We start from the raw sequence: 72,089 nt of genomic DNA on the forward strand, positions 1-72,089 counted from the left end.
CCCTTAGGCATCTGTTGATGAAATTGCGGGGGTATCTGTTTTGGCGAATACATTGTATAGGTGTTCTTCTTCCTCTTTTTGCAGTTCTGGTGTACTGCAGTGTGTTGTGGCCCTTTTGAACAGTGTCTTGATGCAACTTCTTTTGTGTGTGTTGGGGTGGTTGCTTTCGTAGTTTAGGACTTGGTCTGTGTGTGTGGCTTTCCAGTACACCTTTGTGGTGAATTCTCCATTCGGTGTTCACTGTACCACCACGTCCAGGAATGGGAGTTGGTTGTCCTTTTCTTCCTCTCGAGTGAATCGGATTCCTGTGAGTGTGGCGTTTCTGAACATTTCTGAACTGACAGCCAGACTACTGCGACCACTAGGACTCATAACAGCACATAAACCAACAGCCACTCTCAGAAACAACTCACCAGGACGAAGGACCTGATACCCAGCATGAGCAAAGCCAATGTAGTGTACAAAATCCCATGCAAGGACTGCACAAAACACTACATAGGACAAACAGGAAGACAGCTAACGATCCGCATCCATGAACACCAACTAGCCACGAAACGACATGACCAGCTATCCTTAGTAGCCACACACTCAGATGACAAGCAACATGAGTTTGACTGGGACAACACTACTATTATAGGACAAGCCAAACAGAGAACAGCCAGGGAATTCCTAGAGGCATGGCACTCATCCACAGATTCAATCAATAAGCACATCGACCTGGACCCAATATACCGGCCACTGCAGCGGACAACTGGAACTGACAACCGGCAGGTACAAATCACTATAAATGCCGGAGGAAACATCACAGAAGTGCTTCACAGGAGGCTCCCAAGCACTGAGGATGTCACCTAGACAGGGGACGAAACGTCTGCAACACAAATTCCCAGCTCGGCGAACAGAACCACAACAGCTGTAAAGATATTGGCCTTTCATCACAACTTGGAGAACAAATATCTGATAAGCCTCTTAATAAAAGCTTGCATGGGACATGGATCCAAGCACCAAAGATGGTTTGTTTGAGTTGCACCCCCCTTTTGAATTCAGCCCCAGTCAGGTTTGTGAGCCTTATTTGGGCAGGCTTGTTGGCCCAGTCCTTACCCCATATCAACGCCTGCTTTAAGAAATGATGATTTTTGTTTTATTGCAAAAATGTGCATTATTCATAAAAAATCTTTATCAACATTCACAGGTACTAAAAAGGTTCTGCATAATTTTTATGTATCAAGAAAAACAAACATTGGAATTTGACCTTCCCTGCAGTTGTAAAAACCAAAGGTACTTTTGCTCATGCAGGACATTATTTACATACGAGACAGTCTGAAAGCTTAATAGACTCTTATTATAATTTGGTAGAAAGATGGCGGTCTTTCCCAATTGCGTCTTGGCAGCAGCTGCCCCAAGCTTTAGTGTGTCCCTCAGCACATAGTCCTGGAACTTGGAATGTGCCACTTGGTCAAGGTCAACTCTTTGTACTGGAATCCTTTCACTGAGTTGACTGTGTCCCAGGTGCAGTCGATGTCTGTCTTGGTGTGCATCCTGGGGGACAGACCTTAGAGCACAGAGTTCTGTGTCACAGAACTGCTCAGGACAAATCTTGACAAAAACCAGTGCAACTCTCTGCAGGCCTGTTCTGTGAAGGCACATTTCAGAAAGAGATGTGTGACAGTCTACACCCATCCCTACAGCCACTTTGAAAGCAGCGCAAAATGGTAGAGAGAGAGAGTCTGGGCATACATGAAGGATCTGATGGGCAATGCCCTTGTCACTACCAGCCAAGCCATATCTTGGTGCTTGTTGGAAAGTTCTGGCGATGAGGCATTCTACCAATTGACTTTGACAGTCTGCTTTGAGAACTCTCCCCCCAGTCCTCACTTTACACCTCACCAACCTCTGTATACATTGCATCTTCCTCTGCCATTTCCACCATCTACAAACAGATACCACTATCACCATATATTTCCCTCCCCACCCCTACCATTCCCTCCACAACTCCATAGTCAGGTCCACGCTTCCACACCCCTCCCAACAACCCGCAATCCCCTCCCAGCACCTTCACCTGGCACTGCAGGAATTGCAAAATCGGCACCCACACCGCCCCCTCACCTCCGTCCAAGGCACTACAGAAGCTTTCCACATCCATCAAAGTTTTACCTGCACTTCCGCACATGACATTTAATGTATCTATTGGTCCCAATGCCGTCTCCTCTACATTGAGAAAACAGGGTATCTCCTCGCAGAGCGCTTCAGAGAACATCTCTGGGACACCCACACCAACCAACCCCACTGCAACGTGGCTGAACACTTCAACACCCCCTTCCACTCTGCCAAGGGCATGCAGGTTGTGAGCCTTCTCCATCGCCACTCCCTTATCACCCGATGCCCGGAGGAAGAACGCCTCATCTTCCGCCTTGCATACCTCCAACCTCATGGCATAAATGTGGATTTCACCAGTTTCCTCATTTCCCCTCGTCCCACCTTACCCCAGTTCCAACCTTCCAGCTCAGCACCGTCCTTGTGGGCGGCACGGTGGCACAGTGGTTAGCACTGCTGCCTCACAGCGCCTGAGACCCGGGTTCAATTCCCGCCTCAGGTGACTGACTGTGTGGAGTTTGCACGTTCTCCCCGTGTCTGCGTGGGTTTCCTCCGGGTGCTCCGGTTTCCTCCCACAGTCCAAAAGATGTGCAGGGTCAGGTGAATTGGCCATGCTAAATTGCCCGTAGTGTTAGGTAAGGGGTAAATGTAGGGGTATGGGTGGGTTTCGCTTCGGCGGGTCGGTGTGGACTTGTTGGGCCGAAGGGCCTGTTTCCACACTGTAATGTAATCTAATCTAATCTTATGACCTATCCCATCTGTCCATCTTCCTTCCCACCTACCTGCACCACCATCCCCTCTGACCTATCACCTTTACCCCCACCTTCATCCACCTATTGCACTCTCAGCTACCTTCCCCCCAGCCCCACCCCCTCTGATTTATCTCTCAGCCCTCTCAGCTTCCAGCCTCATTCCTGATGAAGGGCTTTTGCTCAAAACGTCGATTTTCCTGCTCCTCGGATGCTGCCTGACCTGCTGTGCTTTTCCAGTACGACATTCCTGACTGTAATCTCCAGCATCTGCAGCACTCATTTTCGGCGTTTGGGAACCATGTGTCAGGATCAACCTTTTCCTACGTATTGACCACTTTCTGATGGATTTGCGGTCAAAGGTGATTTTCTTTGCAAGTTTCTGTACGAGGGACAAATGATATGGATTGGTCTAACTGCTTAGAACATTCTATGTTGCTAAGGTCAGACCCATTCTTCACAACATTGGGATCAGGTAGAACTTCAGTTCTTCGACATGGTTTATAGACATCTTGATGCAGTCACTCACGTTGGTGGCCATCAGGATGAGGGTAGCATTGAATACATCTTCCCCCCAACTAATCCAGAGCTTTGTACATGATGTATCTACAAACACAGTTTATCTCTGGGTGATTGTAATGGTGCAGGTTCAGGGAATGGGCCTGCCCCATACCACATACACCAACACTGGTAGTACCTCACAATTTATGACCAGGTTTTTACCCACAAATGGAAGGTAGTGGTGTTCCCATTTGCCCAGTCTCTGCCTCACCTTGTTATACGTTCCTTTCAAGTTTTTTGCACACATTCGGGCCCTCCGATCAACATTCCCAGTGCCATCAGGTAATCTGTCCTGATGGCCAAATGGACAAAAGATTGGTTGGCCCATTTCCCAAAGAACATAGTCTTGCTCTTACCTCAATTTAACTTGGCTCCTGCGACCAGTTCAAACTAATCGTAGATGCTCAGGAGTCTGTGCATTGACAATGGATCTGAGCAGAAAATGCTGACATCATGCATGTACAGGGATGCTTTGACCTGCAGGTCTCTACTGCCTGGGATGGTCAACCTCTCAAACTTGTACTGTTCTTGATGAACTTGGCAAAAGGCTATATACAATACATAAGCAAGGTAGCAGAGAGTAGGTAGCCCTGCCTGACTCCAGATCTGATGGGGAAGCTTTCTGATTCCCATTCATTGATTGAGATTGCACTAACAGTGTTGCTGTAGAGCAATCAAATCCAATTGTTATGAAGGAACCAAGTCAATGAGGAAGTTTGTATTCACTAGAGTAGAATTAGTAGAAGATGCCAAACATGCAATGTACACACCTCATATATATAGTTGGGCTAATGAATACACGGGCTAATGAATACACGTGGGCGGCACGGTGGCACAGTGGTTAGCACTGCTGCCTCACAGCGCCTGAGACCCGGGTTCAATTCCCGCCTCAGGCGACTGACTGTGTGGAGTTTGCACGTTCTCCCCGTGTCTCCGTGGGTTTCCTCCGGGTGCTCCGGTTTCCTCCCACAGTCCAAAAGATGTGCAGGTCAGGTAATTGGCCATGCTAAATTGCCCGTAGTGTTAGGTAAGGGGTAAATATAGGGGTATGGGTGGGCTTCGCTTCGGCGGGTCGGTGTGGACTTGTTGGGCCGAAGGGCCTGTTTCCACACTGTAATGTAATCTAATCTAAATCTAATCTAATCTAATTTCTCCATTTTTGGTTAACAAGACTGTGACAATGAACATAATTGGCAGTGGGAGTATTGGAGTGTTAATAAATATTATGGAATGTTAATGAGCACAAAATCCCCATTTGCCTGAAAAGTTCTGAGAACTTAATAATAAGCTTTGGCCTGTAATTGGGAAACTGAATATTTGCCCCATCCTCTTTTTGCCCTTCCAAAAATTTCAGACAGGCCCAGAAAAATCAGCCCTGGATTGATATTTTCATTCCATGTTCATATTTATTTCCACTGTGCTTGTCTTTTTCAGACAGAGACAGCTGGGTCAATTGGTACGTGGTTATTAAAGGCAAATAAAGTTGGGATTACTCTTCCTGAGTAGCCTGTTGTCTGCTGGTTGCGAGCATAAGTTAGGAGGAGCTCATCTGAGGGCCAATGTGTTTAAAATAGGTTTGTCATCAAAATGCACTTATATTAGATGCTGCACAAAGGATAGAGGAAATGAACACGGAAATAAATTGCAATTAGCTTTCTGTATAATGATTTGCAGGCTTTTATTGTTGTTCCCAAGGGCGGATGATTTCTGATATAACTGCTTCCTGTAATCAGTTGCCTGTCAGGCAATGGTTAATGGCCTCCAACTTTGATGTGGTTTTATCGGTTTTTATTAAATGAAATGAGAAGTTCCAGTCACCAAGCTCTTTTTGAGTTTATTAAGTACAGCTCAACAGATCACTTTTTCCTCTCCCCCCCACCATCTGCCTTATGTACCATTTCAGAGAGAAAGTAGTAATCACTTCAGGAGGTGTTATTTGTTCTCCTTATTGCTCATCTTGTCCTAGTTCTTTAGTAATTGGAGATTGCAAAGTAATTCCTTCTAAAAGAGAAAACAGAGAATGAAGCAAACAAAATATTGCGCACAGTCTGCAAACAACCTTATCCTTACATCCCCTGCATCAGATGAATTCAAAAATGGGTGACACATTTCATTAGCTAGTTTAAGTTTAAAATAAAGCTGCTGTTACAGAAATCAAAGCAACTGAGAAGTATGTTGGATCAATTAAAAGAAACAATGACCTGATTCCTACAAGTCTATGCCACACATTTAATTAGACTTAGATTACTTTTGAGTTTTACAAAGAGCTATTAATTGTTATTGTTGGTTCTGAAAGTTTTCAATTATATATATTATTTTCTTTTTTTTCCAATTGTACATAATGACGCTGTAAAACCTAAAATAACTAAAATTTACCCCAAATTCTCTGTTTAAATCTGCAATGTAGATGTTTGGATCTGGGTGATTGTCCCTTGGCTCCTAGATCACTCATATTATCCTAGCAGTCAAAATAGATAGAAATAATCATCACTCAGCTTTTATTGACTTCTTTTCTATATTTTTATCTCTCATACCTCTATGTTCTTGTGCCCTCACAAAATAATAGTAATATAATGTGATTGACAGCCCACTTAACCAATCAGTTTAGGTCTTGATTGAGTCCATTTTAAATTGTTGGTTGGAAAGATGTACAGAAGCCATTTTGCCATTTAAATACACAGGCAAGGCGTAACAAGAAAGAATCCTTTCAATGCTGCAGCTTTCAGGAGCATAAAACGAATGAAAGATGGAAATTGGCTCAAAACTGAGGATAAATACAAAAGTAAAAAGTTTGAATTCATTGAGCACCATTTCCTTCCCAATCAGGGATAACTGAAACAAAATTTATGATTTTAATATGATTTGGATAGAAGTGCTAGACAAGATAAAATGATTCAGAATAAATAAATCCACAGGCATAGATGGTATTTATCCCAGAATTATGAGCTACAGACAACCATTATTAGTCAGGCAGGAGAGGGCTTGTGAGTATTTAACTGGTGGAATCCACTTATAATAACTTGAACTCAATGCTGCCTCAATCATGGGCCCTACAAATCACAGAAATGATTGTCTATACCCACAAACATTGCTGCTTAGCATCTCGGGATGATGATTGATTGTCCCTTGAAGCGAAGAGAATGCTTATCATAGAGCACAGCCCATATTGCATCTTTTCAAGTCTGTTACGTTGTGGTTATCACATGGGGTATGCTGACCAGAAAACTCTCCTGCTCTTACTGCCTCTCAGATTTGCATGGAATGGACTTACAACCACGTAATCAACCTTTCTCAGCCCCCCATGAACACACCTTCCATCGTCTTCACAGCCTACGGAGTGGGATCAAAACCGAGAGCTCCAGGATCAGATGTAAGGACAGTTCACTGTGCTGTAAGACCTCACTTAGTAAATCCTGGGTAGGGACACAGTGCATTTTAGTATTTTTAAACATTTTAATCGAGGAGCAGGAATGCTCAACTTATCCCAAAGACTTGGGTCTCCTCTGTCAGGTTTTCTCAATGTGTCTGCATTTAACTATATTGGACATGGACATATCCCTCATTAGGCGGGTGTCTTGCTTGGACCACAAATGCTGGTCCTCTGTGTGCATCTCCCCCTACTCCCTACCAGCCACTGCACAACACACCAGGTTCATGAGGGAGGCAGTTTCGGGACAGGGAGGCAGTTTCGGAACATCACCTAAAGATTTCTGGAAACAGAGTCTCACATTTGTGAGTTTAAGTGAGTAGTTTGGGCAAGATTCTAATAATGCCAACTCTTGATCCATGTCAGAAATTGCTGTAGGTATAGGAATGGACACATAATAAGCAGGTTCATTATGATACAATGTGAATAAAGCAGTTGCAGAATCTTGCTTCATTGTTTTCCAGTAACAAAGGGCACATGGGATGTTTCTTCCATCAGAGGGCTACTCAGGAAGGTTTAAAAATTAAAAAGCTGTTTTCATGAAAGCAATTGCTTGCATTCTGGAAATCAAACTAATGGACAATCAACAACACATAATGGTGTTTTTGATCTGTTCAAGTGGAATTGCACTGACGCTGCAGAAATCCACCTCCTTTCATCAGTCAATGCAGCTGGTTCATCAGCACATCACATACTGCACACGTTCAGCAGAATCTCCAGACGTTAGGATTGTCAACTCTTCAAACTCTTCAGGGTTAAATATTGTGGACATGTCTATGAACAATATGACAAAAAAAGTCCCAAAGGAGTGGGTGACAGTTTCCCAGCCCATGAACATGGGCATTGGCAAAAAAGTTGGAAAAAAGGGTGAGATCAGGATTAATAAGATTCTCGGTGTCAAGAACAAAAATCCTGTTCTCCAGCCAAGTGTCAGGTAGTGAAACAAGATTCTTCCTAGTGAGAACTGAGATACGATTGACACTAATGAGTGGTGAGATAGCATTCTCACTAGCAAACAGTGAGACAGGATTCACGCTAATGGTCGGTGAAACAGGGTTCAGACTGATGAGCAGTGACACAGGATTCACACTAGTGAACGATGAGACACGATTCACATTGTGAGCGGTGAGACAGGATTCACACTAGTGATCAATGAGACTGGATTCTCACTAGTGAGCGATAGTGCAGAATTCTCACTCGTGAGCAGTGAGACACGATTCACACTAGTGAGCGGTGAGACACGATTCACACTAGTGGCCTAAGAGACTGGATTCTCACTAGTGAGCGATGGAGCAGAATTCTCACTCGTGAGCAGTGAGACAGGATTCTCACTTGTGAGTGATGAGACAGAATTCTCATTCGTGAGCAGTGAGACAGGATTCACAGTAGTGAGCACTGACACAGGATTCACAGTAGTGAGTGGTGAGACAGGATTCACGCTGCAACATAGAACATAGAACATTACAGCACAGTACAGGCCCTTTGGCCCTCGATGTTGTGCCAACCTGTGAAACCAATCTGAAGCTCATCTAATCTACAGTATTCCATTCTTGTCCACATGCCTATTCAATGACCATTTAAATGCCTTAACGTTGGTGACTCTACAACTGTTGCAGGCAGTGCATTCCATGTCCCTACTACTCTCTGAGTAAAGAAACTACGTCTGATATCTGTCTTATATCTAACACCCCTCAATTTAATGCTATGTCCCCTTGTGCTAGCCATCATCATCTGAGGAAAAAAGCTCTCACTGTCCAACCTATCTAACCCTCTGATTATCTTATATGTCTCAATTAAGTCACCTCTCAACCTTCTTCTCTTGAACAAAAACAGCTTCAAGTCCCTCAGCCTTTCCTCATAAGATCTTCCCTCTATACCAGGCAACATTCTAGAAAATCTCCTCTCAACACTTTCCAAAGCTTCCACATCCTTCCGATAATGTGGCGACCAATACTGTACGCTTTACTCCAAGTGCGACATCATCAGAGTTTTGTACAGCTCCAACATGACCTCATTGTTCTGAAACTCTATCCCTCTACTAACAAACTGTGTGCCTTCAAAACAACCCTATCAACCTGGGTGACAACTTTCAAGGATCTATGTACCTGGACACCGAGATCTCTCTGCTCATCTACACTACCAAGAATCTTACCATTAGCCCAGTACTCTGCATCCCTGTTACTCCTTCCAAAGTGAATCACCTCACACTTTTCCGCATTAAACTCCATTTGCCACCTCTCAGCCCAGCTCTGCAGCTTATCTATGTCTCTCTGTAACCTACAGCATCCTTTGTCACTATCGACAAATATACTGACTTTAGTGTCATCTGCAAATTTACTAACCCATCCTTCTAAGCCCTCATCCAGTAATTTATAAAAATGACAAACAGCAGTGGCCCCAGAACAGATCCTTGTGCTACACCACTAGCAACTGAACTCCAGGACGAACATTTCCCATCAACCACCGCCCTCTTTCAGCTAGCCAATTTCTGATCCAAACCGCTAAATAACCCTCATCTCATGCCTCTGTATTTTATGCAATAGCCTACCATGGGGAACCTTATCAAATGCCTTACTGAAATCCATATGCACCACATCAACAGCTTTACCCTTATCCACCTGTTTAGTCACCTTCTCAAAGAACTCAGTAAGGTTTATGAGGCACGACCTACCCTCCACAAAACCGTATTGACTATCCCTAATCAACTTATTTCTTTCTAGGTGATTGTAAATTCTATCTTTTAGAACCTTTTCCAACACTTTACCCAGGACCAAATTAAGGCTCACTGGTCTATAATTACCAGGGTTGTCTCTACTCCCCTTCTTGAACAAGGGAACAACATTTGCTATCCTCCAGTCTTCCAGCACGATTCCTGTAGGCAATGATGACACAAAGATCAAAGCCAAAGGCTTGGCAATCTCCTCCTTGGTTTCCCAGAGAATTCTAGGATAAATCTAGTGGACAGTGAGACAGGATTATCTCCAGTGAGCAGTGAGACAGTATTTTCAACATTGGAGTGGCAAGACAGGATTCTCACTATTGAGCAGTGCAACAGGATTCTCACTAATAAGTGGTGAGACAGGGTTCTCACTAGTGGGCAGTGAGATGGAATTGTCAGCAGGGAGTAGTGAGGCAGGAATCTCATTTGTGAGACATGATAGAGTGAAGGACTTTAAACTTGAATGTTCTATCTTTCCTTCCAGGACCAGTAGGGTCACTGAAACTCTTGTGGTACCGTATCCATGAACCAGTGACTAGGCTCATATCCTGAATGAGTTTAGATTAGATTGCTTACAGTGTGGAAACAGGCCCTTTGGCCCAACAAGTCCACACCGACCTGCTGAAGTGCAACCCACCCAGACCCATTCCCCTACATTTGCCCCTTCACCTAACACTATGGGCAACTTAGCATGGCAATTCACCTAACCTGCACATTTTTGGACTGTGGGAAACCGGAACACCCGGAGGAAACCCACGCTGCCTCGTCTCCTGAATGGGGAGCAGACTTTAAAACCTCTGCGTCTCAGAGGAAAGGGATTTAATCAATTAACTGAATAATCGATTATCCGGAGAAAATAGTGCCCGCCCATCTTGTTCGGATAATCGAGGTTGCCCTGCTAAACAGATACAGTATTTTTGAGTCCATTTGGTACTACACCCTCTCCAATTCGCCAACAGTGATGGAATCTGTGGTTTCAGTTTTTCTACGTGGTTTTAGACAGATCTCAATTGAAAGGGAAAGCTGAGAAAGGAAACTGAGCCTTCAAGCTTCTGAGGAAACTAAGACTGAAACTGAGATTGGAAACTAAAACTTCTGAGGAGACTGAAACAGGTTGAAACCATACAAAAGGACACAGAAACATCAGAGCTCAGATGATGGTATTAGTGATACAGTACACGCAGGATGAGTGGCTCAGTGGTTAGCACTGTTGCCTCACAGCACCAGGGACCCGGGTTTAATTCCAGCCTCAGGTGACTGTGTGGAGTTTGTACATTCTCCCTGTGTCTGTGTGAGTTTCCTCTGGGTACTCTGGTTTCCTCCCACAGTTCAAAGATGTGCAGATTAGGTTAATTGGCCATGCTAAATTGCCCGTAGTGTTCAGGGATATGTAGGTTAGACACATTAGTAAGCAGTAAATATAGGATAATAGGATAGGGGAATGGGCCTGGGTGGGTTACTCTTTGGAGTAGATGGAAACCGGAGCACCCAAAGGAAGCTTACGCAGATACAGGGAGAATGTGCAAACTCCACACAGACAGTTGCCCAAGGCTGGAATTGAACCCAGGTTCCTGGTGCTATGAGGCAGCAGTGCTAACTACTGATGTTACTGCTGTTTCTATTATTTGAAGATAATATAAATGGATTTATGATTTATAAACTTCAGCGGTTTGGGAATCCTAGAAGATTTTTGTGAGGAAAGAAAGGTTTTGGAGGGCTTTGTGGATGGGGGCCAGTGAATGAACTATAGGTGAATATGCTGAATTCACAAGCTCGGTCTTAGTTGTTTCTGCCATGAGTTTTAAAATGTAGTTTATACTCGACTGTGAAATAACTCCACAGAAATTGGTATCCCATCACCAAATCACCCTTTATTTATACATGCATACTATTTAAGACTGATCAGGCTTCCTCAGAGCTAGATCTCTGAGTGAACTGAACCCTTGACAGTTCTGTTTATATCTGTCAGATAGGGCTCCCTAATTAGACCAGATTAACAGTCCCAGTCAAGGAACTCATATTCTATGAGGTCCACCAAACTGACCTCATTACAATCACTAGATTGTAATTTGGCTGGTAATCCATGTTTAACTTCCGTTGATGTGGCTTTTAGAATAGAGGTAGTCACTACAAATTGTATTAGTTGAGTTCAGCATAGTCAAAGCTGTTTTGTTTTAAACCATGAAGTCTTATGGCTTTGTTTTTTTCAGCAAATCACCAAGATTTTGGATTTTGTTTTCACAAAACAAAAACCATAGTGTTACCAAGATCATAACACAGCTATCAAACCAGGAGTATTGGAGCAATCAAATAGAGATGCCATTATATGAGCTACAAATTGTTTTTTTTCCTAGTCTCCATGTCGTTCTTTTTATCTTCCCATTGTTTTTGCTTTCAAGACCTTTTGACAGTCTAAATTATAATTTCAAATTACTTGAATCTTTTGTAGAGATGCTGAAGAGACCATGTACTTTTAAATTGCCTCATCTCTTTAAAACTTTGCAGTGGCTTTTGAAGCATTGCTAGCACCTGCAGCTACCTTTAAGGAACTTTGCCAAGCTCAGAGCGCCAATGCTAAAACATGATTAAATCATGATGCCAATTTTAGAAGATTCTAGTGGTTCAAGTGGCACCTTGAAGAAGATATATTGTTTTAATTTCTGTGAATGGACAATATACATAAAAGATTCAGATTGTAAGAGTTGTTAACACCGTATAGTTTGGAAAAGTATTACAGAGTTCCAAATTTAACAAAAAACGTGATTAATCCACAGGTGACATTTCTCTCTCCTTCATATTTTATGTGAACTCTGTAGTTTTAATACATCTAGACTTAGCAACAGCATTAATCATTGTGGTCCTAAAGCTTCCACAGTGCACTTGACATCAAATAAATCTGACTTGAACTTGGGCTGTGACTGAATTCTGAAAGGGATCAATAGATTCATTTACACAGGTCCCCTGTTCTTTTACTGGAAACGTGCCTGCACATGCAAAAAAATGGATTATTAAACCTGAAACAGATCTTCTCAAGTAGTGTCAAAACCGAATGGGTCTGGAAGGTGAAAAATAACAAATTATTAATAAAATGTGGAGAACAGGTTCTACAAGTTATGTGATCTCTCCAAATAATAAACAAAGAGGAGAATTTTGCACTGTACTTCAAGAAGATAGAAATATCTCAAATATTGTCTCCTGAGCTTATATTCTGATGAGAACATTAAGTTGATTACTGAATAGATATATACACAGATATCTGAATTAATTTGCACCTTGCTTATTAATGGATAGAATACATGGAGGCCTAATAGAGATAATTCAGACAAAATTAGTTTAATTAATAACACAGCATGAATCAATTATGTTTCTACAAAAAAATTGTAAGGTTTCTTGGCTATGCCTTTCTTAATATATTTTTGGGTAAGATAAACATTTAAGCAAAAGAAATTAACAATACTCAAGATTTAATCAGACATGAAACAACTCCCTGAGCTGCCTGAATCCATGAGATTATATAATGAGCTTGAGAACATTGTACAACAGAAAATTAATTGAGTTCAAATGCACCCCGAGATCAGAAATATACAGAGGCAGAAAATGTTGGGTATACCATCAGGCAGAAGGTGACGACCAGACCTTGATTACTTTTTCCCAACTATGGAGGACACTGAAGAAATCATTGGTGTGTGGGTAAGATTAGCTGGCAAGAGAGGGACAAGTGTCGAGGCTGGAGAAGATGTCACACAGGTTTCAACACATATATAAAATGAAGTACTGCGGAAAACAAAAGCTGCTAGAGATTACAACAGGTCAGGCAACATCTGTGGAGAGAGACCAAGTTAATGTTTCAACTCCAGATGACTCTTCACCAGAGCCTGGCATTCCTTGAAGAGATATAGCAGTCTATTAAACAGAATGAAGGAGCAAATTACTGCAGATGCTGGAATCTGTGCTGAAAACAAAAAAAATGCTGGAAATCGCAATGGGTCAGGCAGCATCTGTGCAGAGAGAGCAAGCTAATGTTTCAAGCTTGGATGACTCTTCATCAGAGCACAGATGCTGGAATCTGAAACAAATAAAAGCAGGAATTTCTGGAAAAACTCAGCAGGTCTGGCTTCCTTTGTGAAGAGAAAACAGAGCTAACAATCTTCAGAACATTTTTCTGCAGAACAGTTTTGTTTTTTTTCATGTTTTCGAATGCTTGACCCTCTTTTTCCTTTCTACCTTATCAAGGACCATCTGTAAGATTAACTGTAGATGCTTTCAGAAACCACTTGTTCCTTACTGCTCTCCTCTAACATGAAACCTGAACAGTTATTTCACTTCAGCTGCTGAAAGTGTGGACATACCACTTCAGCAAATGATTCCCATCCAGGCTGCCCGAAGCTTGTTCGCCATCTACAAGGTGAAAGTGGGTACTGCAGATGCTGGAGATCAGAATCTAAATTAGAGTGGTGCTGGAAAAGCACAGCAGGTCAGGCAACATCCGAGGAGCAGGAAAATCGACGTTTTGGGCAAAAGCCCTTCATCAGGAATGAGGCCTCATTCCTGATGAAGGGCCCTTGCCAGAAACGTTGATTTTCCTGCTCTTCGGATGCTGCCTGACCTGCTGTGCTTTTCCAGCACCACTCTAATCCTGACACCATCTACAAGGCACAAGTCAGGAGTGTGATGGAATACTCCCCACTTGCCTGGATGAAAACACGTCCATTGACACACAAGAAGCTTGACACCATCCAGGACAAAGCTTAACCATAATCATTACTCCTCTCCATCACCAATGCAGAGTGGCAACGGTATGTACCATCTGTCAGGAGCACTGCAGAAACTTATCAAGTCTTTTTAGATAGCACCTTCCAAACCCATGACCACGATCATCCAGGGCAGTAGATATATGGGAACACCACTGCTTGCAAGTTCACTTCCAAAGCTCTCACTATCCTGACATGGACTATATTACTGTTCTTTCTCTGTCTTTGGGTCAGAAGCCAGCACAGTTACTGGACTGCTGTGGTTCAAGAAGGTAACTTACCATCGTTCTCTCACCGAAAATTAGGGATGTGTAATAAATGCTTATCCAGTAACTGAAACCCATATCCCTGAATGAATATGAAAAAATGAAAATTCCTAGAGACTATCAGCATCCATAATTTGGTCTGTGGGTGAGGGGTCAAACCACCATGCAGTAAGTCACCAGGCAGAAACATGCAGGAAATAGGCTTGCAGCAAACGGTAGGACAGGGGCCTACTTGGCAGGATTACTTACCAGCTCTGTTGCAGAGAACTGCCTCATCTTCTGCCTTGGGACCCTTCAGCCACACAGCATTAACATTTTACCAATTTCCTTATCTCCCCTCCCCTCCACCTCATCCCCAGATCCAACAATTCAACTCGATACCAACATCTTGAACTGTTCTACCTGTCCATCTTCCTTCCCACCTATCCACTCCACCCTCTGCTCTGACACATCACTATAATCCCCCCACCTGCATCTACCTATTGCCTTCCCAGCTACCTTCCCTCCACACCCACCCCCACCCCCACCCTCCTATTTATCTCTTAGCCCCCTTTCCCCATAACATTCCTGATGAAGGGATTATACCGGAAATGTCAATTCTCCTGCTCCTCAGATGCTGCCTGCCCTGCTGTACTTTTCCAGTGCCACACTTCTCAACTTTGAAATCTTGAGCCTCTGCTGTCCTCACATTCTCCTACTGATTTTGTGAGCCTAGTCTGCTGAAGATAGCAGATGGCCAGAATATGCCAAATGATCTGGGAAGCCTAGTTGCCATTGGCTTTTCACAAATGGGTCCTAAAACTAGCATAAAAGACTCACTTTAGTTATCCAGTGACCTGATGAGTGCACCTTCGAATAGCAGGTAGTAGAGTTCTTGTGACTTGGGGCAAAGATGTGCCCTCAAAATTGGACCATGAGGATCAAGTTTGTTGACTAAAAGATAGCATGGCATGATGGAGTTTCTAAAACTATTTGACGTATTCGATAACCTTTTGAGTGATATGTGGACATTAAATAATGTAGACTATGACTACTGCACAAAGGTAGAAATACATCAATCTGATAGAAGGCATTATTTATATTTTCAATGTTAGACAAATATATAGACAGCATTGTCATATTGGACTCAAAACCTTAATTCAGTGTCTCTTTTACAGATAATGCCAAACCTGCTGAGGTTCTCTAGCATTCTTTGTGTTTCTTTTACCAAGACATCATTCTCAGATTTTCTAAAGCAATTGACTGTGAATTCATGCCAGCATTGCCTGCAAGACAAAAGCCAGATGATGCATCAAAAGAGCTGAAGGTTTAAGCTTGGAAATGGGTTCGTAAATTGAATTATATTATGCCAGACTTCAGATTTCAGGATTTGCTCTGCCAACTCAAGAGTTTCAAAAGCCAGAAATACATGTTGAGAATTCAGTTGACAAGATAAGCACACCCTACAGGATTTTCAATGCATTTGTAATCTCTACACTTAAATCTTCAAAACATGTTTAAAGAAAACAAATGGCTGAGTACACAATGTAAGAGTATAATACCAAAGTGGGATGTGATTGAAAGGGAAGTACTGTACTGGCGGGTCACTTGTTAAGACTCTACAGATTCTGGAACAACCATATGGATTGGAGGATAGCTCATATAACCTCGCTATTTAAAATGAAAGGTAGAGAGAAAAGAGGGAATTATAGACCAGTTACCCTGCTAGAATCCAATATAAAAGATTTAATAGCAAAGTATTTCGAAAAGTAATGACAGAATCGGACAGAGCCATATGGATTTATTAAAAGGAAATCATGCTTGACAAATTGATTGGAATTATTTTAGCAATATGACTGGTAGTGTTGATAAGGGGGAGTCAGTGGATGTGGTTTATTTGGATTCTCAGAAGGCTTTTGGTAAGGTCCCATGTGTAAATTGAAGTGCATGTCATTGGGAGGTCATGTACTGACATGGATAGAAACCTCATTGGCAGACAGGAGCCAAAGAGTAGGAACTAACAGGTCATTTTCTGAGTGGCAGACAGTGACTAGTGGGGTGCCACAGATATCAGTATTTGGACCCCTAGCTATTCGCAGTATATATTAATGATTTAGATGAGGGAACCTAATGTCCCATCTCCAAGGTTGCAGATGACACAAAGCTGAGTCGCATGGTGAACTGTGAGGAGGATGCAGAGATCTTTCAGTCTGATTTGGACTATGTGGACAAATGCATGACAGATGAAGTATGAGGTTAAGTGGATAAGAGTGAGGTTATCCACTTTGGTAGCAAAATCACAGAAGTATTTTATTGTGGGAATGGTGATAGCTGGAAAAATGGAAGGTTCAATGAGATCTGGCTATCCTTAAATACACCTGCTGAAAGCAAGTATAGTGGTGCAACAGGCAGAGGAGAAGGCAAATAATATGTTGGCCTTCATAGTGATAGGATTCAAGTATGTCTTGCTACACACTGTGAGTCCATACCTGGAGTACTATATGCCATTTTTGTTCCCTATCTAAGAAGGAATTATACTCTCGCAATGGAGGGAGCGCAATGATGGCTGACCAGACTGATCCTGGGATGGTGGCACTGATGTATGAAGAGAGATGCTGGAGCAGTCAGGACTATGTTCTCTGGAGTTTAGAAGAATGAAGGGGGTTCTCACAGAAACCTATAAAATTCTAAAGGGATTAGACAGGATCAATGCAAGAAGGCTGTACCCGATGATCAATGAATCCTGAACTTGGAGTTTGGTAGGTTCTTTCGGACTGAGATGATGAGAAATTGCTTCACTCAGATAGTGCTGAGTCTGTGGAATTCTCTGTCCTAGAGCAGTTCAGCGCAAAACATTGAATGTTTTCAAAGAGTTAGATAAAGTTTTTAGAGCTAAAGGTATCAAAAGATATAAGAAGACAGTAAGAACAAGGTATTGAGTTTGACAATCAGCCATGTTCATGTTGAAGGATGGAGCTGGTTCGAAGGGCTTACTCCTGCTCCTTTTTTATCTTTCTATGTTTCTATAAATTCTTCAATAGTTTGAGTTATTAATTTGTTTTTTATTTCAGTACAATAACTCTTCCCACTTCTTTACAAGATCCAAGACACAAAGAGTGCATTTTTTCCGTTCTGCATCTGGGAATGCACCACCATACAGACTGAGCTCTAAGAGTAACTCTTTGTGATTGATTTCATGCTGAATTCCATGCTGCTCATAATTACAGCTTTGTCACTGAGCTCATTTAGGAAATTGCTCCAAACTGTTCCTACTGTAATGAGACAATTCTACTCTTTGCAATAAGCTAGCTTGATTTGTAAATTCTGAACAACATTGAGGCCATTAAAAATTCCCAGAATCAATACAAAAAGAAAGTTCATCAGTGCACCTTACAATAATAAAGAAACAGTCACAGTTAAGAAGCATTTTAGCAATAATTCCTATGAAACAAAGCTATCTATTTTCAAAATCCCACTTTGGATCTATATTCCCATCAACAAATGCAAGTCCAAATGAAAGTCTTTTTGACTTGGGAAATTAACTCACAGATTCATCAGTTTTAATCTACCTCTGTTGTCTTGAATTTGATCTTGCATATTGTTGCACCTTTGGAACTATGCTTTTTGTAACCAAAGCCTTTCAAAAGTGCTTTTGAGTCCTCCAGACATACATGAAGTTAGTGTCTTTCAATTCTTCTTTTTGAAGCCCTTTCACATTCTCAGGACATCAATGCCCCTCAGTGCTGATTGCATGTACATGAATACCAAACATTGAATGTTTCTATTCCAATACCCAGTTCGGCAATGTCTTCTCCTTATCATTTTTTTGTCACAGATTCCATAATGAGAGACTGAGCAAATTGTTTGGACACTCTGGGGTTTAGCAGATACAGGGAGTTTCACTTAAACATACAAGATTCTGAAGGAGTTTTTGAGTGAAATTGCTACTAGAACTGGAGGTTTTGAGTTATAAGGAGAAGCTGGACAGGCTTGGACTTTTTCACTGGATTGGAAGAGGTTAAGAGGTGACCTCAGAGAGGATTATAAAATCATGAGGAGCATAGATAAGGAGAAAGCAAAGGGTAGGGGCTTTCAAAACTAGAGGGCATAGGTTTTAGGTGAGAGGGGAAAGATTTAAAAGGGATCTGAGGGGCAACATTTTCAAACAGAGGGTGGTTTGTATATGGAATGAACTGCCAGAGGAAGTCGTAGAGGCAGGTACAGTTACAAGCTATGAAAGATATTTGGACAGGTACATGGACAGGAAAGGCTTAGAGGGATTTGAGCATATTGCAGGCTAGTATGGCTAGTTTAGTTTGGGAAACCTGGTCAGTGTGGACGAGTTGGACTGAAGTGTCTGTTTCCATGCTGTATGACTCTCTGACTGTATGGGTGTGATAGTTAGAAAATGAGAGATTGTTTCTTCTGGTCGGATGATCATGAACAAAACAGCATGTGTAGTGTCAAGATAAAGGTTGGATAATTTGGAACAAAGATAAAAAGGAAGTTTTGACTCATCGGATAATGAATATTTGGAATAATCTACTCTAGACAGTTATAGATGCTCTAACATTAAATATACCTAAGGCTGAGTTAGGTAGATCTTTGGTCTCTGAAGGGAGATGCAGAGTTGGTAAGAAAGTGGAGTTGAAGTTGAAGATCAGCCACTGTTGTACTGAATGTTGCAACAGATTCAATGGGCCAAATGGTCTAATTCTGCTCCTTTTTAAAATGTTCATATAGTAGCCAGAGATGATTTCTCTACACTAGCCATTGCGGATCCACTGCTTTTTCTGCACCCATGGGTTTCTCCACTTGCTCAGGAATGTCAAGAAGGTAATTCCTGAGAATAGGACCTGATCAGCTAATTACTAATACAATATAGAACAACACAGCACAGCCTTTTGGCCCAGTTAAGCTAATCCCTACTGCCTGCCTTTGGTCCATATCCTCCATTCCTGGCATACTCGTGTGCTGATCTAGAAGTCCCTTCAACACCTCTTCGGTATCTACCTCCATCACTATCCAAGGCAGTGCATTCCAGACACCAACAATCCTCGGAGTAAAAAACTTGCCCCCCATATCTCCTTTGGACTTACCCGCTCTCAACTTAAAGGCATGCCCCCTTGTTTTAGATGGTTCAATTCTGGGAAACAGATTCTGACCATCAACCCTATCTATGAATCTCATAATTTTCTAGACTTCTATCAAGTCACCCTTCATCTCCCATTACTCTAGAGAAAACAACCCAAGTTTTTCTTGCCTCTCCTTATAGCTCTTACCCTCTAATCCAAGCAGCATTTTGGTAAACCTCTCCTGCACCCTCACCAAAGCCTCCATATAATTCCCGTGATCTGACAACCAGAATTGAATGCAATATTCGAAGTGTGGCCTAATCAAAATCTTATAAAGCTGCAACATGACATCTTGACTCTTGTACTCAATTTCCCCTACCAATAGAGGCAATCAAGCCATATATTTTATTTACACTATATCCACTTGTGTGGCTACTTTCAGGGAGCTATGGATTTGAACCCAAGCTCTCTCTGTACATTAATGTTGGAGCAAAGGAAGAGCAGGATGCATATGAGGCCAAACATAGAGGAATGGAGGTTGAGAAAGGTTTAGGATATTCCAGAATTAGCAGAGATTAGGGCGATATGAGAGAACAAAGCCATAAAAGGATGTAAACATGTAGATGAGAATTTTAAATCTAAGATGTTGGGTGACTAGATATCCATGTGGATTAGGAAAAGTATGGTTAATGAATAGATGGAATTTGTTGCAGGAGAGTGAAAAGGAATAAGAGTGTAGGGTGGCAAACCAGCCAGGACAGTATTGGAATAGAAGTGAAAGCGGAACAGAGAAAGTTCCAGCTGCAGATGTGTTTAACTAGGTTATGAATATGTTGGTTGGATAGTCAACTCTGAGTGAAGAACATGCCAAAGTTGTGAATCAATCTTGCTAGTTTGAGGCAGTGGTCTGAGAATAAGGTAGAGCCAATTGCAACAGAATGAAATTGCTGGCATGAGAAGAAGATATTGGTTTTCATTATTCCAATATTAAATTGGAGCAAATTGCAGCATTTTGACAACAGTGGGCAAAGCTTGGGAAGTGAAGCAGTGGTACAAACTGGGTGTTGTCAACATAAATTTGGAATTTGCCCTTATGTCTAAGGATATTACCACTAAGCGGTAACATATAATTGTTGAGAAAATGGCCATGATAGAGCCTTCAGGATTCCAGAGCAAATGTTATAAGGCGGGAGATAAGAACAAAAGAAGACATATATACAGTAGCACTGATATCCATTAAGACTGGAATGAAACAAAGACAGTCCTGCTGAGCTGGCAAATTGTACTCCAATATTATGAGATTACTTTACTCTTTGTAGCCCAACTGAATTAAAGATCCTTTCGCAATGCCTCAGCCAAACTCAGAGACTGAGACAAATTAGGAATAGCTTTTTTGTTACAAACTGAATATCCAAACATTTCAAGAACTGCTTGCCATTAAGAACAGTTGGCAGTTATTTTACTTCAAGGGATAAATAGGGCAGATGCAGGTAAGATGTTTTGGCTCTTTATAACAAAAGGACACAATTTCAAAATCAAGGAGAAAGCATGAAGACCGAGATGTGGAGATCTCCTTGAAGTCATGGTGTTGTGAACCTTTGGTATCCTCTACCTCAGACAGGAGAAAAACGGCACTGAAGTGGTTGCTTAACTCTCATTATATTAAATGGCACAGCAGGATTGATGAGATAAATTATTTCCTCCTACTCCTATGTTCATAGATCATTTTATAATCCTCAATAAAATTACCCTTGGACTTATGTTGGTCTGAAATACTTATGTTGGTCTGATCTCCAGCATCTGCAGTTCTCACTTTCTCCCTGAAATACAGAGACCCATCTCTTTCAAGCTATTTCTGCAATTAAACTATAATAATCTGGGAATTAACTGACACCCTTTGAAAAGCCTCAATAAGCCCCAATATTTGATGAGGCAAAAAACAGTGCAGAGCTTTCTAATTGAGCCTTAACCAAAGTTTTGTGCAAGGACAACATGGTGTGTTTAATTGTGTTGAGTATTGCTCTGGGAATACACCTGAGGAAAGGTCTTTGTGGTGCAGTCATAGTGCCCCAACCTCTGGCTTCTAAGGCCCAGGTTCAAGTGCTCCCTGCTCCACATGTGTGTCATAATGTGTCTGAACAGGTTGATTAGAAAATACCTACATTGAAGGAATGTGATGTGCTTTAATTATGTTTTTTTGCAGGTTTTTTTTGATGTTCTAAAACAGTCTGAGTGGAATTTTTCTTTGTCAAAATGTTTCTTCGAGTGAGATTCATACAGCCTTGTGCCCCGCTGTGGTTCATGTTGACTTTTATCAGCCAATCTTCTGCTCTTCATCTCAATTAATTATGTAATCGACCTCTTCAGCACCTGTCACATGGACTGATGTGGCACGATAAGCTGAAATGCTCAATATGAGCAGGACTTCATGACATTCAAGCCAATGACACTATGTTTTAAGGAGAAAGTGGGGACTGCAGATGCTGGAGATCAGAGTCAAAATGTGTGGCACAGGAAATGCACAACCGGGCAGGCAGCATCTGAGGAGCAGGAGAATTGACATTTTGAGCATAAGCCCTTCGTCGGGGATATCTCAATTGTCCTGTTCCACGGATGTTGCCTGGCCGGATGTGCTTTTCCAGTGCCATACTTTGTGACACCACGTTTTAAACCCAGCTGTACAGCACTTCAGATGTTGCAATTCAGGAAATGTGTCTCACACAGCGTTTACTCAGAAGGAAATGGCAGGAATGGCAGGTTAACCACTCACTTCACTGACAGAGAGCTGGAAATGGCTGGTGGATGCAATGATGGAAAGGAGGGAAGTGCTCCTTCCCACTGACTGGGAAAGAAGGTCTTACCAACCTGATCCGAGTTTGTGAACTGGGCCAGTTCAGTATCCCAGGTGAAATCTAATACACAGTAGTGTAGGCAGAAGTGTTCATGATCATCTGAACTCTGCAAGGGTAAGTAATATCTTGTGAAATATAACCTAGCATGTCTTTACCTAAATTATGAATGAAAATAATGAAAGGTAAATACAAATACTAATACAAATCTCAACAGGAAGCACTAATGGCCTGCAAGCAGATCCAAATCCATTCACAACTGCCTTCAATCTATGGGCATTCGGTCAATTCTCAATGCAGCAGATTGTTGCTGCCTTGTGGAGAAGTCTCTGATGTAACACTATGTCAAATCCTTTCCAAATGTCCACTGCCACTCTGATAACTTGTCAAAAATATAACCTTCTTTTGAAAGCCGTGTCATAGAGGTCTACAACAGAGATAAAGGCTGTTTCACGCATTGAGTCTAAACCGGTCAAAAAGAAGTACCTAACTATTCTAATCCCACTTTATAGCATTTGGTCTATTGCCTTGTATGCCTTGACATCACAAGTATAATCTCTAAATATTCCTTAAATGTTATGATGGTTTCTGTGTCTGCCGCCCTCATAAGCAATGAGTTCCACTTTCACACCAACTTCTAAATAAAAAAACAGTTTCCTCACATCTTCTCTAAACCCCCTGCTCCTTTTCTTAAATCTATGCCCTTTCTTACTGATCTCTTCACCAAGGGGAAAAGCTCCTTCCTGCCTACCTATATATGTCTCACATAATTTTATACATCTCAATCATATTCCCCTTGTATTAAAAAAACACAGGTTCCCAGTGAACACGGTCCGCAGATTTCTCAACAACAAATCAAGACAAGCAGACAAAATGCATCCAGAAACCCTAGCCACTCTCCTTTACATCAAAGACATCTCGGAAATGACTGCCAGACTACTCAGACCCCTTGGCATCATGGTAGCCCATAAACCCACCAACACATTAAAACAGCAGCTAATGAACTTGAAAGACCCTATACAGACAATAAGCAAAACTAATGTTATTTACAAAATACCTACTGTAACAAACACTAAATTGGACAAACAGGCAGAAAACTAGCCACCAGAATACATGAACATCAACTAGCCACAAAATGACATGACCCTCTCTCACTAGTATCCTTACATACAGATGAGGAAGGGCACCACTTCGAATGAGACAACACATCCATCCTAGGACAAGTCAAACAGAGAAACGCACGAGAATTCCTAGAAGCATGGCATTCCAACAGGAACTCTATCAACAAACACATTGAGTTAGGAAAGGTAACAACCCTGAGATAAAGAACAGGAAATGACATCACCGTGGGAAATGATGTCACCACAGGAAATGACATCACCAACCCAAAGAAACCCAAAGATATAAATAGAAAGCAGGAATTATCAACAGTGCTTCGCCCAGAGGCCCACTGAATATGTTACCTAGGAGGGTGATGAAACGTCTGGAAATGAACCTTCCAGCCCAGCGAGCAAACCTACATCCAGAACCTCAACCTGAGCTTCTCAAACCTCACTAATATACCCCTTTAGTCTCCTCTGCTCCAAGGCAAACAACCTCAGTCCACTCAATCTATTTCACAACAAAATTTCTCCAGCCCAGGCAATAGTTTGGTAAATCTCTTGTGCACATTCACCACTCTCACCCTCCTGTAATGTGGATTCTAGAACTCCACACAATACTTGAGCTGTGGCCTAACCAATGTTTTATACAGTTCCAGCATGACCACGTGGCTCTTAAAATCAATGCTTTGGCTAATAGAGGCCTATCATATGCCTTCTTAACCACTTGATTTACCTGTCTTGTTACCTTACCGCACCTAAACATACGCACCATGAGTCTCAGTGCTTCCCGTGAGTCTCAGTGCTTCCCAGGGTCCTACTGTTCATGTATTCGCTTGACTTATTTATCCTGTGCAAGTGTATCAGCACACATTTATCGGTGTTGAATTCCATTTGCCTCTGATCAGTCCATCTGACCAGCCCATCTATATCCTGCAACCTAGCGCTATCCTTTTTACTATTTACCATCCCATGAATTTTTATTTCATCCACGAACTTAATAAGCAAAAATCCTACATTCAGGTCTAAATGATTTACAATAACCACATACAACAAGGGCCCCAAACATTAATCCTTGTGAAATACCACTGGATGCAGGCTTCCAGTCACAAAATACCCTTCGAAGAGAAAATGAGGTCTGCAGATGCTGGAGATCAGAGATGGAAATGTGTTGCTGGAGAAGCGCAGCAGGTCAGGCAGCATCTAGGGAACAGGAGAATCGACGTTTCGGGCATTAGCCCTGAAGAAGGGCTAATGCCCGAAACGTCGATTCTCCTGTTCCCTAGATGCTGCCTGACCTGCTGCGCTTCTCCAGCAACACATTTCCATCACAAAATACCCTTCAACCACCAACCTCTGTTTGTTGTCATTTAGCCAATTCAGTGATTTCATAGAATCCCTGTAGTGTGGAAGTAGGCTATTCAACCCTTCGATTCCACATTGACCCTCTGAAGATCATCCCACCCAGATCTACCCCCATAACCCCACATTTCTCAAGACTAATCTACCTAGTCTGCACTCTGGGCAATTGAGCAGGGCCAGTTCACCTAACCTGCACATTTTTGGACTGTGGGAGGAAACCGACACTCCCAGAGGGGACCCACACAGACATGGAGTGAATGTGCAAACTCTACGCAGACAGTTGCCCAAGGGTGGAATCAAACATGGGTGCCTGGCGCTGTGAAGCAGTATGGATAACCACTGAGCCACCGTGCCACCCACATTCATTTCAAAGTCTCAGAAACTCTAAAAACTCCGATGCCAAACCTAAATAAAGTAAATCACTCATGGTCAGAGTTGGAAAACAAATCAACATAATCTCTGCCAGGTTCATAAAATCATAGAATTATATTGTACAGAAGAGGCTCTTTGGCCTATCAAATCTGTACCATCAAACGTGACATTTTTTTTTCTCTGTCTGGATGGATTAAAGTTGGACTCCTAATGATTTCCTATTAATGATATGTGTACTTTTAGTTTATAGTGTCTGTTTATTCTTGTTTATTTCTTAAAGATTGGGAAGGCATTACATTCCTCCCACACTGTAGAGTTCTGACTGACAGGATGAGTCTTGAAACTTCTGCAGCACATACCCCCATCTCTTTCAACACCTCATCTGGAGTAGTTCATAGAGTTTGTCCTTGATGGCTATAGATGATCACTTAATATTTGAAACAGTAAACTACCCAAATCCTAAGAATTCTGTCAAACAAGTGCTGTGCAATTCCCAGACTGTTATGCGCTTGACATTCCAACCCAACAGGGGAGTAGGACATCAGACCAGGAATGACTATAATGTCCTGCGTAACCTATGTCAGGTGCAAAACCATGTGCGAGTCATTGCGATGTCTGTTGGATTTGGAAGCCCAAATCAAAAAATAACCAATATCATTAGAATGGAACCACAGAAGTATTACAGTGCAGAAGGAGAATGTTCAATCCATCATGACATTGACTTTCTGAGCCCTTTGAATTAGTGCCAAACTCTTGCCTTTTCCCCACATTCCTGTATCTTGTTTCTATTTGAATATTCATCCACTATCTTCTTGAATGCCTCAGATTAAATCTACCTCTGCCACACCTCCAATCAGTGCATTTTATATCCTAACCCCATGCTGTATGAAAAAGATTTTTCTCATCTCATATTTGCTTTCTTTTACCAACACTTTAAACTCTGGTTCTTGATTCACTTAAGAACAGGAACAGTTTCTCTTATCTGTAGGTACCTCATGATTTTGAAACATGCTTCAAATTTCCCCTCAACCTTCTTCTCTCCAAGGAAATCAGTCCCAATGTGTCCCACCTATCCACATAACTAAAGTGTCTCATCCCGAGAACCATTCTTGTAAACCTCTTCTGCCTTTCCACCAATTTATTCACACCCTTCCTAAAGTGTGACACTCAGAACTGTACACAATACACAGCTATCTTAGAATATAGAATCATATGGTTGTACAGCATGGAAAAGACCCTTCGGTCCAACTTGTGCATGCCGACCAGATATTTTAAATTAATCTAGTCCCATTTGCCAACATTTGGCCCATATCCCTCTAAACCTCTCCTATTCATATACCCATCCTGATGCCTTTTAAATGTAGTAATTGTATCAGCCTCCACCTCCCCCTCTGGCAGATCATTCCATACATGCACCACCCTCTGTGTGAAAAAGTTGCCCCTTTGGCCCCTTGTAAATCTTTCCCATCTCACTTAAATCTATGTCCTCTAGTTCTGGACTCCCCTAGCCAAAGAAACAGACCTTGGCTATTCACTCTATCCAGTGCCTCATTATTTTATAAATCTCTATAAGGTCACCCCTCAGCCTCGGATGCACCAGGGAGTATGGCCCCAGCCTATTCAGCCTCTCCCTATAGCTGAAATCCTCCTTGTCAACATCCTCATCAATCTTTTCATAAATCTTTCAAGTTTAGCAACATCTTTCCTATAGGAGGGAGACCAGAATTGAATGCAGTATTCCAAAAGTGGCCTAACTAATGTCCTCTACAGCTGGAACATGACCCCCCAACTCCTATACTCAATGCATTGATGAATAAGGGCAAGTGTAACAAACTCCTTCTTCATTACAAAAGTCAGTGGGCAGTAAAGAACTCTGGTTGTGCTCATTTCTGGTGTGCCTGTGGACCTTCCTATAGAGGTCATCAATACTAATGTGAATCCTGTGCAGCATAATCTGCAGAGGATAATCAATTGCTAACTGCATCACCCGACAGTGAACTTTCTGGAGCATCAGATTCTGCAAGGACACTGGTGAGTGATGCACCTGATTGTGCTTCAGTAATGTACTTTATTTCATAGCTAACCCCCAGGAGTGCTGAATCACTAAATGAATCACAGTGATCCTGTCAAGGCTGAGTTGTTGCCAGCCATCTTACAGTCTCTGTGTTTGCCCAATCTTCCCTTGTGTGAAATGAGTCATCCTGTTCCTTCCCCTAAGTCTGTATCTGAAGAGAGAAACAGAGTTAATATTTTGAGTCCAACATAACTCTTCCTTTGGAACTTCTTTGGTGTTCCAAGGCAGTGTAATTTTAACTGTTTCTTTCTTCATAGATGCTGCCAGGCTTGCTGAGTTTCTCCAACAACTTTCTTTCATTTCAGAAGTCCTGCACCTGCAGTATTTTGCCTTTATTTTGTCTGAATTGCTTATCTCTGCTTTTCAAAATACGAATGATGCTGATAACTATATCTGTTAGGGATCATTGGTAATGGCCTTTGATATTCTTACAGATCTGATATACTATCACAGAGAAAAAAATGGCCACACAATTGCTGGGATTTTCTGCGTTCTGTGTACTCACATGTGTGAGGGAGTCACATCCAAAAACTGCTGCCCGCAAAAATTTGGAAATAGCCCTCTTGAAATCGTGAGTTATATAGCAAAACATTAAAAATCACACAAGGCCACGTTATAGTCCAACAGGTTTATTTGAAACCACTAGCTTTAAGAGCGCTGCTCCTTCATCAGGTGGTTGGGAGCAGCACTCCAAAAGCTAGTGCTTCCAAATTCTTTACGCAGAGAATTGTGAATACATGGAATGTGTTGCCAGCGGTGGTGGTGGACGCAGAGTCATGGGGGACATTTAAGCGACTGCTGGACAGGCACATGGAGAGCAGTGAGTTGAGGGGAGCGTAGGATTAAACCTCGGCACATCATCGTGGGCCAAAGGGCCTGTTCTGTGCTGTACTTTTCTATGTTCTATGTAAACCTGTTAGGCTATAACCTGGTGTTGTGTGACTTATAATTTTGTACACCTCAGTCTAACACCGGCATCTCCAAATCATATTGCAAAAAAAAATGTTAGACACTTGGAGTAATAATTCAGGAACATGAAATAAACTAGAAAGTTACACCCCTCTTCCAGCACCCTAAGGTGTCAGGTGTGGGGATAGCACAATATCAGGAAAATATTTGCTTATGGTGGGGCCATCCTCAACAAAGGTGGCAGACAAAGGATGGATGCCTTCTGTCTCTAGAGCTTAAATTAGATTACTTACAGCGTGGAAACAGGCCCTTCAGCCCAACATGTCCACACTGCTCCGCAACCCACCCAGACCCATTCCCCTAAGACTATGGGCAATTCACCTAACCCGCACATTTTTTTGGACTGTGGGAGGAAACCAGAGCACCCGGAGGAAACCCACACAGACACAGGGAGAATGTGCAAACTCCACATAGTCAGTTGCCTGAGGCAGGAATTGAACCCAGGTCTATGGCGCTGTGAGGCAGCAGTGCTAACCACTGTGCCACCGTGCCGCCTACTGATCGCACAGCTTTGTCAGCAGCCTGGTTCCCCTTAAAAATGTGCCATTCAGAATTTGCTTTATCTAGTTCCCTCTGATGGGCCTTGACCTTCAACAGAGCAGCCTCCAATGGGAGCTCGCGGGCCTCCAGTAAGGTCTTTATTATCTGCCCATGTTTGACAGAGGTGCCGCCTGTGGTAACAAATCTTCCCTAAACAGTCATGTAATCATAGACAATCCCAAGTGCATATCTACTATCAGTGTAAATGTTAACCTCTTTCCTGTCACCTCCATGAAGGCCTGGGTGAGGGCCACTAACTCCACCACCTGGGCTGACAGGCCTCCCTCTATTCTCCCCGCTCGGACAATTCATAGTACCGCATTCACTACTGTCCATCCCATTCGTGACAATCCATTTCCACATTTCCATCCAGTAGGAGGGTCTCATCTGGTGCCTCCATGGGTACATCCTTTATCCCACTTTCCTCTACTTCATTGTGCACATTCCCACATACATGTGGTTCATCATTGCCTAACATTCCTCCGGCTGGGTTTTCCCAGGTAGCTTATACAATGGATTTGGCTGGTGGCAAATGAACAGCCTCCCATTTTGCCCTTCTCATGTTGGAAACCCTACGTAATTTTCCCATTTTTAACTTTTCTATGAGATTGTGTTTGGTATGCAAAACTATATTCCCTGTCATCACAATAGGTTTACTGACCCTAACTGCCCACACGGCACAGTCTAAAGCAGCTGTACATCTGGACAAGCCATTCACTCCAGGACCCTCAGCAGGAGAGTAGAACCCTATAGGTCGCTATTTATTGCCATGGAGCTGGGTTACTACTGCTGAGTAAAAACCTCCCTCTTTGTTGCAGTAAATGTGGAAGTCTTTACTAGCATCTGGTAATCCCAGTCCAGGTGCTGACATTAACTTTGCTTTTAGTTTTATATAGGAGTCGTCTTGCTCCGGTCCCCAGTCAACCGGGTCCGTTGCAGGTTTACCCCCTTTTACCAATCGTTGTATGGGCTCGACAACTTTGGCAAACTCAGGGATAAACTTCCTGCAGTAATTAAACAAGCACAAGACCCTTCTCATACCACGGACTGTCCTGGGCCATGGCATCTGTTGTATAGCTGTCTTCCTCTCTGCAGGCATTTCTTTTGTGCATTAGGAAATTACATGTCCCAAGTAAAGAACTCTAGCTTTCCCAGTTTGAGCTTTCTTTGGGCTGGCTTTTAACCCTCTGTCCTGTAAGTGCTTCAGGACTAAGTATAGTGCCTCCTGATATTTTGGTTTAGATTCAGAAGCCAGGAGGATGTCACTGACATATTGGAGTATCGTACTGCGTGTGGCAGGTCAATCTGCCTGAGGACCTCACTCATTACACGATGACTGGACTATTATGGAATCCCGGGGAAGTCTGGTCCAGGTGTACTGTTTATCCCCGACGGTAAATGCAAACTTATCTTGGGAGTCACGATGGAGGAAGACAGACCAGAATCCATTCACAATACTCAGTACAGCAAAGATTTTGTGGGTCAGGGAGAGCCCATTTTTAAGATTGTGGATGGACTGGCGACTATAGGTATAATTTAGGAGCGACCCTATTTAGGGCTGTATAATCGATTGTGAGACAGTAACATCTGTCAGGTCTACTGACTGGTCATGTGGGGGAATTAGTAGTGCTCATAGTGTCTTGGTGAATTCTCCTCTCCACTAATCCTTTCACAATTTCCACAACTGTCCTACTGGTTTTAGGTTTTATGGAGTATTAGTGGTGCGGCTTTTGTTCCGGACCCTCTACAATCACAGGGTCGATTTTAACCAAGCCGGTATCTAATTTAGACTCCACACATATTCCTGGGGCAGAGGTGCAAATGGCAGCAAAGTCATTATCCTCTAGCTGCCAATCACGTCCCACAGAGGAGGAGACTTGGACAGTGCTCAAGTGGCTCGCCTAAGTCCCCATTTCTTCCTTTCTCCCATCGGGACGGGGCCAGATTATTTCACCCTTGCCACAGTCTATAAGGACTTTGTACTCCTTCATTAAATCGTTTCCCATTATAGTTCCTTCATTATTTTTACATACATAAAATCACATTGATATATACAGGTTATTGATTTCTACTAGAATGGTCTCACTCAAGTACACAGGGGTCTGTTGTCCATTAATCCACTCCACTTGATCATTTTGTTAGGGTGGGCAGGGGTAGGTCAGTGATAGATATGGAGACTCCTAAGTCCACAAGCATCTCTCACAGTCTGTCCTCTACCAGTGCAGACATGTGAATCCTTCCCTCCTGATCACCCCTGCCCAAGGGGGCGGCCAGACATCAGTCTGAGGTATTCTCTGTGTTTGTTGGTTTGCCGTGTTTTTCCCAACAAGTGTTTTCAGAGTGGCTCCTTTTGCCAGAGTCCTGACAGACACAATTGGGCTTCCCGTTGTTCTGTTTCCTCCCCCTGCAATCCTGAACAAAGTGGCTTGTCTTGCCACAACTGTGACATGTGAGTCTGGACTTTGTCTTTGTGATGGTGCCTAGGTTTTCCTGCTTTACGCACACAGAGGGGTTTTCCTCCTGTGTCCTCCTTAACTCCTGTTGCCCATTCTACCAGGGTGTCATTGTCTTGGAGAGCGACGACCCCCAATTCTCGGACTGCCTGGTGCGTGGGAGACAGCCCGTCCTTGAAAGCCTGAATGAGTGCCTGGTCAGAACGGTCTACCTGGGGAATCCCTGAGCATTCTTGGTCGACCCTAAAGAGTTGTTCCCCATATTCGGAGGCGCCTTCCCCCTTCTGTTGTTTAGTGTTTGTTATTTTTGCCCAATTGATGGGCAGTTTCCCCAAAACATGCTGGATTTCAGCCTTAAATCTGCTGAAGGACTCCTGCTGATCCTCGATATCTGCTTTAATAGGGGTGCCCTGGGTCCATCTGCCTCTCCTATAATCTTGACTTCGTTGCTGTGCGGCATCGACTATGTCAGACCCGTCAGATACTAGATGCCACTTCTCCTGAGGGTGTGTAGCCCGGACCAGTTGGTGGATATCCCTGAAATGTAGTTGGTGGCCCACCCACATGGTATCTAATTCAGCCCAAATCCTTGTGTTAATACTGCAGGGCTGTAAGCGACCTAGGGAAGCTGAGATCTGCTGTAATTCACCTGGTGTAAACGGCTTATATTTTGCATTCACGTTAGCTCCTTCCCTATTGCGGATTACCGGAACCGAGTTCATTTCCTCAGGATGGTCATCCAATATTTCGGGGGTGTGACCGGGCCTTCCCGGGCATTATACAGTGGCAATGATCCCTACTGACTATCCTCCAGAAACTGATTTTTCTTTGCCAGTTCCCTCAGTCAGTATTGAAGCATTTGTTTTCCCTTGGTCCATTTCTTTGTAGCTTCCATAGTCTGACCTATGAGGCCAGCCAATTGATGGACCAAAAGGACACCTATTTTCTTGGTGTTATCTTTCTTTTCATTCATGAGCCAATTTCGCTGTTGATCTAGGTCTAGGACGGATCCCACCTACTGTTTTGCACCTGTCTAATGAGTGAATGTCTGTCTATCATATACTGGTTAATGACAGACCCGGGGGTCCCCATTGATCTCCCTGTCCTGCCATAACACTGACAGGTTTATGCTCACAGATTCTCTGTCGGTCGGTCGTGTTTACCCACCGGCCACGACTGTTGAGTCTTTTCCCACCAGCTGCGTCTTACCCGGAATCGTTCCTATCAGAATCTGCTGCTACCTGTTTCAGGGAGTGATCATTTCCCCATATCCCGCTTATTTAATCTAGGCCTTTATCTCAGGAAGGTAGAATCACACTGGCTCAGCTCAGAGGGCACACAACATACACTCTCTCATTCACTCTTACCAGATCAACAGCCTCTGTGGTTTGGCTTGCCTTTGTCTGATATCCTGCCCCGACTCCTGGGAGGTGGCCACCCTACCCGAAACCATGAACAGGACCCTGCTTGCAGCGCCAATTTGTTGTAGTAACATTTATAAAACTCAAATTTAGAAGCAAGTCAATCAAATTTATTAAATCAAAACCTTCTGGGAGGGGCGTACCATGCCACTGTGTTCTGTGCATGCGTGCAGAGATCGCTGGTTCCAGGAGGGACTTATCATGCCATTGTATTCTGTGCATGCACACGCAGAGGTCACTAGTTCCAGGAACGGCATACCACAACGTTCTGTTCTGTAAGTATTTCTTCTTTCGTTAGTTTTTGTTTTCAGGGGAAACCTGCCCATTGTCTACCTGCTGCTGGAATTCTATGCCATGGCAAAGTAGAAGTGGAGTGACTTGCCCACCCTTAGATTAAGTAGCCAATTTGTGAAGTTGACCAGCACCAAGGGATTCCCAGACTATATGAGGAGGACATTTCAGGGACTGCTACAGTCCCAGCAGTAGCTACTGTTCAGACTGGAGAGCTGGTGGCATCTGATTGGCTCCTGGAGATAGGCCATATTCCTACATGGTGGTGGAAGCTGCAACCTCAGGTAGTTAAGAACCTGGTGACTAAAGCTAGCTTTAAGATTCCCAGTCTGGTGGACATGAGCTCTTCCTGAATCTGTCATTCAAGAGTAGGAGCAACTATCTCCACAAAAATATCCTGCCAATAATTCATATCCTCCATACTGTCCCTAGCACCTTCAGGATTTATTGTGTCATAGAGTCACAAACTACCAGTTGTTCTCAAAACCTATCTGGTTCACTAAGGTCCATTTGTGAAAAAGAAAATCTGTCGTCCTTACAGGTCTAGCCTGTATGTCGCTGCAGGTCCACAATGGCATACTTGACTCTTACTTCGCTCCTGAACTGTTATATTTGTGGGACAAAGCATGCTGTCACCATTCCTAGTGGTGAAGTGATGGTGCCTAAAGAGGGGTGACTCCTTCATTGGTGGCTGGTATGGTGAGGTGGTAGCAGCACAGGTGTGGTTGGTGAGCTGGCTCAGGGCTCAGGAATCATGGTGGAGGTGGCAGAATGAAGATGGACTCTCTTTCAGTTATATCTTTTTATTCTGAAGCTATTAACAATAGTGCCGCATTGTGGCAACATTTGAAGCTTTTCACTGTATTTTACTTCCATATACTACAAAATGCAAATAGCAATAAATCATTCATTTATTCATTCATCCTCTTCCCTTTGATTGGGTATCAAGTGGTAATCTTATGAGTCTCTATAAGAAAATATTCTTACTTCAACAAGAAGTAAGTTGATTGCAATGAGGGTACAAGTTGGAATATCTAGTTAGACATTGTTACTAATTGGGGAATATGGATATATTTAAATGTACACTTGTGATGCCAAGGCATGCAAGGCTATCAGCCAGGCACTGGAAATGTGATTAGAATAGTGAAGTAATTGTTTTTGACTGGTGCAGGCACGAGGGGTTGAAGGGCCTTTTTCTATGCTGTGGGCCTCAATGACTCTATGATTGTACAGATGATGTATCTGCCCCTTCCAGATCCAGAGCTATTTTCCCGACTTCCCAAAAGCTGTATGACAAGATCAGATTGGGCAGAGCTTAATACCGTCTTCAACATTAATCCTTCCAGAATAATTACCTTATGTATCACAGGCCATTAACCTGCATATCTATGTTGGGTAGGGATGACCAATTAATGATGACTTTGTCAGCAGCCCACGTTCAAATAAAATGTACGAAATGCCAGTGTCATATTGTTTACCTCCATCACTTTAATGCTTCACATCTACTGAAACACAGTTGTAGATACAATCTTTATGGTTCGAGTTCTGCAAACTATAAATTCAATTTTTCCCTCTGGTTTATACATTATCTAAACCTCTATCATTACTCCTTTGAAAAATGTAGGGGTTTGATACATTAAGTTTATCTTTATTGACACCTTCTGTTCAGATGAATAGAAAAAATAAGCACTGAAAGCTGTTTTATGTAGTGTAATTTACGTTGCAACACATGTTTATGGCCATGTGTGCAGTATATTAGAAAGTACCTTGGCTGTAGAGTGTTGGAAAAGGAAGTGGTGCTACAAAGGTAACTGAATGTTCCTCCATGTGGACATTTCAGGCCTTAGTGGCAACTTTCCAGTCTTATGGGCTGATATACGTCATCTACCTTTATTATTTCTCTTTACTAATATTGCAAGTATATACATTTATATATATGTATTTTGTCATGACACGGTGTCATGAATTTTGAAAACTTAATTTTATTGATTGCCTTTGGAAAAACGTGCACTGACTTTATTGAATCCCTAAAGTGTGGAAACACGGCCCAACAAGTCCACACCAAAGAGTAAGCCACCCAGACTCACTCCCATTACCCTACATTTACTCCCGACTAATGCACCTAACCTACACATCCTTGAACACTACGGACAATTTAGCAAGGCCAGTTTACCTGACTTGCACATCTTCAGACTGTGGGAGGAAACCCAAACAGACACAGGAAGAACGTACAAACTCCACACAGATGGTCACCGGAGGCTGGAATCAAACCCAGGTCCCTGGCACTGTGAGGCACCAGTGCTAACCACTGAGCCACTGCACCACTCCAAATGGCTCTTCGAGCATCCAGCTGGAATTGATTCAAACACTTCTTTAACTCTAAAGCAAACAGCAGAGGACATTTCCAAACATGAGAGGCACCTCAGAAATCAATGCATACCCACAAATCCATTGACTTTGATGGTTTTCCTTCAGCACAAAGCACTGTTAAGTGCCTTATCACAATCAAATCTTCAAGGATATGACTTTGAAATGAGAAATAATTTAGATGCTGGAGTGATCATATCTGATATGCTAGCAGATTACCAAAACCCACTGAGAACTTCCCCTTGATCTATACGTTAATGGTCCAGACTGTGCAGACATTCTTAAGGTTAACCTGTTACACTTTGCAATTATTCACATGGGCTCTGGCCAATCTGCAAAACTGAAGATGAACAACCACAAAAGTTGCAGAAAATCAATTTCCAGGGAGGGATGCATGATGTTAAAGTAGTGCCCAAGAACATTTGTTCAGTTTGGTATATGATATCAAACAATTGATATCAAAAGAATTACACCAAGGTATCATGGCCATATTATGCCAGGGACACATGGGTACCGTCTCATGCCAAAGACAGCCAGCATAAGAATTAGTGTACTGGCAAGGGATGAATCAGGATATTCAATACTCATGAATGCATGTGAGACATGCCAAATGTATCAATTCCAGCAGTGGAGGAAGCTATGCAATAGTCCAACACCACCCCCCCTCCCCCCCCACTTAGATGAAAGCAGACCCAAACTATTCATAGACCACAGGGAAGATTTCAGCCATGTGATGAAATACTCTCTGAACTTCCGATTGTTTGAAAACCTAGTAAGACTTTCACATTGTAACACCAGCAGAGAAGGGATTACTAACCCCAGTGCAAGTTATGGCAAGAAGGCAAGTGTGTGCAATCTTGTGCAACAACCAATTGTCTAACCGTTCTGAGACACAGAACATTCCTGTTCACAGACAGCAGAAATACACAGTTAGGGAGCAGGTTGGGAATGACCAAACTTGAACATTGAGCAGAAAGTGCAAAATAGAAATTCAGATTCAGGTAATTGGATACCAGAATGATTTCTAAATTAAGTACTGCCCAGATCATATAATGTTATTACTGATCATGGTGTTACATTGCCAGAAGCTAGAAGTCAGCTCAGACAAATGCATCACATGCTAATCATGCAAGGAGGAAGTAAGGAAGGATGAACTGACAATGAGTCTCAGGCATACATACTTGTATGATGATGTTTAGCGATAGCAGCCAGCATCAAGGCAACTAAGTTTCAAACAGGAGGCATCAAGCCAACTAGCTCAGTTGTCCAGAAGGCGAGCATCTGGTTCAGAATGTCAGCATCTTTGTCAGTTCAATTCTTGCTATAAATGAGGTAAATGTGGGACCTGCTTCCCTGTAATGTGGGGGAAAAAAAAGCCAAGAAAAATAGTTCATGTTGACCATTAAGCCAAAGTCTATCCCTTGAGCTGGGCATATATGAGAAAATGAACACACATCATAGCATTAATTAGAATTTATGGCCATTTAGTCCAACAGATCTGCAGTTCTGTTATTTCCTCCCTTCCACTCACTTCAACTAACCCTGTCAGCATATCCTCCTCTTTACATTTCCCTTATTCCCTTAACAAGCTTCTCTTTATTTACTCAATTACACCATGTTCCACATTCTCACCACTCTCTGGATAACAATGTTTCTCTTGAGTTCCCAATCAAATTTATTCACCATCTAGCATATGTATGACTCACATTTTTTTATCCTGGTATTAAGTCACTGCTCAGTTTTCTCTTTTCTGGAGAAAATAACCTCTCCTCTTCTGTCTATCCTTTAAGTTATGACCAGTTTCTTTCGCTCTCTGAGAGATAATTATGAATTGCTTTTAATTATGTACCTTTGCCTGCACTGCCCCTTCAGTCATCTCAGGGTGTGGGGTGTGGAGTGCGGTGGAAGGAGGGTTCACAGAGAAAGAGAGAGTGAGAGCCTGTCTGCATGGTACGACTCCTGTACCGATTCCCTATATTGGGAGGAGAGGTGGAAGCAAGAACCAATGGAAGTAACATCTTTTCTATAGGATGGAGCAGGAGGAAGAGAGATAAAGAGCGAGAAAGAAACAAGTGAAGGGGGGTGCAGTGGAGTTCTTATCTCCATTACGCTGCACTTCCTCAACATTATTTCAGTTACACAGCTCTTCCTTGAGGCTTTTCATTGCCTACTTCATATTCTGTAACTAGAGAGCCAACAAAAATAAGTGCTTCATCTCATTAAAGCAGCTTCAGGCCAATTCACATCCAACAAACTGCACTGAAAACTCTGTTTATATCTTAACAACTGAGAAAAATTCTTCCACAGCACCTGGGACAAACCACAACATTCTAAGAAATCAACCATAATGTTTTGAAAAAAGATTGGTTCAACGCATTTCCTAATGTTAATGGATCCTTCACAAAATGCTTAGATCCAGATCTACAACACTTAAAAACGAAACAGTTCTTCCTAGGGCCATATCTAATCTGTCTACCAAGTTCTGTTGAAATCCATTCGTTTGTTTTGAGATAGTCTGTTACACTATAAACAATTTATCAGATAGGATGAAAGCATTATCAACACCCTTCTTCAATGGAAGAAGTAATAACAAGGAGAACTCAAGAAATGGAAGCTTGGAGTAGTTTTATGCTGTCTTGATAATTCAGGAAGAGAAAGGAAAAAAAGCAAGAATTTTGAGAGAGAGATTTTGGTGGTGTCAGGCCTAGAAGCAGAAGGATCCTCCACTTGACAGCAACACAGGTTGGCTCATGTGATTATGTTCTTCTCAGCTTACTTTATAAGCAAAGATGGGCAAGAAATATTCACATTCACACCTGTAGCACCATCTTTAAAGGTCACTCAAACTTCATTTAACCTCTGCTATTGTCCTCACAGACAGCGATAAATGTCTGACACCAGGCAGAATGTGGCTCCTTCTCCCGTAAATGTCCTCCCTCAAGCCATCCAAAAGGAAGGGAAATAGTGATTGCACAGAATGGCAACAAGAGGCCTTGGAGGCTGACAGTGATGGCCTGGACCATGGTCACTATGGAAGTTAGCAATTGCTGGTGGCTCAAGAGAATCTGGCTCCAATGCCAAATTGGAAAGGCTTAACATGGCTGCGTTTTTGCTGAACATCATCTTGAAGTTCATGAGAATGCGAGCTTTACTAAGTGTGTTCTGAGGAGAGTTCCAGCTGTTGTCAAGTACAGCCTGAGAAACAAGACCAAGTAACTTGAAAAGAAGATGGTGATCAAGAAAAGGGAACTCATACAAACTTGATTTTATCAGCATGAAAACGTTTGGAAAGCTGAAAGTATGCACAGATCCAAAGGACCTCAACATAGCTTTGAGCCCAATACTAACCATTGAAGAAATCCTGCCACCAGTTGACAAGATGCTACCCATAATGCAAAGGATGGTTTCTGGCAATCGAAATTGGATGGATACTACAGTTTTCTAATGCCAATCTGGATGCCATTTAAACGGTACAGATGGTTGTGTATTCCATTTGGCATTCCTACTGTTCTGGAAGAATATCAATGTGGACAGCTGATGAGACAGATTTGATTTTGACAACAGAACAAGGAACTGAGGTCAACATTGCAAGAATGTCACTTCAATCTGACTAGCTAAGTTTCCTTTAAAGTTGCTGGGTTTTTTTTCCTGTCTAACAGTGGTGTTTCTCACAGAAGGAGCACTTAGCATTCATCTGGTTGGATCAAAAGAGATCTAAATCGATACTCACTTCAATGTTTCTTGTAATGCTTGTAATTGATAACTGCATAAGCAAGTGTTTACAGAAGTATAGTAAGCTTAACTTCATTGCTTTCTGGAAGGTAACACTGCCAACCCTTTATGGCTGGGTATCTGACGGGGCTACTAGCACGTAGGGAGCAGTGAGAAGTCTCTCCTGGTGGACTTTGAGGACTCCTTTCTTGATTAAACATTACTATTCATGTCTCAACTGTCAAATTTCCTGAATTAGGAACCGAGATTGCTCTGTAAAATCTGAAAAGCATTTTAAGGGAGAAACTGCTCGCTTCATTAAAATATTTCACTTGTCATCCTACCTTCTGGAAATGAATATGTTACCAACATGCTATTGTTATTGACCCCCTTGTTGGTTAAACCTGGAAGTGGGAAAGTTGGAGGCATAAACAGGTCAAAGCTCAGATAATTGAAATGTTCACCTCTCACTCAAACTCAACAATTCAAATTCTGTCTGCTATAATTACCCCTACATATTCTGACATGTAGCAGAATGCTGTGAATCTGACTATAATGTAACTTCATGAATTTTAAAGGCAAGCCCTATTAACTTCTATGTCACATTTGTTTCAAATCAATTTAACAGTCAGTTATTTTTGTTTCAGGTTCTGTAATTATTCTCATACCATTTTTATCACTGCGCTACACATTTGGAAATCATAAAAGTATCTTGTAAAAATTATCAATAACTATTTTATTTGAAAGAAAATTGTCCAGACACAAGGTTTCCTTCAGAAATAAATGTATTTTTTTTTCTCCATCCAAACTATACCCATCAAGAAAATACTTGCCAACTGCATCAAATTGGTAAGGTACTTTTCTTCGGGGGTTCTGCCCATTTTTGTCCCAAAGCCATTGCCTATCAACATTTGATTTCAGGGTCTAGTTCCATTTTTAACTTTGTCTCTTCTTCACAATATCATTCATTTGATACATTCCTCCTTTTAACTCTGCTAGCTAATCCACTCTTGGCTGGCTTACTCTTGGTGCGGCATTCTTGAAGGTTTTAGGCAGATTAAAAAATGATTTTAAAATGTCATCGAAAGCATAAAAATAGAATTAAAAGCCAAGAATGGAAAAAGAGTATGAATTAATAAAAGGAAAAGCAAGGATGTTCTTACAACTCTGAATGGTATATGCAGTTAATGGAGAAGATGACATTAATTATGCTGTTGAGACTGCCCTTTCTGTACAAGGTTAACATGAATTAAACCTTTACTGTGAAAGAGTGGATGGGGATCAAATTGGATAACCCCCAAAAATGGGCATGGGGATCATGGTGAAAAATTAACTTCTGTCTGTTTATTGCTTTACAGACACTAAACTAAATTGCTATTACCTTCTATTATAAATTTTTGCCTCATAAAGCTAGCACTACCTTTTCAAAGGGATTAAAAAACACCCAAAAGCGTTAATGCTGCAGAGTGCATTAAGTACACCCTATTGAGATGTCATCAGATTGATCCAGGCAGGGGAATCTTTGGCTCTTGAGGGAGTAAAACTTAACATTGAGATATCCCTCATAACCTCAGTCACAATGTCTATCTTAGCAATGTAACTTGTGTCTGATTGCAATAACCTTCATTTTGTTTAAGACAGAAGCCTCTTCTCATGATTTTCCTCTACCAAACTAGACCAAGCAGGCCCTGGACCCTAACAGGAAAGAGGATGGAGACAGCAGATGGATCCCACACCATGATGTGTTGTGGTAAGAATTCATCCTACAGCAAGACTGGCAAATGGTGCAGATTCCATTTAATACCAGCATTCAAAATGCTGGCAGCCATAGAGATCTGAAGATTCATCAGGAATGGCTGCCAGCATTTTGAATGCTAGTATTAAATGGAATCTACACCATTTGCCAGTCTTGTTGTAGGATGAATTCTTACCACAACACATCATGGTGTGGGATCCATCTGCTGTCTCCATCCTCTTTCCTGTTAGGGTCCAGGGCCTGCTTGGTCTAGTGTGGTAGAGGAAAATTTTAAGAAGGCTACTCATGCAGATAGTCAGCAGCTAAAACAGCTGAGTCTTCAAAGTCCATGCAGAAGAGAACCAAGTAGCAAGATTCAACTGTGCAGCATCTACAGTTGATGGCAGTATACTTTTCAACACTGGTGTAGGAATAAATGGGTCCTGTTCTGAATGACAGGCCGTGACCAATAGCGTACCTCAGGGATCTCTGCTTGAATCACAGCTCTTCATAATAGATATTAATGATTTGTATGAGAGAACTAAATGTAATATCTCCAGATTTGCAAATTACACAAAGCTGATTCAGAGAGAGAGCTGTGAGGAGGATGCAGAGATGTTTCAGTGTGATTTGGACAGGTTGAGTGAGTGAACAAATACACGGCAGATGCAGTATAATGTGGATAAGTGTGAAGGGCTGACCTGCCTACTCCTCCTCGTGTGTTTTCATGAGGTGCACAACAGTGAATGTGAGTTGGAAACTCATGGAGCTGAAACATCAGTCACATCTAGACAGTCACAGATTGCATTGGCTGATCATCTGTAGAAGCTGACTCGAGATGAAGTCCAGCCAGACACCATATGGATATCGTCGGCATTATGAATATGGTTTAAATCCCTGGTGGAAAGGAGCAACCCTGGAAAAAACAAAGGTACAGTTTACAGGCTGAGAAAGCGAGAAGTAAAGTACTTCCAGTTTCAGTCAAGCATCACTGTCACAGTGAGGTAGCCATATGAAGGCTTGGTTAAGTAAAGAAAATCAAGCACCAAATGTCTCAAACCTAAATTTAATCAAATAAAATGGTAAATTAGTCAGATTAGACAAGTTAAACAGATAAACTTTCATAGAAAAAGAAAGTTAGGAGACGAGTGAAGTGGTAGAAAAGATGGGAGGTTCATTATTTAAAGACAGAAAGTTTTATTTAATATATAAAAAAAGGAAATGGGGAGAAATTCAACATGTGTAGCAGCATTTATGGTCACAGAAAATGCAAATCATTCAAGCCCAAGGAAATCTGTAAATGGATGGAGATTCATTTATTACCACCATGAAGAGCAAGACTCGACTGGTTAAATCACTAAATAACAGAATTCATTACTTAAAGCCAGAAACCTGGGGATTAATTTAGACATTTGTTAAGAAACGGGAATTATTGTTAAAGCTGCAAACACGAGATTCATTTAGTAAAGCCGTTAAGAAAACTGAGAGCTGCTGGTTAAGCCTATGATTAGTGGTATTCATTTCGAGAAGCCACAGAAAAGGTGAAAGACATCATTTTGCTTGCAAGAGGTGGAGATCCTCCATTTTGACGACAGAAGCATAGGAACCCTCCAGAATCTGGCTAATTCATGGGATGGTAAGATTGTCCTATGAGAAGAAATTGTGGAGAATGGGCCTGTATTCTCTCGAGTTTAGAAAAATGAGAGTTGATCTCACAGAAACCTACATAAGTCTTAGCAGGATTGACAGAGGAGATGCAGAAGAACATTACCAATGGCTTGAGGGGGGGATCTAGAACTAGGGAAGACATAAACAGAATGAAAATCAAGCCATGTAAGATCGAGATGAGGAGAGATGTCTTCACTCAGTGAATCTTTCTGTTTTCCGGAGTCCGTGGAAGCTTGGTCATTAAGTAAGTGAGAATTGATAGCTTTCTTGTCATGAATGACATCAGAGGTAAGGCGATAATGTGGGTATATAGCTTTGAGATAAATGAACAGCCATGATCTGCAATGTTAAAACAGGATTGGGGTTCTAAGTAACACACTCCAGAGCCCATGTTTTAATGTTCATTAGAAATTTGTATAATACTGTCAAACAGATTATCAAACAGCAAACAGCATTAAAGTTTGCCAGGAGATGCAAATTTTCAGATAGCAAATATGTACCCCATTCGAATTTGCTGATGAATTTATCAGAATGATAGAATTGATACTGCAACTTAACTTGGTGTAGAGACAATGATGACAGACTTGAAGCTGATGTCTGCTACTTCAAAGATACAATTTCAAGCAGAACATTTTATTCTTATGGCTTCCCAGCAAAGATCATTAGGATTGATGACAGGATCACGCAAAAGAAGAATCAATCCACAACTTGTATGTTTGAGGAAGTGAACAGGTTTGTTTTGCCTACAATGCAATCAATGCGGTCTAATGAAAGCGTTAACCTAATGAACAAGTTTAATGGAAAAATCGACACACAGATTTACTGAGAGATCAAGAATAAAAGTCTACTCACTCAGAGTGAAAATGTTGTGTACACAATGCCATGGAAGCCACCATATTGACAGGATGATCAATACATATATTAGCCCCCTGAAGGAAGCACTCAGAATGGTGGGACAGTGAATAAGATAAAGAGAGACAGAGACAGACAGACAGAAACAGAGAGAGAGAGAAAGAGGGAGATGGTGTGAGTGAAAATGTACGAATGAGTGAGAGAGTGTTACAGAGTGAACGAGAGTGAGTGTATGTGAGTGAAGGAGGGATGGAGAGTTTTTATGCAAACAAGCTTTGATCACTTTTGATGTCAATTCAATGTTTCTGAGCATTTTGTAGATGGGTAAATGATGTTAGATGATCACAAGTAATTTTTCTTGAGTGTTGTTGATGTCATCTGATAATTAATGATGCCAATTGACCACTATTTAGGATACTAAATGATCAATTTTGAGGGCAGATGATGACAACTGAGTTCAGATGATGTCTTTTGAATGTAAATGGTATGACTGTTCCAGTTTCTACAGCAAGTAGTATTCAGTTAAGCCTCTGTGTCCTTGAGGAAGTCTTGTGCCAAATGCCTCAAATGGGATGGAAAGGTCTGAAAGCTGGATAACATTTGTTCCATTTAGTGTGATCAACTGTGGTAATGAAATTATTTCTTTGAAATACTGCTGGGTTGCATCCCAACCATGTCCAACTTGAGTCCATGTAAGAGATTGATCAAATGCAAATATTGAAAACTCGACAGTATACCGTTCTTTATTTACATAACCCAAGAGGCATCTATCTCATACAACTATGTTGAAATTCAGACACAATGGGTGCTGGATTGATAAAAAAAGATTCTAATTCCATCAATTATTACCTACACAAATAACTGAAAGATTACAATAATTGAAACCGTTTTGTAAATTCTTTACTACTTCCCTGAATTGTAAAGATGATAACTCATAGTTCAAATTAATACAGAAAATATTATGTATCTGACACTGCAAGTTTGTTTTGCATTTTAAAATATCAGGCAAAGGAAATTAAAGTAGTATCGTTTTGAACAAGAGTTACAATCATCTATATTAGGGACCATTAAACTGTAGTCAAAATATGATAGAATTCATCTTTGGGCACACATCAAGGAATATTTTCACAAAATGAGACTAAAAAGAACTGATTGGGAAAACTGTTCCTTTTGCTATACATCTCTCACTCATTCAACATCTCAATATCAATGTTATCAACTTACAAGTTGAGAGTGTGGTGCTGGAAAAGCACATCATGTCAGGCAGCATCTGAGGAGCAGGACATAATGTCAATCCTGATGAAGGGCTTATGCCGAATACGTTGATTCTCCTGCTCCTCGGATGCTGCCTGACCTGCTGTGCTTTTCCAGCACAACACTCTCAACTCTGATCTCCAGCATCTGCAGTCTTCGCTTTCTCCTTATCAACTTACAAAAGTCAATTGTAACGAATTTGACTATTTTCTGATTATGTGGAGACTTTTATTGTTTTTCTTTTGTTTTTGTGCATATTATTGATGGAATCACATTTAATTCAATGTCAATTCCATGTTGTCTGCATTTAAATCTATACACGTTCCCTATACTGCTTATCCCCTGTTTTGTTTTAGTTTTAGAAATATTAAAGCCACATTGGAACTATAAACGTAGGTTCCATCAATAGTTTGGCCTTGAATCTTCCAGTTATTTTAAGCTTCTTTATCATTTCCGCTAACTTGATGTGGTTGACAGATCCCTTTGTGATCTCCCCAATATACTGCCATTGTTAGCATTTGCCAATACAATTCTTTGTTCCTATAAGCTTCAGGCCTCTAACAATATGAGTGACTGCCAATATACAGGACGCAGCTGTCAACTGTCTTTCAAGCTGTCACTGATCCATTCCCAGTTGTTAGCTTCATTTTTTGATCATGTCGAGGTGTATGTAAGACGCTGAGTCACTAATCGTGTCAGCCAAGCAATTTCTTTTTCCAGAACTCCACAGCAAAATTGATTTGAAAGTGTATGCAAATGTATGCAAAGTGAGGATTCTAATTAAGTCTCTCAAAAACAGTTGCATAAAGGATAAAGCACTTTTCTATAATTTCATACCAATCGGTCAAGTAATTAGTAAACAAAAATACTACAATTAGCATATGTGCATTGAGCTTTAATTAATTACAAACCTGAATTGTTAATACCAAAGGAAAGTCATGTTTGTGTAAACATACTTGGATAAAGTCACAAATATTTTGGTCTTTCTGTCAACACTGAAGAGTGTGCTGCATTATAAAATGGAAGATGGGCTTGTTTAAAAGAAGGAAGCGTATGTAAGGTATAGACAGGACAGATCGAGTGAATCCTTAGAATAGTATAAAGGAAGTAGGACTATACTTAAGAGGGAAATCAGGAGGGCAAAAAGGGGACATGAGATAGCTTTGGCAAATTGAATTAAGGAGAATCCAAAAGGTTTTTACAAATACATTAAGGACAAAAGGGTAACTAGGGAGAGAATAGGGCCCCTCAAAGATCAGCAAGGCAGTCTTTCTGTGGAGCCGCTGAAAATGGGGAGATAGTAAATGAGTATTTTGCATCAGTATTTACTGTGGAAAAGGATATGGGAGATATAGAATGGTGACACCTTGAAAAATGTGCATATTACAGAGGAGGAAGTGCTGGATGTCTTGAAACGCATAAAGGTGGATAAATCCCCAGAACCTGATCAGGTGTATTCTAGAACTCTGTGGGAAGCTAGGGAAGTGATTGCTGGGCCCCTTGCTGAGATATTTGTATCATCGATAGTCACGGGTGAGGTGCCGGAAGACTGGAGGTTGGCTAATGTGGTGCCATTATTTAAGAAGAGTGGTAAGAAAAAGCCAAGGAACTATAGACCAGTGAGCCTGACATCGGTGGTGGGCAAGTTGTTGGAGGGAATTCTGAGGGACAGGATTTACATGTATTTGGAAAGGCAAGGACTAATTAGGGATAGTCAACATGGCTTTGTGTGTCTCACCACAACTGTCTCAAGGGCAGCTAGGGACAGGCAATAAATGCTGGCCCAGCCAATGATGTTCATGTCTCAAGTGAATTAAAAAAAGGTGGACAGATTATTGAAGTTAACAGGACAGGTGGAGAGACCAGTTAATAAAGGATGTAATATTCTCAGCTATATTAATGGATGTAATAAAGGATGTAATATTAATTAGAATACAAGAGCAAGGACGTGATGTTCAACTTGTACAAGATACCCATCAGACCTTGGCTGGAGTATTGTGTACATTTGTGTGTAGCACATTATAGGAAAGATATGAATGTATTGGGGAGAGTATCAAAGTGATAAACAAGAATGGATCCAGAAATAAAGAACTTCAGTTATGTGGACAGTCTGAAGAAGTTGGAATGAAGAAGAGAAGACAGAAGAAAGTGGAGAGAAGGTTTGATACAAATAGGGAGAAGCTGTTCCCACTTATAAAAGAGAAAGGATGAAAAGGCATAGAATTAAAGCAATGAGCAAACAAAGCAAGGGTGACGGCCATCTCTATTCGCTGGGCCTGAGAGTTATCTCTGGGAGACTCCGCCACCCCCACTTCACTTCATGAAGAAGCAGAGGACCTTCTGTTTATGATCATTGGTGCTCTGTCCTCTTCTAGACTTGACAAACTAACTTGGATTGACAACTCGAAGTAGGAACAAATTACTGCGATGCTGCAATTTGTACTGTTGGCAAAAAACTCAAAATGTTAGCTTGCTTCCTCTCCATAGAAGGTGCCTGACCCACTGTGATTTCCAGCATTTTTTGTTTTCAATATGGATTGATTATGATTTGCCAGTGGACCATACCTTTTATAATATTGGGGCAACTTTTTCATGCAGAAGGTGGTACGTGTATGGAATGAGCTGCCAGAGGATGTGGTAGAGGCTGGTACAATTGCAACATTTAAGAGGCATTTGGATGGGTATATGAATAGGAAGGGTTTGGAGGGATATGGGCAGGGTGATGGCAGGTGGGACTAGATTGAGTTGGGATATCCGGTCGGCATGGACAGTTTGGACCAAAGGGTCTGTTTCCATGATGTACACCTCTATGACTCTATGACTCTATCTCTTTAAACTGTGCTCTTACTGCTTAGGCAGAACCTTGAGATCAAGGATGACATTGTACTGCTCCATTTTTATGGATCTTGAAGTGATTAAATATCCCAATACTGGTGACTAAATAGAGGATTCTTGGACCCTGCCTCAAGGGAAGGAGTTATTGGCTGAAATGAGTGGGAGGGAGGCCTGGTTTATTGCACATTGCTCCACTATTTGTATTGGGCCTCCATCTGGGCTTGTTGGCAACAGGTTGGCACTTTTGTCAGGAGCAAAATGGTTGGCACTTTTGCAGATGCTTCTTCTCCAGTTTGACTGATCTTGGGCCTGAGTTTCCCATTAGTTTGTGGAGACATGGCATCTTTTCAGGGAGGCTTTGAGGATATTAATGAGGGGTTGCCTCTGCCCCTCCTGATACTCACTTACTGTGATGCAGCATGGAGTAGACAGCACGGTGGCTCAGTCTGCCTCACAGCATCAGGGAGCCGGGTTCGATTCCAGCCTTGGGTGATTGTCTGTGTGGAGTTTGCACGTTCTCCCTGTGCCTGCGTGGGTTTCCTCTGGGTGCTCTGGTTTCCTCCCACAGTCGATAGATGTGCAGATTAGGTGGATTTGCCCTGCTAAATTTCCCCTTAGTGTACAGGGATGTGCAGGTGAGGTGGATTAGCTGTAGGAAATGCAGGGTTACAGTGATAGGATGGGAACTGCATTTGGGTGGGATGCTCTTTGGAGGATCAGCATGGACTCAATGGGCCCAATGTCCTCTTTCTGCAATGTAGGGATTCCATGATGAGTGTGGAGCTGATTGTCTTTAACCAATGCCACTGACATTGGAGTGTCTCTACTGCCAGTGGCCATGCAGGGCCTTTTGTAGGCATCACTGATAATATTGTTCCAAGGATGTGAGGTGTCTGCTGTATAACAAAATCATAGATTAGTTACAGCATGGAGGAGGCAATTCAGCCCATCACATCTGGACCGGCTCTTCTCACGAGCATCATCACTGAGCGCCAATCTCCTGCTTTTTCTCCATTCCCTTTCAGACTATTCCTATTCAAATAATCATCCAATGCCCTCTTGCATGCTTCAGTTGTCCATGTTTTGTATACATACAAGAGGAGCTGCTCTGTAGATCATGGGTTTGTTGTTGTGCATGAGGCACTTGTCATCAAACACTCTGTTCCTCAGATGGCCAAAAGCTGCATTGGCACGCTGGAGGCCATGTTAAATGTCATCAATGTCTACCTTTGTTGAGAGGAGGCTCCGAACATATGAGATTTGAGAATCTATGTTTTCCAGTGACTCACCAGTGAATCTTGATAGCTGGGGGATTGTGTTGAATAAGGGAAGCAGGATCAGGTGAGAGGCAAGTTTGAGAAATTGGTACCTTCATGGCAACGTCAGCCAGTAAGGAATTGAACCTGTGTTGCTAGCATCACTGTGTCAGAAACCAGCCATCCAGTCAAATGAGCTAATTGACACCAAATAGCAGTGAGTGGAAATTTGAGACCAAAAAAGGGACATATAAATAGAAGAAGAGAGCTTGGCACTGTTCTAAATGGGTATCCTGTTCTTGTCTTTACCAAGGAAGAATATACTGCCCAAGTCACAGTAAAAGAGGAAGAAACTAAGGCACTAGGTAGGTCAACAACTGAAAGAGTAGAGATATGAGAAATGTTGTCCAGCTGTTCTAAATTCCAGAACTTGCTGCTCCCTTTTTAAGAAATTATCCTATTTTTCTAATCAACATGTTCAGAAATGTTGTTACGCACCTTTAGAGGAGATGAGACGTGAAACCAGGCCTTGCGGTCCAGGAGTAGGGACACTATCACTGCACCCCAAGAGGACCATGGAACATGTTAATAAGCCACAATACCAAATGGATTTCATCCAGTGATGCTGAAGGAAGTAAGGCTGGAAATTGCAGAGGCACTATGATTTTTCAATTCTACTTAAGTACAAGGGTTGTGCCAAGAGGCTGGAGAACTCTAAATGCCAACCCTTGTTCTAACAGCATAAAGCCAGTAACTGCAGACAGATCAGTTTAACCTTAGTTGCGAGAAAGGTCTTAAGAATGATAATCTGGAATGACATTGACTGTCATTTGGACAAGCTTTATTAATTAAGGAAAACTAGCATGAATTTGTTAAGGGTAAATAATACATAACTAAGATGTGCAATTTATTTAATGGGCAACAAAAAAAGATTAATGAATAATAACATGTGGATGCCATGACCCCAAAAGAAACTTCATAAAGAACCACACAACAGGATTTTTTGGAAAGTTAAAATGCACGGAATAAACTAACAGTAGCTGCATGGATATGAAGTTGGCTGATTGACAAGAAACAGAGTAGTGGTGAATGGCTGTTTTTCACACTGAGAAGTTATTTAGCAGTGCTTCCCAGGATCAGTACTGGAACCATTGATTTTCTTGATATATAAATGACCTAGACTTGGGTAGCAGGGGACAGTTTCAAAATTTGCAGATGCCACAAAATTTGGAAGTACTGTGAACTTTGATGAAGTTTGCAATAGAATTAGATCAGACATAGGCAGACTGGTGAAATGGGCAGGTATCGAGCACATGACCTTTAATACAGGGATGTGTAAAGTGATACATTCTATTATGAAGATGTCAAAGCAAGGCAATGTAATCTTAAAGAAACAATTCTAAGAGGGATTCAGGAGCAGTGAGATCTCTGCGTACATGTGCATAAATCTTTGAAAGTGGCAAGGTATGTTGACAAAGAATTTAAGAAGTACATTAGATTCAGCACTGTATAAATTGGGATGGGAATTCTAAAGCAAGAAAGTAATGAAAAACATTTATAAAACACTAGCTTGGGCTTAACTGGAGTATTATGGCCATTTCTGGGCATTATACTTCATGAAGAATGAGAGGTCTTTACAGACAGTGCAGAAAATATTTTGAGAATGGTTCTAGAGATCAGAGACTTCAATTATAATGATAGATTGGAGTAGCTAGGGTTTGTTCTCCTTACTGAGGAGAAACCTTGATAAAGATAAAAGCACAGCAAGTCAGGCAACATCCAAAGAGCAGGAGAGTCGATGTTTCTGGCATAAGCCCTTCATCCTTATGCCAGAAAGATTGACTCTCCTGCTCCTTGGATGCTGTGCTTTTCCAGCCCCACCCTTTTCATCTCTGATTCTCCAATATCTGCAGTCCTCACTTTCTCCTCTCCATTGGTTTGAGATCATTGGCAAAAGAAGCAATGAGGAAGACCTTTCCCTGCAATGAGTGATAAGTACCTGGAATGTATTTCCTGGGGCTATGACAGAGGCAGATTCAATCATGGCTTCATAATGGAATTCGATAAGCTCCTGAAACAAAAAAAAATGTTGGGCTCTTGTAAAATTGCCAGGGACTGACAGTAGCAGTATTGTTTCTGCAGAGAACTGGTGCAGATATGATGGATTGAATGGCCTCTTTCTTTACAGTTCGCATTCTATGAATAAGTTATTTTATGACATTATTTTATGATAGCAATATTGTTATGTTCAAAATCAATGTATTAATATGAAACAAGATAAATGAATTTCTGGAGTATCCCATGGATTTTCAAACAATTCACTCTAACACACTTCATTTGAAAGATCAACAGTTTATACAAGATCTCTAAAGAAAATCAATATGATATTTTATATCATGCTGTTCTGTTGGATTATCAAAGCTAAGAATATAATTGTAAGACATGGTAATGTTGCCTCTGAGTTTCCCAGAAACATGAACCTTGTGGTAAGATCTATCAAGTATATTCAACTGAACATGTATTGCTGAAATTCATTCTTACCTCAGTACTAGTTACTGTAATTTCTAAATCAAAATTAGCAACATAGAAATTAAAGGAGTATAGCCAAATTTTTAATAACATGCAATCATTATATAGTTTATGAAAATATTTTAGAGCAAAATTCTTAATTTTTGATTTGTTGTTCTTTTTCAGCAACGATCTAGCTTCAACACGATCTATGTACTTTTGTGGGACAATTAAGTAAGCCAGTATTTACCAGCTGAATATGCCATTCCTTTTGGAAATCTCCAAGTATTTATACTCCAGATTGGAATTGCAGTCAGTTATTCTAGCACACCATAGTTCGATGAAATCACAGGGCTTGGTTTAATTCAGTTGGTTAGATGGTTGGTTAGCAATATTGATATGTTCAAAATCAATGTATTAATATGAAACAAGACAAATGAATTTCTGGAATATCCCATGGATTTTCAAACAATTCTCTCAAACACACTTCATTTGAAAGATCAACAGTTTATACAAGATCTCTAAAGAAAATCAATATGGTATTTTCTATCATGCTGTTCTGTTGGATTGTCAAAGCTAAAAATATAATTGTAAGGCAGGATAATGTTGATGACAACATTGTGGTTCAACTTCCATCATCAGCTGAGGTTACCATGAAGTACTCTTCTTCTCAACCTCTCCCTATGCCTGAGAGCCCTCAGGTTAAATCACCACCAGTCGCTTCTCTCTCGCCAATGAGAAAGCAGCACCGTATTAAGATAAGGATGATGGCGACTTGATACCTTGAAATTTTAGCAAATTCCCTTCTCTAGTATTTTAAAGGAACTGCTAACGCGTTCACTTAAAATGCATTATTACCTATGTCCAAGAAATAGAACAGAAATTGAGACAAGTCTCCCAAATATTCACGCAATGCCATTCAATGATAGGAATTTGGTATACAGTGAAGAAAAAGAAAAAGTCCATTTTTGTAGTAATGGCATTCTGCTTCAGTTATAATGCTAAGAACTGAACTGATGGATTTTACAACAAGATGGCGTTTGGGGTGAGGATTATACATGGTGCTGAGTGGAGAGGGTGTGGTTGATGGTTCTGAGGTTTCTATGAATCCGCACATGCTGGCTTCCCCTCAAGCTCCAGAATTTTAAGTGCATTTTTTTCATTGAACATAATTTCCACTCAGAAGCTGGCTGGGTTGACAGCTTTGCTGCCCAGTTGGAAAGGGATCAGTCCAGAAGTAAATAGAGCCAGATAAACAGGGAAAGAACTGCAGTACCATTAATAGATGTGCATGGTCCATCTAGCTTATGATTGGGGAAATCTGAAAACAGGGCAGGGTACAATGTTGGGGAAGGGGGGCAAGTTGGATGGGAAGTGAGGGGCTGGAGCTGGAAGAGACTTCAGGAGGAGGAATCCCTGCTTCTGCTAACTCACTACTGTAACTCCCTGAAGACTGATATCCTGTCACCAAATCACACTTGATTTACATGTGACACTGACCCAGCTCACTCAGAGCCAGCTCCTAAAGTGAACAACAATGCTGACACTCCTATCAGCCAGGGCTCCCTGATAGGATCATGTTAACAGGGAATTCCTATTTTATGAGGTCCACCTGAGTGACCTCGTTCCAATTACTGCATCCTTACTTCCTCTAGTTGTCGTCACTTTCCTTGAGTCAACAGGTTGCCCCAGGTACAAAAATGCAAGGTTCAAATGTGAAGAGGTTATATTTGAATGACCAAGCTCATTATAATTCAGAAATGGTAGTATGTCCACAGTAGCCAGGCAATTCCCTTTCAGTTCCAGTTGTTGAGGCCAAAGGACTAATACAGCATTTAGATATGACCATAAGACCATAAGACATAGGAGTGGAAGTAAGGCCATTTGGCCCATCGAGTCCACTCCGCCATTCAATCATGGCTGATGCGCATTTCAGCTCCACTTACCAGCGTTCTCCCCGTAGCCCTTAATTCCTCGAGACAACAAGAATCTATCAATCTCGGCCTTGAAGACATTTAGCGTCCCGGCTTCCACTGCACTCCGCGGCAATGAATTCCACAGGCCCACCACTCTCTGGCTGAAGAAATGTCTCCGCATTTCTGTTCTGAAATGACCCCCTCTAATTCTAAGGCTGTATCCACGGGTCCTAGTCTCCTCGTTTAACTGAAACAATTTCCTAGCATCTACCTTTTCCAAGCCATGTATTATTTTGTACGTCTCTATTAAGTCTCCCCTTAATCTTCTAAACTCCAACGAATACAATCCCAGTATCCTCAGCCGTTGACTGGAATAATTGACCTGTGGGGAGCAAGTTGGTTGTTCACCTTCTTCTGTCTTAGTTAAACCTGAAAAGGAGCAGATGGGATTTTAGAATTAACAAGGTTTTACACCTTCTCTAACTCATGGATAGTTAGGAAATTATATTGGTGCTCTAAAGGCTGACTGGGGTTCTGGAGATGTACAAATACACAAGTCATTTAGAATAATGGTACAGGTTATTTAGGCAGAAAAGAACAAACAAAGTATTTGTTCATTTATTGAGGGATAAATTTGAAAAACAGGAAATTTAAGTTAAATCTATAGTCAGTCTTGGTTAGACTACAGTTGGAGAACTCTGTACATTCCTGGTCTCAATATTGTGGCGTTGAGGTTTGATTAATATGGCTATGGCACCCTGAGGTGTGCTATGAAGTGACTTTGATCTCAGCTGTCATGTGACAGGATTCAGCTGGAAGGTTGGAAATAGTGCGAGTCAGATCAAGGAACTTTACTGCATTATCATATATATATTGTTACTAAATATTGGTTAAAAATCCTGAACCTTGTCTGAAGACTAGAAGATTCTGTATTAAGATATGAAAGCTGTGGAGGCACCATTCTAAAGGTGGATAATGTTTTGCTTAGAGGAACCTGAAGAAATACACAGAAAGTTTGAAAATACAGGAGGCAATAGTCAGTGTTCATGACCTTAACTGTCTTTAAAGGGCTTCAAGATGCAGTAAGTTGGTGACTTATCAGAGGTTCGAAAAGTAGGGAATATCCCAAAGTAGTGGCATTTCTGTACTAGCTATGTAATTCTCTACAATTACCATAGCCCTCAATGCTATTAAAAGGCAATACAGGCTCTTAGGTTTTGTGGAAGATGAACTGAAACTTTATTGCTGGAACAGCACAGCAGGTCAGGCAGCATCCAGGGAACAGGAGATTCGACGTTTCGGGCACAGGCCCTTCTTCAGGAATCTGTGCCCGAAACGTCGAATCTCCTGTTCCCTGGATGCTGCCTGACCTGCTGTGCTGTTCCAGCAATAAAGTTTCAACTTTGATCTCCAGCATCTGCAGACCTCACTTTCTCCTGGAAGATGAACTTCCATAGATGCTTAACCACAAAAACATAAAGACAAAGAAAACAGGAACATAGGTAGACTTTGAGCCTACTCCATATTCAATGATGTTGGAACCATTACTATGTTTCTTTACGTTTCTCATTTTTGGTTTGGAACTGTGAGCTGAAGTTAAGAGTGAACTTTGAACTTGGGCAAAGATTTGTATTTGTTTTTTTTAGAAAAGAAAGAACAAACAAACTGATATTTGTTGATGGGAGCTGGTCTGGAATGTTAATTGCTGCGTAATTATTGTTCTAAGAACATTGCAGACATCTTAGCATCTGAGATATATTATGCGCAAAGACTGGTTGCTGCTTGGATGTTAAAAGGGCAATGAAAGAAAAGCTGATACTGACCAGCAAACTACAGAAAATGTGTAAAACAGTAAGAAAAACCAAGATTGAACTGATTTTGACTGTTACTTTGGGCAAAAGACTGTATCTGTAGAAACTACTAGACTGGCTTCTGTGTTTAACTCCCCCTAGTCTATATTCAGTTATCAAATGGTTGGAAGTTCTGAGGAAAGAACTGCAGTCTATAAGACATAAGCAAAGGTCTCCAGCAGTCTGTGGAAGTAGTTTGCATTGATTGGAGACTGAAATACAAACAAAATGTACAATCCCATGTGTCTATGAACAAATTATCATCTAAGGATTGCATGAAGGTTTCGAAACCATTTTGTGAAATCATTTCAGTGAACTGGTCAGTTACAGCTCTCTTTTATTTGTTTAATTTATCCATTAAGTATGTGTCTGTCTGTTTATATGTTAGTGATTGGGGAGCTATGATCAAAGAAATTTGGTTTGAATCATAGAAAGTAATTCGGTTCTAGATTAGAGTGGTGCTGGAAAAGCACAGCAGGTCAGGCAGCATCCGAGGAGCATGAAAATCGACGTTTCGGGCAAAAGCCCTTCATCAGGAATAGAGGCAGAGTGCCTGCAGAGTTGAGAGGTAAATGAAAAGGGGCAGGGGGTGGGGAGAAAGTGGCATAGAGTACAATAGGTGAATGGGGATGGGGATGGAGGTGATAGGTCAGAGAGGAGAGTGGAGGAAGGTAGCAAAGAGTACAATGGGTGAAAGGGGTGGGGATGAAGGTGATAGGTCAGAGAGGAGGGTGGAGTGGATAGGTGGAAAGGAAGATAGGCAGGTAGGACAGGTCATGGGGATGGTACTGAGCTGGAAGGTTGGAACTGGAGTGAGGTGGGGGGAGGGGAAATGAGGAAACTGGTGAAGTCCACATTGATGCCCTGGGGTTGAAGTGTTCCGAGGCGGAAGATGAGGTGTTCTTCCTCCAGGCGTCTGGTGGTGAGGGAGCAGCGGTGGAGGAAGTCCAGGACCTGCATGTCCTCGGCAGAGTGGGAGGAGGAATTGAAATGGTGGGTCACAGGGCGGTGGGGTTGATTGGTGCGGGTGTCCCGGAGATGTTCCCTAAAGTGCTCTGCTAGGAGGCATCCAGTCTCCCCAATGTAGAAGAGACCGCACCGGGAGCAATGGATACAATAAATGATATTGGTGGGTGTGCAGGTAAAACTTTGATGGATGTGGAAGGCTCCTTTGGGATCTTGGATGGAGGTGAGGGAGGAGGTGTGGGCGCAGGTTTTGCAATTCCTGTGGTGGCAGGGGAAGGTGCCGGGAAGGGAGGGTGGGTTGTTGGGGGGTGTGGACCTGACCAGGTAGTCATGGAGGGAACGGTCTTTGTGGAAAGCAAAAATGGGTGGGGAGGGAAATATATCTCTGGTGGTGGGGTCCCTTTGGAGGTGGCAGAAATGTTGTCGGATGATGTGGCTTATGCAAAGGCTGGTAGGGTGGAAGGTGAGCACCGGGGAGTTCTGTCAGGTTACCTTGTTGTTTCGCTTTGCTATGCTAAAGTTACAGTATTAGTAATAAATAGTTGATTTTTATTTAAAGATATAAACTTGGTGTCTGAGGTCTCTAATTTGTAAACTTTGGTTAGGATTAACTGGGAGTGATTTTGATGGTCAATGAATATTTCAGTTGAAGTGTGTTATGATATCCAGTATTAGCGAGTCTGATTTGGTCTGACTTACTGTCACTGTGTCCGAACACTGATCATGTACTCAGTACCTCTTTCCACTTTCTCCCCATACCCTTTGATTCCTTTAGTCCCAAGACTATGTGTAACTGCTCCTTGAAACATTCAATATTTTGGCTTCAACCACTTTCTGTGGCAGAAGATTCCATAGGTTGACCACTCTATGTCTGAAGAAAGTTTTCCTTAGCTCAGAACTAAATGATCTAGCCTGTATCCCTCGAATGTGACCCCTGACTCTGGACTGCCCAGTGATTGGGAACATCCTTCTTGCATTTATGCATTCATGTTAGAATTTTATAGTTTTCTATGAGATCTTCCCACTAGATAACAACTTCCTTATGTATTTTTTCTATCGAGTGGATAACATCACATTTATACACAATATATTTTATCTACCATGCATTTGCCCACTTATTCAATCTCATGTTTCCAATTAAAGACTCAACAGATACTCTCTTACACAGTGGGCTCCACTGCAGTGCATACACTCAGCAGGCAAGGTGTTATTGACAGCTCAGGAAGTTTTCAGATAGTCCTAGCAGGGTTCAATGTTCATTTGAATGCTGAAAACTTTGCTCTTGAATGTGGTCAATTCAACCAGTGGTTCCAACTGCCAGAGGCCTTGGTACATTGAGCATTTACGTAGAGTATCAATTCATGTGATGATTCATCATTGATGGATGGGCTCATTCAAATTCTCTACATCTTAATCTCTCTGGTTTACTGGAGTATAAATAAGTCATACTGGCAGAGCAGGCTGTCTAACAGGCTGAGCTTAGAATACAAAGCCAGGGTGATTTGACACAACTCTGAGGTTCAATCTAGGCTTACCAGTTGGGTAGGCCCAAGGGCATGCACCTTAATCAACAAGAGTGCCCTTAATTTGAAAAATAAAAGGTTAGGGACTGCCATTTTATAGTGATATTGTAGTAGATACTTAGCAATGGCAAAATTGATCACTCACAGCACTTTTGTAAGACAAAATAACCTTCAAAAGCAAATCAAATAGATCACTTTCTGAAGGAAGAATTCAGAAAATCGAATAATAAAAAGAAGACGTGGAAATTAAAAACTTTCTCGGTCAAGTGGATATTACTGGTTTTGAAGCAGGTGATTTTGTCAAGACATTTTGGTAGTAAAATTGAAAGTTAAGACTTTAATACATTTTGTTGATTCAGGAACAACTATTGGTTTCATTTCAATGCTTTTAACCAACAAATGTCCAGATGCAGGGTTTGGGAGAGCACACACTTTCAGTTAATGGTCATTTTCAGGCAATACTTGCCTACAATGGTAAAGTTATTAAAAAGCCCAGTTAAGTCTTACAGAATCAAAACTTGAGTTAGCAAGCTTATGTTTAACTTTGTCTTCCATAGCAGCTGCTAAACATTCCAGTCTAGGTAAACCACACTCATGATAATTACATTTCATTCTGTGAAGAAATACCTGAGCTTCTCCAAGAGCATCAGCTTTCATCTAACAAACATACAGCATTATATTTTGATGTTTTCCCACGGCTTTTCCATCTGATTGAACCTTCATGTTACAAACTATGGTTGATCTCTTGTGAAGAAATTTTTCCAAGAGTTTGATCAGTTGTATAGTACTCCTTCTCCAGTGATGCTAGGGGTGGATGGATCTATTTCTTAAGAAATTTCTGAAATTATTAGACTACAAACTAGTATGGGGCCCAGCTTCATCTGTAAAGGAAGGAAATCCTGTAGTATTTGACTCTTCAGTGTTTCATCAAGATCCCACTGATATTCTTAAAGATGAGTGTGAGCGTAATCCTTCCGAAGTATTTGCTGACACCAATGATCTACTGATAATTGCCAATTGTATATGATCCACTCAATTTTTCCCATTCTGTGCAAGCATTATAAAAAAGCCAATTGTTTTTAAAAAAACAAAGTTGTTTTAAATTGTTTTAAAAAAACAAAAAAAGACACTTTGCTTGACACTTTTTTTACATTTGCCAATATAAACATTCATTCATATCTTGAATTTTATGTACTTCCTAGCTCTCTTCTGCTTTTTAAAAAATATTGTGCCCTGTACATCAGCAAATGCAGACAAATTCTTCACCCAGGTCAAAGTACTACATTTTACAAATGTGGCTGAACTTCCAAAACTTTCAATGGAATATAGTGGTCACAATGATTTTTCATCCACAGCAAAAGGTTAAACCTAAACGGATTATTCAAGATTACAGAGAGCAGCAAACTCTGCACAATCAGAAAAGTCCCTCAACTTTACTGAAGCATGAGAATACTGTTCAACTTTTGCATGAGAGCCTAATAAATTCTTTATCTTCATCTTGTGTTCCAGAAATGACAGCATTCAATGTTGAAATTCCTGTCAAATAGCTTTTCATCCAGAAAACTTTGTAGCACTTCCAGACACCATATTGACAGCCCTGACAGAAAATCTTCCAATGCAAGAGGCAGTCTCTGAAAAGACTTTGTCAATCATTCAAGGAAGTGAGTCTGTACTCTTCAGTCTTCCTGATGGTTTACTGTTCACTTTGTCATAAATTTGAGAATATGAGCAAGATGCCATTATACCACTTAGTACTTTTTTGAAGGTGTAACCTTATCATTCAGCAGTGTTTTATTGTCAGATGCTTTTTTCAATAGAAGATACCATGAAAGAAACAAGACAGATCTACATCCAGTCAAGAGGATGTGGTACCCTCTTGATGAGCACTTCCTGCCTTCCTACCTGTGTAGTAGCTCACAGGTTACCCAACCTTTCAGTACCATAAGATGTGTGATGTTACCAATCCTACTTCATCTCAGGGATGTTCCAGGCCAGCCTACAGGCCATCATCCTCTGATGCCATGTCAATGGACCAGATCAAGGAGGACTGTAGAACCTTCACAACATTTGAATCCATGATGTACAGAGTTTGGAGGGAAATGTCAGGATTGGAAATTCATTCTGCTAAAAGGTAATATTAACTATTAATTGTGTAACATTCACTCATTTTTTGTTGAATAGTGGGTACATGAAGGGGTTAACTGATATTATGGAATAACCATTCTCCATTAATTAGCTATAAATATCTGTTGCTGCAAGGAGTAAACCTGAGCTCTGCTCAATAATTGTACATGTGTTGACCAGAGAATATATACTGCTTTAGATTAGATTCCCTACAGTTAGGAAACAGGCCCTTTGTCCAAACATGTGCACACCGACCCTCTGAAAAGTAACCCACCTAGATCCATTTCCCTCTGACTAATGCACCTAACACTACGGGCAATTTAGCATGGCCAATTCACCTGACCTGACCTGCACATCTTTGGACTGTGGGAGGAAACCAGAGCACCCAGAGTAAGCCCAAGCAGACACAGGGAGAATGTGCAAACTCCACACAGACAGTCACCCAAGGGTGGAATCGAACCCGGGTCCCTGGTGCTGTGAGGCTGCAATGCTGACCACTGAGCCACCGTGCCACCCCCCTTACCCTTTTTATTCTTAACATAAATTACATGTAGCTAAAGTAATCTTAATCTTAAATTGAGCCTGGTTATCTTACAAGAGACCATCTCATATCCCAAATGCAATGGAAATAGCTACTACGTAATATACAATAAACCCAGATATTGTTCACCATCAAGGTTGAACCTATCTTCTACTTTGTGGGCATCCTTTCCACCATGGCATTGGGAACTTAGACTGATTTCAGCAAGCAGGACTGTTGGCAATGAACTTACTCAAGTCATCCCCAAAGGTTCTAGCAGAAGGCAACTTATACAAGATGGTAACATTGATTGTTTTATGAATATTTCATTTAGCTATACAACATGATGGTAGCAGCAATGGCGATGTTTTTAAAAGAATCTTCAGTTCTCCAAAAGTCACAATCATCCAAGAAAAAGCAGGAAGAAAAATAAAAATCCAGTCAGAGAAATGAATGGATTATTAAGTATTCAACAGTGCAAGCATACCAAGAGCCAATCAATTTTAGAGATTGCAAAGGCCAGCAATTACAAAGAATGCAGAAGCAATAACAGTACTAAACATGTCCCGAGAAGTTTGAAACTGCTAGGAATGGGAAAAGCTTGAATTGATATTGGGGGGGAATGTGCTTTACCAGAAATGCCAGGGGTAAAACGTGAATCCTACCTGGGATACAATAATAGATATCAGACATCCAAAATTCCGACACTTGAAGAAAGGGTGAACATTGTTATATTTGAGAAAAATCCTAAGCTCAGACGCTAATGGAAGACTTAATCTCTGTATTAAGCAACTGTATATTGATTCATAGAGTCACAGAGTCATACAGCATAGAAATAGGCCATCTGACCAACCATGTCTATGCTGACCAACAAACACTAAACTATACTAACCCCATTTATCTGAATTTGTCCACAGACTACTATGCGCTGGTATTTTAAGTGCAAAACCAGATGCTTCTTAAATGTTGTAAGAGTTCCTGCCTTCACCACACTCTCTCAAGCAGTATATTCCATATTTCTACACCCCTCTGGGTTAAAAACCATTTCCTTCGATCTCTCCATTCATTTTTAGGCCTCAGCATAAACATATGCCCTCTGGTCTTAGACATGTCTGCCATGGAGAAAGGATTCTTATGGTCTACCCGATCTATGCCTCTCATAATTCTGTATACCCTCAATCATATCCTCCTTTAGCCTTCACTGTTCCAAGGAAAACAAATCCAGTGAATCATGTCTGTCCTCATAATGGAGACCTTTCATCCCAAACAGCAAACTGGTGAATCCCCTCTGCATCCTCTGCAATCACATCCTTTTGATAGTATGGTGACCAAAACTGCGCACAGTATTCCATCTGTGGCCTAACTAATCCTCCATACATGTGGAACAAGACTTCCCTTCTCCAACATTCTACACCCCTGGCTCTTGTAGGCAAACATCCTCTTTCACTACCCTGTCAACTCATGCTGATAAACAACTTTAGGGATTTATGCACTTGTACTCCAAGGTACCTTTTTTCCTCAGTACTCCCTCGAGACAAATAGCAAGGCTTCCAACACTGATCATCATGGTACACTGCTGGTCATAGGTTTCCAATCACAAAAACAACCCTCTCGTGCCACTCTCTGCTTCCTATTTGTAAGCCAATTTTGGACCCAGTTTGCCAAATTGGCACCTTTCTGAAGTCCAGATAAACCACATCAACTGCACTTTCTAATCAAAGGATAAAACCAAATTACTGCGGATGCTGGAATCTGAAACCAAAAGAGAAAATGCTGGAAAATCTCAGCAGGTCTGGCAGCATCTGTAAGGAGAGAAAAGAGCTGATGTTTCGAGTCTAACTGACCCTTTGTCAAAGCTGCTGGAGAGAGATGTCAAGTGCTTTCATGTGGCGGCACATGCCCCTGAGTGTGGCTTTTAGGATGCGGCGAGAACAGCAGTTGGAAAAATGTTGTATGTCGTGCAAGTGCCTGTAATCCTGGAGGCTGCATGCAGGGTGGAATTTGAGTTGAAATCCACATGGAGTAAGTTGGAGGCGAAGACAGTAACTGAGGAAGGAAATATAGCTGTGGAAGCAAGTCTTAGAAACTATCTTGTCTAACACTGAGAGAGGAAAGGAAAGCAGTGAAGGTGGACAGGGGGAAAGAGACAAATGAAAATCCTGTCAGAGAGAAGAGCAGTACTTCTTCAGGGTTGGCATTCCTGGAAGAGAGGTGGCAGTGGGTTAAACACTGGATAAAAGCAAATTACTACAGATGCTGGAATCTGAAACCAAAAGAGAAAATGCTGAAAAATCTCAGCAGGTCTGGCAGCATCTGTAAGGAGAGAAAAGAGCTGATGTTTCGAGTCTAACTGACCCTTTGTCAGAGCTTTGACAAAGGGTCAGTTAGACTCAAAATGTCAGCTCTTTTCTCTCCTTACAGATGCTGCCAGACCTACTGAGATTTTCCAGCATTTTCTCTTTTGGTTGCACTTTCTAATCAATGTGTTTAGTCACTTTTTCAGAAAACTCAATTGAATTTGTCACATAACAATGCCTTCCAACAAATCATTGCTGACTATCTCTAATCAGTAGCTGCCTTTTTGAGTGTTGATTAATCCTGTCCCTCAGAAACCTTTCCCAAAATCTCCTTACCTCTGACATCAGACTAACTGGTCTATAATTACCTGGCCTATCCCTCATGCCCTACTTAAAAAAGGAACCACATTAGCTATCCTCCAGTCATCTGGCATCTCACCTGTGGCCAGAGCAGTATTGAATATCTCTCCCCTACCTCTCATAGCAGCCTAACAAACATCTCACCAGGCTCTGAGGATTTTGGCACCTTGATACCTGTTAAAACAATCGACACCTCCTCCTTATTAATCTTAACACACTTTACAACCTCACCATCCCAATCTTCATCTACAATGGCCTTTGTGAATACAGATGAGAAATATTCAGTTAAGAGCTCATCCACGTCCTTTGGGTCCATGTTCACATTGCTCCTTTAGTCTCTAATAGGCTCCAATTCCTTCCTGGGTAATCCTCTTACTCTTAATGCATGTATAAAAAGCCTTGGAGCTTTCCTTAATTCAATCTGCTAAAGATATTCCATGGCCTTTCTTTGCACTCCTAATTCCTTTTTAGAGCACCTCCCTTAACTCTTTATTTCCATGAAGGGCATCCCCCATTTTTAATGCCCTATATTTAACATGCACTTTTTCTTTTTCTTTATCAAACTATCGCTATCCCTTGACATTTAGCATTCCTTTGACTTGCTGCCCTTGGCCTTCATTCTGAGAAGAACGCATTGGCCCTGAACTGTCATGGCACATATTTTGAAAGACTCCCACTTTTCAAGTTTAGACTTACTTGCAGGTCAGTGCTCTGAGCCTAGGTTTGCCAGATCCTATCTCATAATGTTGAAAGTAGCCTTCTCCCAGTTCAGACACTTCTGCAAAATCTTTATCCCTTTCCATAATGAAATTTACAGATATATGGTGACTACACCCAAACTGCTAGCCCACTGACTCTTCAACCACTTGATGTGTTTAGTCCTACGAGAGATAGTTGGACCATCTATAGTAGGACCATCTGCTTATGGGCACAAAAACCTCCTCCATGCACTTTAAAAATTTTACCCCATCAATCATTAATTGTTAAAATCATTTAAAATTATCGGGAAATATAGTGGATAAAATATCTTTTCATATCAGGACCTTTGTTAAGAAATGCATTAAACTGCAGTTTAATTCAGCCAATTAATTTGAAAAGTATATGAAGACAGAGCAAGAGTTTACTAAGAATCAGTGTTTCGAGGGAGAAAATAACTTTTGTTGTCCAAACAAAATTACAGCTTTAAGATTTGAGATCATTACAACTCCAATTTTTTAAAAAAAGATGTCAAGAAAAAACATTGAGAAGAAGCACAAAGTGCATGGAACCTCCATAGTGTCAAAAGTGTTGTGAAAATCACCAAGAAGAAGGGGAAGGTGGTGTGAAACAACATCTTTCCTCCATCTGGCGAGAAAATGCAAAATGCAATTTTCTTCATTTTAAAGCATTCCAATGATTTTTCTATAAATGCTTGAAAATATTTTCTCAGATTTTCTTTCATTTTAATTCACCAAAATGAAAGATATTTTTGCTAACAGTAATAAGAAAATAGATGATCAATGTGTTAAGTAACTCAACAAATTTTCTTAATTCCTTAGATTCCGAAACATTTTATGTCCAAATGCAGAACAATTCAGACCATATTCAAGCTTGAGATGATAAGTGGCAAGAAATGTTTGAGCCAGCCAAGTGCCAGACAATGATCATCTTCAACAAGATAGAACCTAATCATCACTGCTGAATCCCCATAATCAATGGGTTACCATTGACTAAAAAATGAACTAGGTGAACCATATACGTATTCTAACTATAAGGGCAGGTCAGGGGCCAGGAATCCTGCAGGAAGTAACTCATCTCCTAACTTCTCAGTGCCAGTCCATAATTCACAAAGCACTAGTCAGAAGTGAGATGAAATAATCCTCATTTGCATGGATGACAGCATTATATCTGTACCTACAGCAAATGAACTGCAGCAGTCCAACGAAGCAGGGCATTTAGGGATGGATAATAAAGACTGGCTCATCCAACAAAGTCCACATCAGCTACATGAATACAAACAAATAACGTCCTCAACTCATCCTCAGAATACAGCAATTTATAAAAGTGCAATATTTAAAAATGAAAATGCTTTTACAGCAAAACTACCTATCTATAATCCCTGCAACAACTTTCAAGTGAGTCATTTAAATAGGAGAAGAAACAGCTGCTAAATAGTGAGTGTGGAAACAGATTAAATTTCCGAGCAAATTTAATGTCAGAAATAGTTTGGACAGGAAGTTAAGCTAGACTTCATGGGAAAGATAATTAATCCAGTGTAGAATTGTAACGGGATTGCAGAGGAAGCCCAGAGAATAACAAACTAGCACATTTCTATATTCTGCAGATCCAATAACATATCAATAACATATCAGTCTACAGAGGATTGAATTTAAGGGAAGAGATAAATATGTTTAACAATACCACAACAGCATTTGACAATTACTTCATATTAAAGATTAGTCACATAGTAGAAAGAACAAGATGTAATAGAAGAGTTCTGCTTTGGTGAGAACCTTTTGACTTTAACAATGATTTTTATATATTGTCAGGATTGTGTGATTATGGTGATTTATAACCAGAACTAATTAAAGATAGAATTGTCAGCAGAATTTCTCATGAATCTCTTTCAGAAATGTTACAAAAATAAAGAGGAACTCACACTGGAAAGAGCTATCCTGAGTGTGGCAGAAGCTGAAATCTGAAAACAACACAATCATTTAGGATAAAATCATTTAGATATTAAAGGCCCCTTTGTTTTTCTAAGCCCAGATATTAATGGTACATGCCAACTTGGATCTGTTCCTAGTAATATGAGGGCACAGCATTATTAACAGTACATGCTCACAATGAGACAATGATTATTTAGAAATCCTACAAGTCATGGTCAGTCACAAGTATCAATTCATCAACAGTTTTTCTGAACCATTTGCGTAGCAGCTTACTAAACTGCTCTGCGTAGCTGCAGCAGTGAGTTATTCTTAACATATTTCTTTAACATATCTTGGCTTACAGTGACGGTGTGCCATATAAATTAATAACTATTTTTGGCTGTTTAATTGATTTCTAATTACATCACTGCCCTATTCAAAACTATTGCCGGGATGTAGTTCCTCTGCCCTCTTTTTCAAGGTTAAGCTTGAAGAAGCACAAACAGTTGTCTGGAGTATTATCTCCAATGCATTATCTATCACCAAGTGAGGACAGCGTTTTTATGGTCACAGAAACAGTGGGGCCACAGTTCTCTTACTGTTCCAGCACTGTTTAAGAATTTTCTTGGCAGACTTCAGCCAAGTCTGTGTCTTGACTAATATCTCACAACCTGGTTCTTCCCTGTTCTCACAAATACAATGTAGTTCTTCACTTATGGAGCATTTCTGTTCAGTGTTCCAATTCCATCACCAGGAGGCAAACCCACCACACCCAGTTTATGTTATTTAATATGAAATAAAGGGAAACACAAGTTACATGATGCAAGTATAAATCATATCTTGGCTTACAGAATCTGTGCGTGCGTGCATGCGTGTGCGTGTGGGAATGTGTTACTGAGACTGCATGGTCAGCCATGATCGTATTGAATGGTGGTGCAGGTTTGAAGGCCGAATGGTATACTCCTACTCCTATTTTCTACATTTCTATGTTTTTTTCCACTGTATAGTACTAACCTGTGGAAGTATTAGTGGTTCTGTTGTTCAATGTTTTGTTTTTGACTTTTGCACATTTCCTGGACATGTCAATTTTCCTGCAATTGTTGCATTGGCATGAGAAACCTGGGCATTATAACTATTTGTGTTTTTTTCAACTTCAAATTGGGATGATAATTTGCAACATCAAGTGGTAGGTGGGGCCTTTACAAACAGGATGGTGTTCACCTGAGCCACAGGGGCACCAATACCCTGGGGGGGGGGGGGGGTGGGGGGGGGGGGGGGTGGGAGGGGAAATTTGCTAATGCTCTTCAGGAGGGTTTAAATTAATTCAGCAGGAGAATGTACAGGAGGTTAAGAGCAGTGAGGTCAGAAATAAGGTTTTAAGGTTGCAAAAGTGCACCGACAAGCAACAAATTGGTTTAAAGTGTGTCTACTTCAATGCCAGAAGCATCTGGAATAAGGTGGGTTGGTACTTGGGATTTCAAAGTTGCACCCGTTTCGGAGTTATGGGTAGAGCAGGGGCAGGAATGGTTGTTGCAGGTTCCATGATTTAGGTGTTTCAGTAAGAACAGAGAAGATGGTAAGGGCAGAGTGGTAGGTGGTGTTGGGGTGGGGGGGGGGGGGGAGGTGAGCGGGTGGTGGTAGCGGTGCTGGAGGGTGGCATTGTTAATCAAGGACAGTATTATGGTGGCAGAAAGGTTGTTTGAGGACTCATCTACTGAGGTAGTATGGGCTGAGGTTAGAAACAGGAAAGGAGAGGTTACCCTGTTGGGGTTTTCTATAGGCCTTCGAATAGTTCCAGAGATGTGGAGCAAAGGATTGCAAAGATGATCCGAGAGAGACAGGGTAGTTGTTGTGGGAGTCTTTAACTATCCAAATATTGTCTGGGAATACTATAGCTCAAGTACTTTAGATGAGTCAGTTTTTTTCCAATGTGTGCAGGAGTAATGAACCTGGCCAAGTGTTAGATTTGGAGGTGGGTGAGCACTTTGGTGATAGTGACGACAATTCGGTTATGTTCACTTTAGTGATGGAAGGGGATAGGTATATACCACAGGGCAAAAGTTATTGCTGGGTGAAAGGCAATTATGATGTGATTAGGCAGGATTTAGGATGCCAAGGATGGGGAAGGAAACTGCAGGAGATGGGCACAATTGAAATGCAGAGCTTATTCAAAGAACAGCTACTGTGTGTCCTTGATAAGTATGTACCTGTCAGGCAGGGAAGAAGTGTTCGAGCGAGGGAGCCATGGTTTACTAAAGAAGTTGAATCTCTTGTCAAGACGAAGAAGAAGGCTTATGTTAGGATGAGATCTGAAGGCTCAGTTAGGGGTCTTGAGAGTTACACGTTAGCCAGGAAAAACTTAAAGAGAGATCTAAGGAGATCCAGGAGCGGACATGAGAAGTTGTTGGTGGTTAGGATCAAGGAAAACCCTAAGGCTTTCTAGAGGTAGATCAGGAATAAAAGAATGACTAGAGTAAGATTAGGGCCAATTAAGGACAGTAGTGGGAAGTTGTGTGTGGAGTCAGAGGACATAGAGGTAGTTCTAAATGAATATTTTTGATCAGTATTCGCACTGGAAAAAGATAATGTTGCCAAGAAGAATACTGAGATACAGGCTACTAAACTAGATGGAATTGACGTTCACAAGGAGGAGGTGTTAGTAATTCTGGAAGTCCCTGGGCCAGATGGGATTTATCCTAGGATTCTCTGGGAAGCCAGGCATGAGATTGCTGAGCTTTTGGCTTTGATTTTTTATCGTCATTGTCTACAGGAATAATGCAGGAAGACTGGAGGACAGAAAATGCTGTTCCCTTGATCAAGAAGGGGAGTAAAGACAACCCTGGTAATTATAGACCAGTAAGCCTTACTTTGTTTGTGGGTAAAGTGTTGGAAAGGTTGATACGAGATAGGGTTTATAATCATCTGTAAAGGAATTAAGTTGGTGACCAAACAGGTGGATGAGGGTAAAGCAGTTGATGTGGTGTGTATGGATTTCAGTAAGGTGTTTGATAAGATTCCCTACAGTAGGCTATTTCACAAAATTTGGAGGCATGGGATTGAGGGTGATTTAACTGTTTGGATAAGATATTGGCTAGCTGAAAGAAGACAGAGAGTGGTGGTTGATGGGAAATATTCATCCTTGAGTTCAGTTACTAGTGGTGTACTGCAAGGATCTGTTTTGGGGCCACTGTTGTTTGTCATTTTTATAAATGACCTGGATGAGGGCATAGAAGGATGGGTTAGTAAATTTGTGGATGATACTAACGTTGGTAGAGTTGTGGATAGTGTTGAAGGATATTGTGGGTTACAGAGGGACATAGCTCAGCTGCAGAGCTGGGCTGAGAGGTGACAAATGGAGTTTAGTGCGGAAAAGTGTGAGATGGTTCATTTTGGAAGGAGTAACAGGAATGCAGAGTACTGGGTTAATGGTTACCCATTCTTGGTAATGTGGACAAACAGAGAGATCTCCGCGTGCATGGACATAGATCCCTGAAAGTTGCCACCCAGATTGATAGGGTTCTTAACAAGACATATGGTGTATTAGCTTTTATTAGTAGAGGGATGGAGTTTCAGAGCCATGAGGTCATGCTGTAACTATACAAAACCCTGGTGCGGCAGCACTTGCAGTATTGCATACAGCTCTGCTCACTGCATTATAGGAAGGATGTGGAAGCATTTGAAAGGGTTCAGAGGAGATTTACTCAACTGTTGCCTGGTATGGAGGGAAGGTCTTATGAGGAAAGGCTGAGGGACTTGAGGCTGTTTTCATTAGAGAGAAGAAGGTTGAGAGGTGACTTAATTGAGACATATTAGACAATCAGAGGGTTAGATAGGGTGGATAGTGAGAGCCTTTTTCCTTGGATGGCAATGGCTAGCATGAGGGGACATAGTTTTAAATTGAGGGGTGATAGATATAGGACAGATGCCAGAGGTAGTTTCTTTACTCAGAGAGTAGTAGGGGCGTGGAACGCACTGCCTGCAACAGGAGTAGACTGGCCGACTTTAAGGACATTTAAATGGTCATTGGATAGACATAGGGATGAAATGGATTAGTGTAGGTTAGATGGGCTTCAGATTGGTTCCACAGGTTGGCGTAACATCGAGGGCTGAAGGGCCTGCATTGCGCTGTAATGTTCTATTCTGTGTTCTATACCTTCATTAGAAAGCATATCAATAAATCAGGTTGTGTCACCTTTGGAAAATGTGAACCAACCTTTCCGAGGAGAAGGAATTGAATCATTTGAGCCAGATATGACATAGACCATATGGGTTAAGGATAATTCAACCAATTTCAAATTTGATCTGGGGGCTAGTTCTGTATTATTCGAGAAAATCCTTTGGTGTAGGAGAATGCACCTCAAACCTTCTGATCGATATCTGCATGGTGCAGGCAGAGCATCACTCAAAATAAAAGGACTGTGATACAGAGTCATAGAAAAACACCAATCAATACATTATGAAGCTAACATTAGAAATCAACGATTCTCACTTCTGAGCAGAACACATGCTTCACTCTTAAAACTTTACAGAATGTTGCAGAACCACACTCAGATCAGAATCCAAATATAGTGAGTGATGTAACTTTACTCAACAAGAGAAGAATTTCATAGGACTCAGAAGAATGTTACTGAAACCTAAGAGAAAATATACATCCTTTGAGGTTAATCTAGGGGAAATGGTGGAGCAGTAGTAATGTCAGTCCAGTAATCCAGAGGCCTAGGCTAACACTGTGGTGTATGGAATAAAATTCTTCTATTTAAGTTCAAATACTATAAAAGCAAATGCAAAATGTCTCAGTAATGGTGACCATGAAACTGCCATCAATTGTAAAAGTCTACCTGGTTGACTAAAGTCTTTAAAGGAAGGAAATCAGCCATCCTGATGTTCACCTAGGAAGATGGTTATGGTTGTTGGAGGTCAGTCATCTCAGCTCCAGGACATCTCTGCAGGAGTTCCTCTGTGTAGTGTCCTAGGAACAACCTTCAATGATGTTCCCTCCATCATAAGGTCAGAAGTAGAAATGTTCATGGAAGATTGCACAATGCACAGCACCAAGTCCTCAGATGCTGAAGCAGTCCATGCCCAAATGCAATATGACCTGAACAATATCCAGGCTTGGGCTGACAGGTGGCAAGTAATGTTTGAGCCTCACTAATGCCAGGAATGATCATCCCCAATATGTGAAATTCTAACCACTGCCCCATGCCATTCAATAACATTACTATCACTGAATCCCCCACTATCAACAGCCTGGGGGCTTGCCTTTGACCAGACACTGAGCTTGTCTCACCATATAAATGCAACAGCTACAAGAATAGATCATAGACTAGGAATCCTGCAAGGAGTAACTCACCTCGTGACACCCCAAAGCCTGGCCATCATCTGCAGGGCACAAGTCAGGAATATGATGGAATACTTTACACTATTCTGGATGGACACAGCTGCAACAATGCTCAAGAAGCTGGACACCATCCAGGGCTAAGCAACCCTTTTGGTTGGCACCTCATCCACAAGCATTCAGTCTCTCCACCCCTTATGGTCTATAAATGCAGTGTATGCTATCTCAAAAATAGAAACATGCTAATGATCCCCAGATAGCACCTTTGAAATCCACAAATATTGAGAAAGACAAGGGCAGCAGGCACATGAGAACATCTGCAAATACCTGCAAATTCCCCCCCAGGTCACTCAGCTGTCTTGGAAATGTAGTGCAGTTCCTTCACTGTTACCTGGTCAATATTCTGGAATTCTCTTCCTAATGGCATTATGGGTCTACTTACAGCACATGAGCTGCAGCGGTTCAAGAAGGCAGCTCACAATCATCTTCTCAAGAAGAACTAAAGATGTAAAATAAATGCTGGGCCAGTCAACAAAGCCTATGTCCCATGAGTGAATATAAACTGATGTGGTCTAGTCTACATGTGACTCCAGACCAACAGCAATGTGGTTGACTTTTAACTGCCCTCTGGAATTGGCCTGGCAAGCCATTCAATTTGAAAGCAGTTAGGGATTGGCAACAAACTTTGGCCTTCCCAGAAATGTCCACATCCATGAAAGAATATGTTTTGCAAATAACTTTTTGTGACTGAGAGATTTTAGATTTCACAGGTTTGCAGGAATTATTCATTTGACTCCCAACCACAGAAGAATTATCAAAATCTAAATGGCTCATATCTTTGTCACCACAATGGCCTGGAATTAATGGTAGGCTCTTGTTACAATTAATTCAGTTGTTTAAACAAGCAGTACCAAAAGAGTTCAGTCAGCTTTATTGTATATGAATGAATACAATACTACAATATTATCCAAAGGAACACAAACGAGAATTGAAGAATTGAATGTAAGTCTAACTTATTACAGCATCAATAGGAAAAGATAAGTTCTTTCAGGAACACACTATCTGCCCCAACATGATTTGGAGAAACTAAAGATCCTCCAAGGGAAACAAATGTTTAACTACAACACTGACACTAGAGGATATCCTCAGGAAAGACCAAACGAGAAATCAAGATTCTGGGGTGTCAGTTAACTTTACCGAAATATTTCAGTCTCATTCAGAAAACCAAAGTTTCTCCAAAGCTTCAGAATAACAATGAATTGTACCTGAATGTTTAATTGTCAAACAGCAGATATTCAGCTGACCAAGTCATCAAGTCATTTATAAAATCAGA

This window comes from Chiloscyllium plagiosum, unplaced genomic scaffold, assembly GCF_037043375.1.
Source record: "Chiloscyllium plagiosum isolate Xiang-an unplaced genomic scaffold, Cpla_swu_hap1 HiC_scaffold_4, whole genome shotgun sequence".
Taxonomy (NCBI): Eukaryota; Metazoa; Chordata; class Chondrichthyes; order Orectolobiformes; family Hemiscylliidae; genus Chiloscyllium; species Chiloscyllium plagiosum.